The following is a 72,089-nucleotide window of genomic DNA, read 5'->3' as shown; positions in this document are numbered from 1 at the left end:
GTTGATGCGGGCGTATTACATTGCGTGGCTACTGCCTGGAACAATCCAATCTGGCCTATTAAAAAACCTGATGGTTGCTACAGAATGACAATTGATTACCGCAAATTAAATATACTCCTCCATTGGTGCCTGCAGTACCTGATGCGGTAATGTTAATTGAAAACATATAAACATTTGAGGCCACCTGGTATGCGGTTTTGGATTTGGCTAACGCCTCTTTCACTATACCGATTGCAACTGAGTGCCAAGAACAATTTGCATTTTCTTGGAATGGGAGACAATACACTTTTAATCGTTTACCTATGGGCTATATGCATAGTCCGACTATTTGTCACCGGCTGGTGGCTGAACATTTGGATAAAATCCCATGTACATCTGATGTGCAAATTGTGCACTACATTGATGACATACTGATTCAAGGCAAAGATGAGCAGAGTGTGAGCATGCATTTAAACCTTATTCTTGAATTTCCCATGCCAAAAACTAAGAAACAGGCACAATTTATTGGTTTATTCTGATTTTGGAGACAACATATTCCTCATTTGGGACACATTTTGGCACCTCTTTATAAAATCACACATAAAAAATATGAATTTTTATGGGGCGATGAACAGGATATGGCATTCCAATTGGCAAAGAATACCATTCAAAAAGTGCTTGATTTATGGCCATTAAGGGAAGGTGAAGTTGAGTCGAATGTTTCTACTGAAGAGTCTTATGCTGATTGGAGTCTATGGCAAATGCAGGACAGAAAACAAGTCCCTTTAAGGGTTCTGGAGCAGGGAATTACCTGATGCAGGTGATAGATATACCCCATTTGAGAAAAAGTTATTAGCCTGTTATTGGGCTTTAATTGATACTGAACAGATGACTGTGGGTCATGATGTACTTATACGACCAGAAATTCCTATTATGAAGTGGGTGCTTGGTTCTCCTAAGACACACAGAATCGGGCATGCTCAAGAAGCTAGTGTAATGAAATGGAAATGGTATATACAAGACCGTGCCAAACCTGGTAAGACGGGTGTGGGAAAGTTACATGAACAAGTGGCAGGAGTGCCACTCATTGATCTTGGCCCTGATGATAAATTTGTAGAGAAATCTCCAGTTGCCCGTGGGATCCCATATGGAGAATTACCTGCTGAACAAACTGAACATGCCTGGTTTACTGATGGCACAGCTAAATATGTAGGGATCGAGCGATATTGGAAAGCAGTTGCATACGATCCCAAGACCAAAAAGGTGCTTACTACATCCGGAAAGGGAAGAGTAGCCAATTCGCAGAACTATATGCTGTATATCAGGCATTAAAACAAGAATTGCCTGGTACCGGTCATATTTATACTGATTTGTGGTCGGTTGCTAATGGTCTGGTAGTTTGGCTGCAGATTTGGAAAAGGAATGGATGGAAAATTCACAATAAGGAATTATGGGGCAAAGCAATATGGCAATACATTGCAGGCATGCTAGTGCATACTACTGTTACTGTAATTCATGTACATGCACATTGTGCAACAGATTAATTAGAACGATGGTTAAATTCTGTTGCAGATGGACATGCAAGAGTTCAAATTATGGACTCAAAAGCTGAAGATGAAGACTTGGAGGGAATTGCTGAGTGGGCCCACCAGATGAGTGGACATCTCAGAGAGAAGGCTACTGTCAGGTGAGCACAAGACCGAGGAATCAATATCCCTTTAGACATTGTGAAAACTGTGATTTTACAATGCCCTATATGCCAACATCAGAAGCATCGATCTATTCCACACATAATTCATGGCCCATTAAAATGTAGGAAGTTGCCAGGTCAAATTTGGCAAATTGATTATATTGGCCCTATGCCCATTAGCAAAGGTTGTCAACATGTATGTACAATTGTGGACACGTACTCAGTCTATTTAATGGTCTTACCATGCAAGAGAGCTACTCAATTGAATACGATTAAATTACTTGATCAGGTTGCTGTGTATTATGGTATCCCATTACAAATTCAAAGTGATAATGGCTCCCATTTTAAAGGTAAATTGGTAATGGATTATTGTATTAAGAAAGGGATTGAATGGCTTTTTAACGTCCCTTATCACCCGTAAGCATCTGGTCGGATTGAACGCATGAACGAGTTATTGAAACAACAACTGCGCAAACTTGGTGATGGTACTTTGCAGAGCTGGCGCAACCACTTATCTGAAGCTGTACAAATCTTGAACAACCGTCCTATTGCGAACGGTGAAGCCCCATTAATGCACATGTTAACACCAGCTTTGCAAATGAATCCAAACAATGCACATGAAACTTAGCTTTATTGGGAAATATCTCCAGGCGCTTTGGCTGCTTATCGCACCACTCCTGAATCTGCAGGGGTGGATTTGCATGCTAGAGAAGAGATTCGCCTACAGCTTAAGGGTATTACTGTAATCGATATTGGTATTGGTGTACATATTCCCTCTTCACACATGGTTTTAATTGCTCCTAGGTCGGGATTGGCCCTAAAAGGTATTCAAGTATTGAGCGGTATTGTTGACGCAGATTATCAAGGTGTCATTAAAATAATTATTTTGGGGAGCCACCAGGAGGCGCTGAGATGAGCTGAAGTCTCTCAGCCGATCTCCTCACCTGGGCAGGTAATTTTTTTAATTTGAGACTCCCAGCCCGGTGCCTGGTGAAACCTGCCCCCCCCTGGTGCTGTCCGATGCTACAGGGACTCTGGAGAGCGAGACCCCGATCCTCGGGAGTGCCGGGAAGTGGCCGCTTGCAGCCCTTTTTGTTTGCGGCGATCGGAGCCTGGTTTGCCTCTGGTCCGGCGGGCAGTGGGGGAGGGGTGGAAGCCTGTGGAGTACCCGCGCTTCTTGTGTAAAGCTGATAGCCCTGTGGGCCCCCTGCACCGGCGACCCCCCAGCTCTGGAGGTGTACGGGTGGATCGTTGGGCCAGAGCGGGCCGTGAGTGCCCCGAATTGGGAGTTCTTGTGTGGCCTGGCGACCCCCCGCCCCGAAGCTGTGCAGTCTGGTGAGCATAAAGAGGAGCGGCCGCCCTTTGAGGAAGGCGTGGGGTGGGAGTGTTCCGACCCGCGGCCCGGCATTCGTTGTGGGAGACGGAGGAGCCAGGAGCCTGCGCTGTAAGCGGCGGCCGGGAGACTGGAGGTGTTCTCTATTTCCCTGTCATCCCGGGAAACTGGTGCTCGGCCGGGACGGCGTTGTGGGCCCCTGAGGCAAGGTGAGCCCTCTGCTTTCTGTCGTGTGCGGCGTGGAGCGCATTCAGCCTCTCCTCCCCTGCTGACTTAGACCCCTGTCCTGGAGAGGCCTCCCGCTGCGTCCCGTCGTTCTGCAGCGGAACCCAGATTCTTGCGACCCCTCTCCTCTTCTGTTAGCTGGTTATAGTTGCTTCTGGGTTTTTTTTTATTTTAATCCCTGGCCTCCCGGTGAGGGTCTGGGGTCTCCATCACCTGAGACTCAGTTTTCGAGGTCGGGCCTTTTTTTTTCCTGTACAAAGATCAATTCGCAAACAATCATCCTAGGCGACCTTAACTTAGGTCTTGGTGACTCAAAAGATCCTGTGGCCTCTGACCTGGAGATCGCACTATCTGACCTCGGCCTTACCTTATACATCCAAGAGCCTACCCATATTAAAGGTAGAACACTTGACTGGGTAGCTGGCTCCAATTGCAATATCAAGGTCCTTAACAATACCCCCTGTCTATGGTCTGACCATCACATTATAACTTTCAACATTGAAGCCACACCACGAATCCCCTCACCATTAGCCCCAGCTCTCCCAACTCGAAGCAAAAAAGATATAACCAAGGAGAAACTCCTCCCATTGTTACTCCCGTCCCTTAACACAGCCACCAACTCTTACTCTGATCCAACCTCACTAGCACACACCTACAACCAAACAATGCGAACTGCCATTGACTGTATAGCACCTCTCAAACTTAGAAAGGCTAAACCTCAAGCTTATCTTAACTCATGGTTCACACCACAGTTAAGATTGCTCCGCAAAGCCAAACGCTGTGCCGAAAATCGATGGAAAAGCCACCCCTCAGACGAGCATAAAGACAGTTTCCTTCTAGCCTCACTCTCCTACAAAGATGCCATCATCACGGCTAAAAAGGAATCTTTCAACAACCGCATTATTCAAGCCGACTCGAACACCAAGGAACTCTTTAAAATCCTAAGAGAGCTTGAAACTCCAGTCGCCCCCCCTGTCACATGCGTGAAAGATAGTAAATGGTGTGCCAACATCCAAGCAGCCTTACTAAATAAAATCTCCACACTACAAGACAAAATCAAAGATAAACAGGACAGCCTGAAGCGCGACAACCACGTTCATTCCCTCACTAAGGCCCCCTTGCCAGACTCTACCAATATCACACCATTCGCATTCTCTCCACTTACCGTGGCAGAGGTAGAAAATATAATTCTTAGAATTAAGCCAACTAACTGCCAAGGTGACCCGTGCCCAGCCCCTACTATCAAGGACTCAGCGCATGAGTTGGCCCCATTCATCACGGCCTTCATCAACTCCTCCTTTCAAACAGGTATTGTCCCAGACAATCTGAAGGACGCTTGGGTTATCCCACTGCTTAAAAAACCTTCCCTAGACCCTAACATTCCCACTAACTTTCGACCTATCACCACTGTACCATTTCTGCTCAAGATCCTAGACCGTGCCGCATACTTTCAGATCCAAAATTACTTGGAAACTAATAACTTGCTAGGTCTACGACAATCAGGTTTCCGCCCCAGACACGGGACAGAGACCGCATTATTAGACCTTAAAACTCAAATCGAGGTTCTAAAGGATCAAGGCAAACTAGCATTGCTACTACTTCTCGACCTTTCAGCCGCATTCGATCTGGTCAACCATCAGATCCTGTGCGAGCACCTCCATTCAGCTGCCAACTTCTCTTCCTCAGCTGCGGCTTGGATCAAATCTTTCCTGAGCAACAGATCCATGAGAGTCTTTGCCCCATCCGCAGCCGCGGACCCTTCCCCGATTCACTGCGGCGTTCCTCAGGGATCTTGTGTGTCACCTACACTTTACAACATTTTCACGAAACCACTCTTTGATGTGCTTGACTATCTGGGTGTCTCCTATACCAACTATGCGGACGACACCCAGATACTCATCCCCATCACTGGTGATTATCTAGGTGACACCAAGGCCCTTAACGACGTCTACTTGGTCATCCAAGCCTGGATGGCCCAACATCAGTTGTGCTTGAATGATGACAAGACGGAGCTCCTGATCTTGGGCACTGCACAACGCCTGAGCAGACTAGAGCCGTCCTATCAGTCATTCAACATAGATGGTAATATCATTTGTGTCTCAAAAGATACCAAAACGCTAGGCTTCTACCTTGATGCCACACTCTCATTAACCCGACAAACTAATGCTGTCAGATCTGCGTCTGCATACACATGCAAACTTATCGCAGCTTGCAGACCATTCCTCACTACGTCTAACAGCGTTACGCTAGCGAGAACCCTCATTATGGCTAAAATTGATTATTGCAGTGCTCTTTATCTTGGCACCAGCCAAGAGAACCTGAACAGACTTCAAACGACACAAAACAACGCCATTCGTGCTGCTTTAAACATTCCCCGACACCACCACAACACAGAAACCAGAAGTAAGTTAAATTGGCTACCTGTCAAACAGAGAATCTCACTCAAAACACTCGCCCTTACGCACAAATGCCTAGCCAATAAAGCCCCGATCTACCTTGGTAGTCGACTATCGCGCCACTCTACCTCACGACCTCTAAGAACAGCCCAATCCCACTGTCTAGCGATCCCCAGATTTAAATTGCAAAAAGCAGGGGGCTCAAGTTTCCCCGTCTTAGCTTCCAAGTTATGGAACTCCCTCCCTGTTTCAATTAGAGCGGAAGACTCTTTCAATACCTTCAAAGCCAATACTAGATCTTGGCTTTTCAACCAGCTTTAAGGCCGGCTTCGCGCCTCTTCCCGACCTACCCTGACTTGCCGACCGCTACTATCACCTATCGGCACTGAAACTACTGTACATATGTATATAATATCCTCTTGCAAATGTATATAATGATTCTTTGCTAGACTTGCATATCGGAACCCATGTGTAATGATTCTCTGTTATACCTGCATATCTGTAACCTTGTACAAATTGCGCCCTGATGCCTCCGGGCCTGTTGGTTCGCGCGTTATAAATAAATAAAATACAAATACAAATACAAATACTTTCCTGCCTCCCCCCACAGTTGTCTTGCCTCTGCCTTGGGGGTCTCTTCGAAGATGTTGCTGGTTTGTCTCCCCTGCATGCATGGCGTCCTGACAGCAGCACAAGGGGCCATTGTAACTTTCTCATTCCACTGGAGCAGTCCCCTGATTGGTACCTAGGGGAGAAGGGAACTGAGCTGCTCCACAACTGCCCCCGCCTGAGTGTCTTTACTACATAGGAGTGCCTCCGGAGACAGGGGGCGTACAGCAGCCCTTTCACTTGGGATCCACGGCGGGACTGACCGGGGAGAGTGCGGGGCTCTTGGGGAGCTGGAGAGGAGAGGGGGGGTGTGCACTGCTCCCGCCCTGGAGGTCCCGCAATTTGGGTGGACGCAGAGTGCAGTTGTTGATGCGCGGAGTGCAGGCTTGCAACGGTTTAGAAGGTCGCCCCAGTGGCTAGAGGGAGATTTCGCCATGCAGGAGGCCGATCAGCATGAGACAGTGGACACTTTGTCTATGAGTCGGAACATGGCGGCGCTACTTGAGGAGATTCGAGGATTTAGAGCAGACATATGGAGGAGGCTTGACTCCCTTGATAAAAAGGTGGTTGATGTGGAGGACCGTGTTCACGCCCTGGAAGCAAATCAATCTTCAACCGACCTTTTTGAAACCCAGTTTGATATGCGACTGGTGGATTTAGAAAGGAGTGAGGAGAAGATCATGCTCAAGCTGGACGATTTCGAGAATCGGGAGCGCTGCTCCAACCTGAGATTTTTTGGTATCCCGGAGCAGGAGGGGGAGACGCAGGCGGATATAACTAGAAAGGTCAAGGAAATAGTCAACGCCTTGTTTGGTGGGGATAATACCAGCGTCCCCACCTTTGACAGGGCTCACAGAGCGGGGGGGGGAGCTGGAGGCCCCCGCTCAGTCCTGGTTAAGTTTCACTACTTTGGAGAAAAGACCAAGATCTTGGAGTTGGCTCGTCGGAGTGGTCCCATTGAGTGGAACGGAGCTAAGACTTTTATATATCAGGACTTTTACGCCCTTACGCTTGCCTGCCGGAGACTTTGCAGGCTGTTGATGACATGGCTGCAAGCTAAGGGGGCGCGCTACAGGTGGGGCCATCTGTTTTCGCTCTCTTGAGTTCAATGGTGACAAGTACTCCCTTCCTCTGAAGCAGACATACAGAGAGTGATGGGGGAGCTGCTCGGCGACCCACCTGTGGGGCATGATCTGCCGAGGAAGGGCTTGGAGAGTAGTCCTCAGAGTGGTCCTTCAGAGGCCTCGGGGCGGCGACAAGTCCGAGGGCATATAGAAGTATAGAAAGATGAATCCGCCCTCTCCGGGACAGTCAACCCCTTGAGGCAGGGATGGGGAGCTTTCTGAGAGAGGCGATGGCAAGTCCTTGGAACTTGGCTGAGAAGGGGCGGTTATCTTGGAATCAATGATTGCATGTTCGGAAAACTCGGTCTATCTTCTTATTTGCAGGTACCTATGTTGCAGGGGGGGGCTCAGAACGCTGTTTTGTTACAAGGGGGTTTCTGCCCAGGTGGGGGCGATCCATGGTGGTCTGGGGACTCGGCGTTTGGATGTCGAAGTCCTTTCAGGCACTCACTAGTTGGGGTGTGGGGGGGATTCGATTTGTTGGGGAGGGGGGGAAAACTACTAGTTTCACGGGGTTCATCTTCTCCTTTAGTTGTTTTATGCGCACTATGGGTATGGAGCTGGGGATGCGGGAAGCTCCCCCTTGGGGGATGAGTGAGCTAATCGACTTTTCTAATTGGTGATTCTTTTCAATGCCTGTCGGTGGGATCCCTGAACGTACGGGGCTTAAATTCTCCGACCAAGAGGTCTTTGGTGTTGAGGGAGTTCATAAGACTTAAACTAAGGTAAGAGGGAAAGAGCCTACCCTAAAGTCCAAGGCTGTTCAACAGGTGTTCCGATCCTCATACGGGATGAAAAAGAGAGGGATTGTCCTTTTGGGGTCTCCTAATGTGCATTTTTCCCCGAGGGCCCATAGAGTTGACCCAGAAGAACGCTACATCATGGTTAAGGGAGATTTGAAGGGACAGGACTTCACGTTAGTGGGGGTGTATGCCCCCAATGAAGGGCAGGATACTTTTTGGCAGGTGATGGGGGGAAAATTAGAGAATTTGCAGAGGGTGCTTTGGTGGTTGGGGGAGACTTTAATATGGTCCTGGATCCTAGCATTGACAGAAAGTCCTCCAGACCCTGTCCAGATCTCAGATCCCAGTCAAAATGTGCAGAGGTATTTCACCGGGTTAATGAGGAGCTGGGTCTGGTTGATGCACACTCCGCTGGGTGTAATCATGAGTCCCTTTACACTTATTATTCTGCGGTACACCAATCCTACTCCAGGATTGACTATGTGCTTGTCGACTCGTCCATCCAAGATTACATCTCTGAATTTAAAGTGGAGGTTGTCCCCTGGTCTGACCACGATCTTGTCAGAGTAATATTGGGTGTTCCAGTGTTGGCCCGAGGTAAATCAAGATGGGTGTGTAACGATTCCCTGCTAATGGAGGGGGAGATGAGGAAGTCCCTATTGGCCTCTATCGCTGAATTTTTTTCATTGAACGACAATGGGGAAGTGGAACTTAAAACTGTGTGGGATGCATTCAAGGCCACGATGAGAGGTATCCTGATAGAGATGGGAACTAGGAGGAAGAAAGAAAGGACTAGAGAAGAGTTCAAGTTGAGGGAACAGATATCTGCCATTCAGCCGGGGGTAAATTGAAGTCTCAGATGGGTCCAGGCAAGCGTGAGAAACTCAAAAATCTTAGGGCGAGGTTGTCCGTCCTCCTTGTGGGCCAGACTGAGAGAAAACTTGCTTTCCTAAAACAGCGCTATATGGAAAAGGGTGAGAAAACGGACAAGCTTTTGGCCTGGAGGCTGAGGGAGCTATGTAAAAGTAGGCGAATCAACTATCTTTCCAATCGGGAGGGTGAGAGGCTTCTGGGAGATGAGCAAATAGCAGAAGAGTTTAGACAATATTATGGAAATCTCTACACCTCCGAATACACCGGGGATGGGGCCGAGGTGGACCGATTCTTTGACACTCTCCCAATTCCTCGTCTTACTCAAGAGAGTTCGGCCGCCCTTGAGCTGCCCATCTCTTCTCAAGAGGTGATTGATGCGATCTCGTCTCTAAAGAGTGGCACAGCGCCGGGAGATGATGGGTTCACTGTTCGATTTTTCAAGATATTTCGATCCGCGCTGGCTCCCTTCTTAGCTAAGGTATTCAATGCGGCCCTTGATTCGGGTTGCCCCCCCCCCTCCATGATGTCAGCTCTAATTGTGGTCATTCCGAAAGAGGGGAAAGACTCCTCTCTATGTCAGTCATACAGACCCAAATCCCTCCTTAACACTGATGTTAAGCTAATAGCTAAGCTATTGGCGACTAGGCTCTCCAGGATCCTCCCTTCGTTGGTCCATGGGGACCAGGTCGGCTTCATCCCAGGGCGTCAGGGCTCTGATAACATCCGGAAAACGTTAGGCCTTATGCACGAGGTGTCCTTGCGAGAGTCTGAGGCTTACCTCCTCTTGCTGGACTCCGAAAAAGCCTTCGATCGCGTGGAGTGGCCATATATGGGAAAAGTGCTCCGTAAAATGGGGTTTGGTGACTGTTTTTGTGGGTGGGTCTCGGCCCTGTACAATGGGCCCAAGGCAAGGGTTTTAGTTAATGGTAGTACATTGCAGAGCTTTACGCTATCCAGAGGAACTCGCCAGGGATGCCCTCCTTCCCCCCTTTTGTATGCCCTGGCAATGGAGCCATTTGCCATTGCGATTAGAGGCAACGTGGGGATCACAGGGGTACCGTGTAGGGATTGTGAATTCAAGCTGTCGCTTTTTGCGGATGATATCTTGGTGTACCTTACTGGGCTTCGCGATTCCCTCCCGCGGTTGCTAGACTTGACTCGCTGTTTCAGGGTGCCGATGGGTAGGGGGGACGGGGAGATTAGCAGAATGGCAGAAGGTCTGGGAATGAGGGTTGAGAGTGTTAGTACCAAATATCTGGGAACCAGCATCCCTAGGGATATGGGGAAGATCTATGAGCTGAACTATCTCCCCCTGCAGGCCCAGATCTTCAGGGATTTGGATAGATGGGCCCCACTCACCCTTTCTTGGTTTGGACGTATGACCTCCGTGAAAATCAATGTCCTCCCTCGGCTTCTCTATCTTTTTTCTTCTCTCCCTTGCACCGTACCGAACTCTTTCTTTGACTCTCTCCGTCTGCGCCTTCTACGTTTTGTTTGGGGAGGCAAGAGAGCCAGAGTGCGATACGATACCTTGACTCTTCCAAAGGCGTATGGAGGTTTTGGCTTTCCCGACTGTAAACTGTACTACAAGTCAGCTCAGCTATGGGTCATGTTGGAACATCTCAGAGATTACCTTAGAACGTATTGGATACATGTAGAGGATGTGCAGGTTCATCCCTATAAGGTTAGGGACTTGCTCTGGACCCCTTCAAGCGCTTTACCGATGATGGCCAAGTCACATCCAATCCTTTCAGCTCTCTGGGCACTGTGGAAGCCTAATAGAGATAACAGGTCCCTCTCTTCGTGGCCCTCCCCATTGTCGTCCTTGTGGGGCCCCCCGTTAAACCTGGGGACTAAAGGATTTCGAGGGACTCAGGGGTGGTCGGACCGGGGGCTGGAGAGGGCCGCGCAATTGTTTAATCAGGGCTGCTTTATTGATTACGCCCAGGTTTTGGAGGTTATCCCGGAGGAGTCAATCTCAATTTTTGATTACCTACGAATCAAGGGCATTTTAACTCAAAAGGATTGGGTGGTCCCCCTTTCCCGTCCTCTAACGTCCTTTGAGAAAATCTTTGTAGAGGCCAGATCCAGGAAGGGATCTCTCTCTAAAATTTACAAAGCTCTCATTACTACAGAATTAGAGGGCAGACAAGCCTTTAAACAGGTGTGGGAGAAGAGGTTGGGGGGAGCCCTCCACGAGCAGACTTGGGAGCGTGTTTTTCGGGCTATCCACAAGGGGGGTTGTATACTGTAGCCATGGAGCATAACTTTAAAATTCTCCATTCCTGGCATCGGCCCCCTGCCGCACTGTCCAAGATGTTTCCCAATGTCTCTCCCATGTGTCCCAGGGCTTGCTCTAGCCGGGGTACATGGTTCCACATGTGGTGGGAGTGTCCAATTATTCAGACTTTTTGGGCGGAACTGCTCAGCTGGATTAAGGATATTCAGGGAACGAATCCCTCCCTAGATGCCATGGAGATTCTCCTAGGTGTCCCCAAGCCTGAGAGTGAGGTGTTGCCATTCTCTACAGTGACATGTGCTATGTTGAGGGCGGGTAGAATGGCCCTTGCACAGAAATGGAAAAGTTTTCATGCTCCAACGAAAACGGAGTGGCTAAATAAACTTTGGTCAATCTTCACGTATGAGAAACTGGCGGCAATGGCCAATGACACCATGTCCTCTTTTTTACAGGAATGGATGACGGTGCTGTTAAGTGAGAAATGTGAAGCCCTACGGCTCTGATTTATTTGAACCATGCTTTGGACTCAAGGGCATGAAGGGGTGGTCTGTGGTTCTATGTGCCCCATTCAGAAGGCTGTCTCCCAGGGTCCTTACCGAGAGATATGGGTTGTGGAAAAGTCTTTATAGTGCAATTCCTTTGCCCTACCCTTTTTGGCATATTTTTGCGTATTGCTCATTGATCCCCATGTAGCTCTTGGGTTGTGGGGGGAGAGGGTTTGGGAGGGATGGGTGGTAGGGGGGCGGGGAGTTCGGAATGCATTGCATTATTTGTTTGTACCATCTATGAGTGTTGTAATTTGAAATGCTTAATAAACACAAAGTGGAAAATTCTTTTGAATAGTGGTGAAAACATGCTACCCATTCATACTGGAGACCGAATTGCACAATTGATTGTGATGCCTGTTCAAATATTCATGGTTACTAAAGGTGAACCTCCCGCAACATTAACTATTCATGAGGATAAAGGGTTCGGTTCATCTGATACAATGGTTCCTGGTGCAAAGATATGGGCTGAGAAGCATACTGGTCCGCCCGTGCCTGCTGATATAATAGCACCCGGTAATGATCAACTTGTTTTGGTTATGGAACCTGGAAAAAAGAAATGGATGAACATCCCTGCTGACAAATATTATTTACGTGAGTGATGTACTTCACTGATAGCTTCCTTTTTTTAAACTGCCTTTCCGATCCTGAGTGTATTGAGTGCCTGTGTGTTGCACGTTGGAGTCCTTTCGGGAGGGTCCGGGTTCATATCCAAGGATGTGGCAGACTTCTCCATTCTGCAAGTGGAGCGTGGTATCTGGATCAATGACGATTCACCGCCTATCACCTACGCTATTGCTGCCTATCAGATTGCATTCAGAAAGCGACATGAGCACAAAAACAAGGTTTTACCTTTGTCTCTTCCAGGAGTTACTACTTCCTTTTCCCCATCAGGGTTATTCTGCTTTAGTCAAACAGCCTGGAAATGTTTGGATCTATTTGGTCCAATAAGTACTTAACATTTCACACTTTTGCTTGTTGATGAAGTTTTCCTATGCTGTATGGATCACGGTGATTACATTTATATTCTAATCTATCTGTGAATATATGTTTATATGTATTAGTGTTTTGTTTATTATTAGTTATTAATAAACGGCCTATGAGCCATTTTTTATAACCTTATATGGTGTGAGTGTCTCTTCTGCTAGTCTCAGTCCAATCATTTGTTATTGCGAGAAGGGGCTGGGGAGACGTCAATGTTTGTGTTCTTCCTTTATAGTCAAATAGATACAATACAGTACAGTTCTTTGTATGGATTTCTTGAGCCATTCTGCCCTAACCAAGGTGTCCCTCTAATTTCTCCTTCTTTTATGCCATCATAAGGGGTTCCGGAAATAACCAGTGTAAGGTAGGGTCTAATTTAATCAGATCCCACATGTTCTTTATCACTCTGCTGACTTGATGACTCTGCGGAAAACCTTAAGGTGTTTATTATCCTGGTACTTTCTTTTTTGAGACCTCCTTTAAGGAGATATTCCCTCCTATGTAGTTCCGATCTAGATACTGCTTTTTAAAGAATATCATTAGGATAACCTCAATCTTTAAATCTGTCTGACATCAGGTCATATTCCCTCTGCAGGGTGTCTGTGTTAGAGTCTATCTTTCTTAATCTTAAGAATTGACTATATGGTAGACTTTCTTTCAAGTGTGTAGAATGAACACTACTGAAATACAGTGTGTTAACGTCTGTAGGTTTCCTGTATATGCTAGTGTACAGTTCCCCTCCTGTTAGAGTGACCAACACATCTTTAAAAATAGATATCAGGTTCCCCTGCTTCTAGGGTGAATTTGATGATGTGTACACGTCATCTATATACCTTTGCCAAAATACAATGTTCGACGACCAAGGCTGAATCTCTAAGATGTGTGTTCTCTTAAAATGAAACATAAAGATGTTAGCATATGTTGGTACTACCGAGGAGCCCATATATGTCCCTGATGTCTGGAGGTAGAATTTCCCATCATACCGGAAATAGTTGCTGTATAGAATCAAATGTGTTAACTCCATGGAAAAGATCTAATGTATCTGCACATTTTCATGCTCCAGCAGGAACTGTCAGGAATCAGGGCTGGCAAAGGCATGGTGTGTTCAAATATGCCTCTTATGTTATACGGACTTGGAAACTACAGTTTCCAGCATTCCTGGTGCTTTCTGGTAGTTCTGCATGCGCGCGTCCTGCCAGCTGTCTTAAATTAAGAACAGCCTTTAAGCAGGCAACGGCAGTGTGCAGGTGTTGCTTATTTTGGATGGCAGTTGGAGGCAGGCGGGTCGCGTGTGAAGCGGAGCAATGTGAGCACGAACTCTGAAACTCGGCACGGCCGTGGTCCGGAGCAGGAAAGCTCGAGGTTGCCGATAGACTCATCGCATTCCGCGCATCGTCTGGGAAGTCTCGCGGGGCTCCCCAGACCAAAGCTAAGTATTTGGGAAACGCATTGTGATTACATGCCTACGGAATGGTGTGGGGAGTGAGTTACTGCTGGTCATTTACTGTCTGGGAAGTCCCGAGGGGCTCCCAGACCTAAGTTAAGTGTAGCACATTCATTTCATGTACTGCTGGGCGAAGCTTTTGTGTGTGTTTTAAGTTACCCTTACATCCTGAATACTGTTACCTTGTAATTTGGGGCGTTCTAGCATACTGCTGTGCAACGGAATATCCACGGACAAAATTAAACATGATATGCCACGTTGAAATGTTTGTTAATCTTCACTAGTGCAGTGAACTAGTGGGAAAGTATCATTTATGTTTGTATGAGGCTTCTGCTGCCCGAAGGGTCATGTGTACTGTCTACTCATTATGTGTGTCTTCATCATATTGCTTGCTTATATGTTTTCTGGTGAACCTGCAGTTCATGCAACATATTAAGGTGTGCTATTAGGGTTTGTGGCAAAACCAGTAGTGCCAATTGTATTGCTAGTGGTTACATGTTAGATAGGGTAGGGCTCTTTCCTGGTGTTTCCCCATTCCCATCCAACTTAGGAGTTCCTTACCTGCTCTCCGGTGTTCCTAAATTCCCCTTCCTATTCACAACCTATCCCTAACCCCTCTTCCCCCCATTGGCTGCCATGTGGCGACCTGTTTTCTATATCTGGCGCCTGTGCCAACCACGGTGGGAGGGTCGAGTTCATTTGGCTTCCGTGGTTCGGGGGAGAGTGTCGATCTCTCTTCCTTCATGCCAACGGTGTTTGTGACAGGAACCATTCCTTAGCGTCGATTCCTTCCCTATGAGGGATGGAAGTATAGACGCTACTGAGGTCTGTTTCTGTGAGATGTAGGTCACTCAATAGATGTAAGAAATGGGAAGTGTCCTTGAGGTATGTCCAAGTCTGTTGTACTAGGGGTTGTAAGGCTGTATCCAAAGAAATTGGCAAGGGGTCAAATACATTCTCAGTTCCTTCCAGTATGGGTCGAAACAGCAGGGGGGGAAGGGGGTTAGTAGGATTTGTATGCACTTTAGGAAGTGCATAGAATACTGGGGTCACTGGTAATTTTATGATCAGGAATTCTGCTATGCATGTAGTTATCCAATCGGATTCTCTGGCTTTAAGAATAGTCTCTTCTATCAAGGTCTTTATCATATTAGTCGGGTCATTATGCAATGTCAAATAGGTCCTGGGAGTCCCAGGCAGCCTGATCGCATGAGAAGGGGAGGCATACCCTGGACCGTCCGCCATCTAGAGGTTGCAGCTCCCCTGGGGAGTGCATGGCACCTCTAGGGACAATTGTTGGAGCACCTTGTTTGTTCTTTTTCCAAAAGGAGGCAAATACATTTTCTTCTTCATCTGTCACCCAACTTGTGGGAGATTTCATCAGGCCCCAGTGAAGCCTGCGTGTGGGTGGTGGCGTGATTTCTGGCTGTGGGTCCACTGCTGTGTGCCTGAAAAGGGGGTACACATGCTGCTGAGTTGCGACCCTCTGTTTGGGAGGGTGCTAGTGCGCTCAACAGGCAGCTGATCTGCTGGCGATGGCAGAAACATGGATGGAGGCCAAGGAAATGTGCCAGACAGCATGGTTCTCTGGTGCTGATGCCAGAGTTTGATGTGTCCGGAGCGCCATCTATACTAGGCACAAGGTGGAATCTATGGATAGCACGCCTAAAGATGTACTTTAAAGTCATGGGTAAGGTGAAGAACGAGGCGAAAATGTTGAAGCTGGTTCATGCTGCAGGTCCTGCTGTGCACAAAATATTTAAAACATTACGGCCAGTAGATGAGTCTTACGTGGCACCGAAGAACACTTTGAGAGAATATTTCATGCCGCTAGTCAATTGGGACTACAAAAGTTTTGTGATGTGCACAGCTAAACAGAAGGATGATGAAACACTTGATACTTTCCATGACAGACGTAGGCAGCTGGCATCCACATGTGCATGGGACGATGAAGATCGTATGGTCCGCCAGCAGCTGATTCAAGGTTGTGTCAGGCAAAATGCAAACCAGGTGCTGAGAGAATCTGGTTTGACCTAACTATGCAGTCTGGAGATGGGATGCTGCCATGAGTTGGCAGACCCAAGGGCATCTAAGATGGATGCAGCCATATGTCTAAAGATTGACGATGTGTGTGCAGAAGGGTGCCAACAAGGAGCCAGGATGGGTCCTTGCAAGGAAAAAGAACTGGACACATCTGAGCCATGCATACAGTGTGGGTACGACCTCCCACATGCAACCAAGTGTTCAGCGAAGGGACGGACGTGCGGAAGGTGTGGCGTTCCCAACCATTTTGCATGTATGCGCTGTGCTCCAGTCCCTGCGCTGATTCCCAGGGGCCCTGCCAACTATAGGTCCATTTGTCCAGAGGCGTCTCCAGAATGAAGCACTGATGGATCAGGAGGAAGATCAAAGTGGTCAAGGGGTTGAAGAGGATGAGGAGGAAGAAGACGTCTTCTTCATCTCCAGTGTATGCGGACCGAAGGCAAGTAAGAGGAGGCAGCCTAGATGTGTGATCAGTGTCAATTGGCTTGAGGTGCCCGTGCTGGTCGACACTGACACCTCAGTCAATGTGATGGCATTGAAACACTATGAGGAGTTGCCTGGTCCTCCTGAACTGAGCAAAGTGAAGGTCTGAATATTCACGTTTGAAGGGGACAGACCCATCCGTATAAGGGGGTGTTCATCTCGAAAGTGGACCATGGAGTTAACACCATTAAAGCATGAGTCTTTGTCACAGACATCAGCAAAACACATTGCTGAGCTGTGCTGCGACAGAGGCGCTGAAAATTGTGTGTTTTGCCTATGTATTTTAAGTCGAGGACATTTAGGCTGTTCTGGAGAAGTTTGCAGATGTGTTCGTTGGAATTGGGGAGCTGGTGGGTGAATCTATGAAGCTTCACATAGACGAAGCCATCCGTCCAGTCGCCCTAAAACATAGGAGGATCCCGTTTTATCTGAGAGAACAGGTCTACAATGAGTTGGACCATCTGGTTCAGCTGGACATTATTGAGAAAGTAGAACCCTGTGGGTTTCTCCTATTGTGGTAGCAAGGAAGCCCAGGCAGCCAGGCTCAGTTCGCATTTTTGTGGACATGTGCTTACCAAATAAGGCCATTAAAAGAGAACAACACCGACGCCCACCATTGATGACATTGTAGCAGATTTAAAGGGGGTGAAATTCTTCTCTAAACTGGACTTGAGGGCAGGTTATCATCAGGTGGTCCTGCACCCTGAGTCGAGGTACATTACAGCATTCACCACACACAGGGGCCTGTTCCGCTACAAGCGGCTCAGTTTTGGGGTCTCGTCAGCGGCTGAGGTTTTCCAGAAAATCATTAGAGGGGTGTTGGCTGACCTGGGCAGAGTTTTAAACATCAGTGATGACATTCTGGTTTTTTGCGAAATCGGAAATGGAACTAAGGACAAATTCTTCCAGAAAAGAATGCACTTCTTTGGGTTCGTGTTCCAGGAAGGGTGTGTGTCGCCAGTCCCGGGTAAAGTGAAAGACATCAAGAACGAAGAACCTCCTGAGACGGTGCCAGATGTCCGTAGCTTTCTTGGAATGGTGACGTACTGCAGGCGATTCATTAAGAACCTGACCACGCTGTCGGAGCCGTTATGGAATTTAACTAAGAAGGACGCAGTGTGGAAATGGAGTCCGCTGGAACAAACAGCATTTGACGATATTAAAGAAGCTCTCACAGTAAATGGCCCCATGGCGCTCTTTGATCTGACCCTGGCATCTGAGATTGTGGTGGATGCGTGTTAGGGAGAATTCTCACACAAGTGTTAAATTCCCTCTACCGTAGAGCCCTCCAGCTCTTTTGCTATATTATGGGACTTTGAACTTTTCATTTTCAGTGTGTTTTACATTTGTGTTCTTTGGTTATGGGGTTTTTAAACAAACTCCATAGGCATCATCCTTTTCTTATGTGTCACACAGCACCTTTAGTGCAGTGGCACAGGGGTGTCTTTTAAAACTCCCCAAGGTTTAAATACCTTCTCTGGGACTGACTACCGTCTCCCAGAGACTGTAAAGTTAAATTGACTTTACTAGTCTTTTTAAATGTACAGATCCAGCACACCCTATCTTCCTATAGAGTGCTGGAGGGGTTGCCTAGCATCCCCTGAGTCTGAACACTCATGTAACAGTCAGATGTTGCCCTTTCCTACTTGAAATGGCAGGTGGCAGTGGTTTTAAACCAACTACCATGATTTGTCCCAACCGCAAACACAGGTAGCTAAAAATCGGGTTAGCCATGTTTTCCAATATAACGCCCAAGACCTATCTGTAAAAACAGACTCTGGTCATCTTTTTTCACTGTTTCTTTTAGCAAAGGTCTTTCTAGTGTCCAACTCTGCGTGGCAAACCAGGTTTGGTCACTTTGTTTGTTGGCCTTTGGCGGGCTTCAGTGCTGAAGCCCTCCTCTGGCGCCTGAGTGTCTGGGGTGGACAGGATGTGAGGGAGGTGCCTGAAACTCCCTATGCTTAGTCTCCTAGGAGACCTGAATGCACTCTGGCGTGATTGGCCGGCTGGTGTGAGTGACAGCCAGGCTGGAATGAATGGGGGAAAACTGTTTAAAAGCAGGCTCCTGGAACTTAGAAAAAAGAGTCGACCACGGGAACGAAAGAACCGAAGACAAGCTGAAGGAAGACGACTGCTGCAACTCCTGGACCACCGGTGAAACCCTGCTGCAGGTCTGAATTGCCTGAAACTCCATCGACAGAGAAGCTCTTCAACGTTAACGTCTTCCCGTGAGTTTGGTGGGAACAACCAACTCGTAAGCCGCCTGGACACCTTCCCCGTACGGTTTATAGTCAAAATGTCGAAAAAAAAATGTCGAAAAAAAAATGTCGAAAATAATAATGTCGACATCCTATACTTATAATGTAAAAAGTCATTTTTTCGAAAAAAAATGTCGACAAAAAAAATTTCACTTAAAACTATCAACACCTCACCCAACACCCCCCTGCCACCACCCCCACACCCCCCACCACCACCCTCCCACCCCTCATACTCAACACATTCTAATTATATATTTATTTATTTTTTCAATAAATAAATAACCAAAAAGAGTATCATTTACTATTGTGGGGGGGTCCCCCCCAACCCCCCCTCACCCAACACCCCCCTGCCACCCCCCCACACCCTCCCCAACCACCCTCCCACCCCTCATACTCAACACATTCTAATTATATATTTATTTTTTCAATAAATAAATAACCAAAAAGAGTATCATTTACTATTGTGGGGGGGTCCCCCCCAACGCCCCGTCACCCAACACCCCCCTGCCACACCCCCACACCCTCCCCAACCACCCTCCCACCCCTCATACTCAACACATTCTAATTATATATTTATTTATTTATTTAATCTTACAATAAATACAAAATTTCGAAAAAATATCGAAAAATTTCGACATTTTTGTTTGTCGACATTATTGTTTTTCGACATTTATTTGTCAACATTTTGACTGTCGACATTTTGACTGTCGACATTATGACTGCACACCTCCCCGTACTGGTCAAATTTTCTGCAGAGTGCTGTGGAAAACCGGATAGCCAGTGGGAAGGATGCCAGTTTGTGGCCTTTAAGGCACTCACACCTTAAACCGACATTTTGTCAAGCTTGTGGCCTCTTCCCTGGGTGGTGCAGGAACCTCCCGACACCCTCTTTGTCCCCACGACTGAAGCTCAGGAACAGCGAGATCTGCAGGAACTGCCAGGAACAACTGTCTCAGCTACAGCTCTTCTTCACTTTCCCGATGTTGAAGGCTTGTCCTTCCCTAAACCAACATCTAACTTTTCATCTGACCAAATTCTTCTAAGATCCGCGGCAAAGACTTAACCGTTTACTACCAGAACTGTGCTATCCTATACAAGAATCTGAACCATTGACTTTGGCCCAGGCCTATTGAATTGAATTGCTGGTTTTAGTGAACTGAAACCCTTTGCCTTGCCCATGAAAGTATTTGTGCCTTGATTTCTTTTAACCTTGTCTTTTTACTCCTTTTAAAAGTAATTGAAGTGCCATTTTGGTCCCACTTCAGCGGCGCTGAACTTGTTCAGTAACTTATTGGTTGTGCATTTGTAGTATATTAGTATATGATATTGAGCTGCCCTTTCTAATGTAATGTTTTCCAAACGACTGTGTAAATAAATGTATATTCTTTTACCAAGAAACCTTGAGTAAATGGTTATTTGAATCACTGTGATTGTTGGTCCTTTGTGTAACCCCTTGTAGTGCTCACTTTACTCTTGAGATAAGTCTGGCTGCTAAGCCACTGCTACCACAATATTGTGTAGTACAGGCTTGTACCAAAGGTGAGATTGTACTGACATTTGTAGTCTTAATTGCATGCAGTTGGTCCCAAAGAGTACTGCATGTGATTCTGCCTAACAATGCGAGCCCATTTGGGTTGGGTGCAGTACTGACTCAGCATGATTCGAGTGGAAACATAAGACCGGTGTCATTTGCAATCAGAGCCCTATCCGAGACAGAACAGCGATACTCCCAGATAGAGTGAGAGGGTCTAGCAGTGCTCTGGGGGTGCTGACATTTCCGTTTGTACATTCTGGGGAGAGCGGTAACTGGTCACCGACCACAAACCCCTCATAGTCGAAACCACCGGCTCGTATCGAGCGATGGATGCTTGCCCTGTTGGAGTATGGGACATGTTTGCTGTATCGCCCTGGGTTAGAAAATGCTGCTGACAATCTATCGAGACATCCACTGGGGAAAAGCAGCCAACCAGTGACAACCGACGCCGAGGCAGAGGAATTTGTCCAGTTGGTAATGGAGTTGGCTACTCCGAATTCCATGTCAGTGCAGGAGTTGGCTGACGCATCCAGTGAGGATGAGTGTTTTGCTCTCCTATGTGAAGCACTGCGCATGGGAGAATGGAAAGGGATACTTATGGGGCTGATCAAAAGGACCCAGGAGGACTGTGTGATGCTCGAGCAGTTGTGGAAGGTCAGTGACGAACTGTCCTTTACCAACTCAGGACTACTGCTGAGAGGGCAGAGAATGGTGGTGCCTCGGCCAAGATTCTGCAGGTAAATGCATTGGTGCATCAAGGACACCAGGGTGCGGCCAAACCAAAAGCACGCTTGAAACTTAAGGTGTGGTTCTGGTTCCTGAACCTGGAAAGTTGTGTCAACGAATTTGTAAAGAGCTGTGTTTGGTGCCAAGCGGCCACCCCGGTGCAACGGTAACTGCGGTTCGAGTCCATGCCAGGAAGTTGTCTACCCTGGGAGACAGTACTCATGGATCCTGGATCCACAGGATGGGACACGCATTTTCTGATGTTCATTGATCAGTGGACACAGTATCTAGAAGTGGAATTCGTGGAGTCCACATCGTTTGCTCACATGGTGCAGGTAATGGAGAAGGTATTTGCCTCACATGGTTTCCAGAAGGAAATCTGTTCAGATAATGGACCACCGTTCCAAGGGGACAGTTACGCACAGTTCGTGGTGGAGTGTGGGATGAAACACAGGAAGATCTCTCCAGTGTGGCCAAGAGCAAATGGTGAAGCAGAACGCTTTATGCAAACACTAAACAAGGTGTTTCGCATAGCCCAGGGCCAGGGGCAATGTTTGAGAAGAACAAGTTACATACCATATCTGGTAGCGTTCTTTCGATGGGATGTTCCTCTGACGTATTCCACATCTATGACGGGTAATGTCCACAGCTGTGCTGCTTCGGAAAATTTTCAGCAGAGGGTGTCCTGCGTCGATGGTGTCGATCCGTTCTCCCTCTAGGGCCTCTGTCGCTGGTCGACGTCACTGGATGTTATATATAGGCCGCACGGCGCCCGTAGCCTCAGTTGTAGTTTTTTCCCAGAACATGTGGTACGAATCTCCTGCCAGTATGACTGAAGACAGCCTTGAGGAAACGTAAGCTGCAATCGTATAGGAAATTCAGCAGAGGGGCAGGCTGGGAGGGCGATGTGGAATACGTCAGAGGAACATCCCATCGAAAGAACGTTACCAGATATGGTAAGTAACTTGTTCTCCAACGTATTCCACATCTATGACAGACTCCCAAAGCAGTACCAATTTATGGAGGTGGGAAAAGAATTTACAATTTTAGAATGTTAGAATGCCCAATCAAATGGCTGAATAAAGGACTGCCTTACCAAAGGCCAAATCCTGCCCATGGATGGAGTCCAAGGAATAGTGTCTCACAAAAGTATGGACAGAGGCCCATGTGGCTGCTTCGCAAATATTGTGATTAGGAATGCACCTCTGTAGAGCAGTGGAGGCAGACACACCCCTAGTAGAGTGAGCCCGTAAGCTTACTGGAGGGTCCTTTCTCGCCAAACGGTAAGACTCAGAGATCGTCAAAATGATCCATCTGGACAAGGTCTGTTTGGAAACAGCCTGACCCAGGCGCCTTCCAGCATAACCAACTAAGAGCTGATCATCCACTCTGACCCAGGACATCCGTGAGAGATAGAAACTCAAAGCTCTCCTAGGATCCAACCTATGGAGCCTCTCCTCTTCCTTACCAGGATGTGGAGGAGGATAAAATGCTCGAAGAACCATCTTCTGGCTCAAATGGAATTCCGACACAACCTTCGGAAGAAAAGAAGGCCGCACCCGCAGGACAACCCTGTCCTTATGGAAAACAGTAAAGGGTGTCTTGGCAGAAAGTGCCTGCAACTAACTCACTCTGCGTGCGGAAGTAACCGCAACTAAAAACACAGTTTTAAAGGACAACAGTCGCAATTACATGAACGTAAGGGCTCAAACTGAGCTCCCATTAGAAACTTTAAAACCAAATTCAAATCCCATCCCGGCACCTAGAAAGGCGACGGTGGAAACACATTAGTTAGCCCTTTTAGAAACTGGGAAATCAAAGGAATCTTTAAATAAGAACATTCCTCAGACGAGTGCTTAAATATCGACAGCGCCGCCAGTTAACCCTTAATGGTACCCACTTGCAGGCCCTTGTGGGTTAAAGAAAGCAAAAAAAAGACAAAACCAAAGGAATGGAACATTGGAACGGATCCACATTCTGTACCCTGCACCAGTCACAGAACTTTCTCCAACGGCAACGGTACAGGGATTTTGTTGCGGGCCTTCTGGCCGAAAGCAACACCTCCATCACATCTTCAGGGAGGTCCCAATCCTTATACCTCAACCTTTCAGATACCAAGCATGAAGGCTGAGAGACCTGACCTCTAGATGGAGAACCCGACCCCCCTCCCGTGATAGCAGATCGTCTTGGTAGGGAAGACGGCGTGGAGGAAAGATGGACATGTCTAGAAGGTCCCACGCTCTCCTGGCCCATGCCGGAGCAATGAGGATAATTCGGGAACTGAACCTCCTTAACCTCTGCAACACTTGTGGAATGACGGGGACTTGAGGAAACGCATACAGCAGTGGGAAGGACCAATTCACTACGAACGTGTCCCCTAAGGCTCCTCTTGGGGGAAATTCCCGCGAGCAGACTCTCTCGCACTTCCGGTTGACACTGGTGGCGAAGAGATCCACTTGCAGAGTTCCCCAAAGGGCGAAGATCGCCAAAAGAACTTCCTGAGCCAGCTCCCACTTGTGAGAGACCGTGCTCTGCCTGCTCAGAGCGTCCGCCGCTGCGTTTTCGTCTCTGGCCAGATGAACTGCCGAGATCGACATTTCCTGCTGAATGGCCCAGAACCAAAGCTGCATCGCCTCCCTGCACAACGGGAGTGACCCTGCCCCCTTTTTTGTTGAGGTAGTGCATGGCCACTGTACTGTCCGTCATAATCAGGACATTCTTCCCCTGCACAGACGGCAGAAAAGCCTTCAGGGCTAGCCTGACGGCCCTCAGCTCTAACAGATTGAAGTGGAGTCTGGACTCCAACGGAGACCAACGTCCACTGGCTGTCAATTCGGCATAAGCACCCCAACCTGTGAGGGATGCGTTCGTCACGATCGTCACCTCCGGCCATGGTTGCCAAAATGGAGCTCCCTTCATCAGATTGCCTTTGTCGGCCCACCATAAAAGATCCTGGGCGACCGAGGTCGGAATCTGAACGGGATCCGACATCCTGCCGGAGAACCGCGAACACTGTATCTTGAGAGCCCACTGCAGGGATCTCATCCGCAGTCTGGCCTCTGGCACCAGGAAAATGCAGGATGACATGAGGCCGAGCAATCTCAAGAATTTGAATGCCGGGAGAATCTGGGCACGTTGAAACTTGTCCACCATCTGCAGAATGTGATGAGCCCTCGCCTGGGGAGGCGAACACTGCCCCAAGGATGTGTCGAGCACTGCTCCGATGTATTGGAGCCGCTGGGTAGGTGTCAAATGTGACTTCTTTAAATTGAGGGAGAAGCCCGGCTTGTTAAGGGAATGGCAGGTGACGGACAGATGACCCAGGGCTTGCTCGGGAGAGCGCGCCCTGATCAACCAATCGTCCAGTTAGGGGTAGACGTGAATCCCCCCTTTCCTGAGATACACTGCCACCACCACCCTCAGCTTGATGAAGACTCTCGGGGCGGAGGTCAATCCGAATGGCAGGACCCAAACTGAAAATGCGAGTCGTCAACCGCGAACCTCAGGTTCTTCCTGTGCTTGGGATGAATCGTCACATGAAAGTAAGCATCCTTGAGGTCTAGAGACACCAACCAATCCTGAAGTTGAAGGTCCTGGAGGACTTGAGAAAGAGTTACCATCTTGAACTTGTCCTTCCTGAGGAGCTTGTTGAACCAACTCAAGTCCATGATGGGTCTCAATCCCCGTCTTTTTTCGGGATCAAAAAATTAGGGGAATACCATCCCTTGTTCCTCTCCGCTACAGGCACAAGTTCTATGGCGCCTTTCTCCAGCAGGGATAGGATTTCCTGCGCAAGGAGCAGATCCAGACGCTTCAAAGAGAGCTTCCCCGGTGGATTGTCGTGACGCCGCTGCCGGAACGGAAGACAATAGCCGTGGGCTATGATCTCCAGAACCCACACATCTGAAGTAACGGCCCGCCATTCTCCAAGATGCTGCGCAAGTCTGCCTCCAACCGACGAACCATGGACATAGCCTCATGACTGAGCGGACGTGGCTGCGGCAGTGCCTGAGGGCAAAGAGGCAACTGCCCGAGCGGCTTTGGCACCCCGAGTACCTTGCTTTCCACCCCGGGTACTCCTATGGTGGCCTCTTTGACTGGCAGCTCCTCTCGATCTCCCAAAGGAAGAGTAGTACCGAAAGGAACTTCCCCTCCATTGATGTCCCCTAGGACGAAAAGGCAGAGGTTGACGTACTGCAGTGCTCAAAGACTTTGCTGCAGCTTTGGAGGTATGCAACCTCTCAAGGCTCTCGTCCGCCTTGATGCCAAACAGATGAACACCACCAAAGGGCATGTTCAGAAGACAGGATTGACATCAGGAGCAAACCCCGACTTCCGCAACCACTCAAACCTGCATATCACGGTGCCCGCAGCCATGGACCGGCTGACACAGTCTGCCGTGTCCAAACCAGACTGAAGGGATTCACACATGGCATCCTTGCCGTCTTGCACGAGGGATAGAAAACCATCCCTTTCTTCCGCTTCTGGAATATGCTCAGCCGCCAAAGAGCGCACAGTTCCACAGAGTGTGTGTAAATCTCGCTAAGGCACAAGTGGAGTTGGCTGCCTTCAACGCCATACCCCCAACCGAAAATACCTTCTTCGCCCAACCATCAAAGCGCTTATCGTTCCTATCAGGAGGGATGGTAGGGTACGCAGCCTGCTTTGAGGAGGCCGTAGCCCCCTGCACCACCAAATTCTCCGGAGTAGGGTGCGTCGATAAGTAGCAGGGGTCACTAATGGATGGGTGGTATTTCTTTGGCAGCGACTTATTAACTGCCGGTAGACCCTCCGGCGCACCAAGCCGCCACCACCCTCCTTTGCAAAGCCATGTGAAACGGCAACACCGGGTCAGTGGGCGAACCTTGATCCAGGATGTCCGTCAAATCATCCTGAGCAAAATCAACAGGTGGAGCAGACCACCCCAAGTATTCTGTCACCCTTGACATGAGACGCCGATAGGAGGAATCCGCATGCGCCCCAGGCTCAGGTCAGCCAAACTCCATCTCCGGAGCGGTGTCAAGGCCACTAGCGTCATGCAATGACTGACGGAGTTCCTCCATCTGACTATGCCCAGACAAAAGGTCATCAGGGACATCAGGAGGCACAGGCAAGGCCATCTCCTCATTGGACAGTTCCTCAACCTCTAAAATATCCTGTAAAGGTTGGAAAAACTCGAACCTAGGAGGAGGAACAGAAAAGGGTTCAATAACTGGCCAGATAGACATACTGGCAGCCTTCATCGGAGGTTCCACAGCCCTCAGGGGCACCTCTGTCAAATCATCCACAAACCGCTTGGAGGACGCTGAAGGAATCGGCATCGACGTCGACCGAGGCACAGACGGCGTCGAAGACTTCTTTGAGGATGGAGCCCTGAGAGTGTCCCTCAACGGACATGGTGCCGATGGCGTTGACGCCTTCTTGGAAGGCTTCACTGGTTCCGACGGTCTCGATGGCGTCGAAGACCGGGACCTGGATCTGGCACGGCTATGGCGATCTCCCTTGTCTGAGCGGGACCTCGACTGCTCCCGATGATCACGCCGACTGCCCGAGCCCAAAGGCTTGCGAGTGGTGGACCTAGCCTGTTTCCCGCCGGCTCCTTTCGAAGGCGCAGCTGGAACTGTGCCTTGCGACTCGAAAATCGCAATCATCTGCTGGCGGAATGCATCCCATTCGGCCTGCGATGAAGACTTGATGGGACAAGTCAACCGTCTGGCGGAGTCCTCCTCCGACGAGGACGGGGAAGGCAACTGGTGACGGCACTTCCTCGAATGCCTCGACGAGGCAGAGGAATGGCGGGAACCACTCCTAAACTGAGACCCCCTGGATTTTCACCGACGCGGAGAGTCGCCCCTCGAGTCATCGGTTGAAAGCCCAGTAGACTTCAATTTATGGGGCTTAGAAACCCTACCTACCATCAATGTCCCCTTATGTTCCCGCAAGGCCTTAGACATCAGGGACTGGCAATCCTCACAGTCGTCGGTGGCGTGGCTTTCACCGAGGCACCAGAAGCAGATGTCGTGCGGGTCCGTGATGGACATTTCGAACTGCAGTCCTAGCATTTTTTAAAGCTCGACTTCGGGGTAGTTTAAGATGATGAAGACATCGTACAGGAAGAATCGAGCATGCTGAGATTCCGAAGCAAACACATTTGCAGAAAAAAACGGAACTGAGGCTACAGGCGCTGTGCGTCCTATATATAACATCCGGTGACGTTGACCCTCAGCGGAGGCCCTCGAGGGACAACAGATCGACGCCATTGATGCAGAACACCCTCTGCCAAAATTGTTCCAAAGCAGCACAGCTGTTGACATTACCTGTCATAGATGTGAAATATGTCGGAGGACACAATCCCCTCAAAGGGTCCTATACCAGTTTTGAGGGAATGCAGAGCGACTCCCCACTGCTCAAAAGGAGTCGCCCCTGCGCAGGCACTGTTCAGGAGATGTCCTTGCGATTTAATACCAGACCTATGAAGAAGGGCACCCGCTGAGATTGATGGGGTACGAGTATCAGAAGAGAGGAGGGCCAGGAATGAAAATGAGAACATCTGTGGAGGTCTACAGCCACATCATCTGTCACCTGGAGATGAAATGTTGGTGAGGAACAGTCACCCTGAAGGGAAACTGTCATTTACTTATGAATCCCAGTCCATAGACGTGGTAAAGGTGAAGAGGTGCATGGTGACTGTGTTCTATGGCTGGGCAACAGTTACCAGGGACTCCAGTTTCTTAAAAAAGTAGGAGAAAGTGGTCAAGCAGGACCGATCCAGCTGACTGGGAAGCTGGGAAAGCTGAAGATTAATGGATCCCTCATGAACCTGTTGATCCAGGGCTGGCAGAGGATGGAAGATCGCCATGGGGGGACCCGGAGATACCCTTGGCAAGAATTTTCCTGTTTGAAGCATTAAGTGCTGGACGCATAAAGGAAGGCCTGAAACAGACAGTTCTCTAGTTATGTTATGTGTGTTTAAATGTTTTCAATGGGGGGGAACTGATTAGTTTAGTCCGCATTACTCATTTGTTGTTTTTATGAAAGAGGGGGAGTATGGTGGTGCCGCTTCAAGAGAGATGCGACGGAGTGACGTAACTATGCCGCATCAATGCATCTGCATGTCGGAGCACGTGCAGAACCGTACTAGCTACCTGTGTCTCCATGTCTTACGTTGGGGGGCCCCGGGGATATGGTCCGCAGGCAATGAGCCCTACTACAACACCGTCTCAGGATCACAGTGGGTGAGGAGGAGCCAAAATGGCCACATTGTAGGACAAACTTTGTGTAGCTCCACCACGCACCACAGACATCGTCAAATAAATCCTGCTCTATGCAGCGAGCAGAGGTAGATCAATACAGAAAAAAGGTGCCACACAACCAGTGCCCCGTGGGAGAGAGGGAGGCCGCTAAAGACATGGCTGACCAATAAGGACAGACCAGGGAGCAATGGCGATGCACAGGAAGACAGGAGGAGTGGCCTGCCCCTGGCCAACGAGACGCAGACGAGGCGAAGGTAAATTAGGAGGTTACGCCAGAAGGAGTGCAAATATGCGTGACTAGTAGAGATGGTGTCATGAGGAGCAAAGCCGAATAGTCCCTTGCTGGATAGTCAGTGAGTGTGACATCAGGCAAAAATGCAGACACAGGAAGGCGAGAACTGCATGTGGTCTGGAAACTCGTCAGAACAGTGAGTAGAACTGTTGAAATGAAACAGAGATGGGGGCATCTTGCTCACTCCTCGGTGCTAGGCTACACAGATGGGCAATGTGTGTTAGGGAGAATTCTCCAGAATGGCTAATTTCCCTTACCTACTGAGTCCCTTAGCAGCTTTGCTGGATTTCTAGGATTTATTTTTTCACCTGGTAAGAGTGTGAGTCTTTTTTCCCACTCTTATATGTGGTTTGCTGTGTGTGTTAACATTTTTGTGTTCATAGACTGTGGAACCTCACCTACTCCATAGGCATTATCTTTTTATTTTTTTTAAAACTTTATTTAACGAACAGTGACGACATCCAAATCAATACTATTACAGCACATATGTGTGCCCTGTAGCACTTCCACCAGAATTACACAAGTATATCAAGTTCAGTAATATATACATTCAGAAGTCAGACAGGTAAGAGCTAATCCGTGTTAGACGTTTGGCCACGTAAGTATTCCTGAAACGGTCCCAGATGTTCGTGGGCCTACAGGTCGGCGTAAGCAAAGATATATACATTTCCTCATAATCGCTGACCAGGGTCATTTCTTTCAACCATTTATCAATCTTTGGTGCAGTCCCGGATTTCAACTGGAGTAGAATACATTTCTTCGCAATTAGACAGCCAAGGTTAAATAGTCGTCTCTTTTTAACCGAGACCTTGCCTATTTCTCCAAACAAATATTTGGAAAATGTAAGCATTGGAGGTACATCAGTGCATATATTCAGAATCGTAGCCACTTCTTCCCATAGTCTGACAATATGTGGGCAGGTCCAAAACATATGTTGAGTGTCCGCAACATCAGAGCCACATTTGAGGCATTCAGGGCCTACCAAGGGGGCAAATCTAGAGACCTTCAAAGGGGTGTAGTACAGACAATTAAGGAGTTTAAATTGAATAAGTCTATGGGCCTCATTACACGGTAGGCGGTAAACCATGGCGCTATTGGCGCCATGGTTCATGCCGGTAATTTACTGGTACCGCCTTGGAGGAAAGGGGAATTACCGCCCTATTCCAAGGTTGGCGGGGCAGTAATTCCCCCTTCCCCCATTGCCCTTACCCATTCCCATTTTTGCCCCATAGGGCATAATGGGAATGGGGAAGGCGCTAATTACGGTACCGCAAATTGCGGTACCGTAATTAGCACCCTGGTCCCTTTGCGGGTTGAATTTTTAACACCTGCAAAAAGCAGGCGTTAAAATCCCTAACCCGCAAAGGGACCTCGTAGTAAGGCGGTAAGGATTTATCGGTACCGGTAAAATACCGGTACCGGTAAACCCTTACCGCCTACCGTGTAATGAGGCCCATAATGTCTACAATTTAACAAAACTTCTCTCGTGAGCCGGCACCACCGTGCCCACCTAGCGTCGTCCAGTGGGGAGCACAAATATTTCTCCCAATACAGTCTGGCGGAGCCAGGCAGCATCTGTGTCTTTTGACATTTCCTATAGAGTGTGGAGATTAGCCCTCGAGTATAGCCTGTGGACACTACAAGTTCCTGTGGACACTAAAAGTTACAAGCGGAATGGCAGAAATGCAAGATGAGACTAGTGAAAGCATGAAGATTGCGATGAAAATAAGTAGTTGCCTCAGAACCGGCCAGATTAAAAAAAAAAAAAAAAAACGGGACAGAAGATGATGATAAGAGGAATAGGGAGGCAAAGCGGATACGCGAGAGCTCAATAATGAGGAAACGATGATAAGATCCAGACTAGAGCCAGACACATGGGAATGGGAGTGGGAAGAGCAAAAATGTGGTAGGAATCAAGCATAGCAGGAAACAGAAGTGACAAGTGAGTAGAAGAAAGATGGAGATTAAAATCACCTAAGAGTAAAAACTGAGTGGAAGACGGTAGAACAGCAGAGATTAAGGCATCAATATCCTCACAGAAAGTAACAGCAGGATCTGGAGGGCGAAAAAACAAGTAAAAAAGTGAGAGAATACTGTTTTGAAATGTGTTGGAGAAAATTCAAAGGAGGAAAAGGCAGGAAGAAGGGGAGAAGGTGAAGTAACAAAGGATGAACAATAAAGAATGGCAGTACCACCCCCATGCACCACGGGATGAGGATTGTGCAGGAAGGCAGTGGCAGGATTGGAAAGGGAGGCAGGAATTGAGGTACTGGAAGATGAGAGCCATGTTTCAGTAATCCACATAAAAGAACAAGTTACTTCTTACCTTGTAACGTTCTTTCGACGGGATGTTCCTCCGACGTATTCCTTATCTTAGATATCTCCTTCCAGCTCTGCTGGCCTTGGAAAAGTTTTCTCTAGAGGGCGCTGCGCGCGTCTAAAGCTTCTCCTTCCTCGACGAAGTCGAGACATTCGTCTCCTCGTCACCATTCGCGCTCCAGGTCTCGGAGTGGGTCCCATCACTCCTCGAGATCGAAGCACTCGAAGAGGAGACGTCGAAGATCCCCTTCTCCGTCTTCCTCTTCCTCTGTTTCTCCAAAGAGAATCCCTTGCCCCACGAAACATAGTTCCCGGGCTGAATGGGAGGAATTCCACAAAAATATGATGAGCGTCTTCGAGAAAGCGGCCTCGACCCCCTCGAAGACTGCCGAGAGCGATGCTCTGGTCGAAAGACCCGAAGGTCAAAAACGCCGCGAGTCGCAGTACCCGGCGAAGGAAACCTCTCGAGCGCGTCTCGAACCCTCGGGTAGGACTATGACCTCAAAACCTTCCTCGAAGGTTCCGTCGACGCCGTCGACGAAGGTTCCGTCGATGCCGAGGTCGGTGTCTTCGACGCCGTTGTCGAAGGGACCTTCGACACACGAGTCTGTCGACTCGATGCCAGCTTCGACACCGGCGTCGACGCCAAGAAAAGTCACGGTTACGACACACCCAGTGACTATCCCCAGGTCCTCGATGACGATGGCGTCGAGATTGTCGAGCAGAATCCCAATTCTGTCGAGGTCATCGAGGCCTCCGCCTTTGTTTTCGACGCCACGCTCGAAGCCTTCGACGTCGGCGTCGACGACATCGACGTTTTCAAGGCCGATTATGACAAGTTCGGCACCCTCTGCCTTGGAAATGGGGTTTACACCCTTTATGAGTTCAGAACAATTGAGAACTATGTCCTCAATTATGGAAGAGGGTGAATTGTCTGAACAGGAAGACACATTTGAGTTTCAGGGACCTGTAACCCCAATTAGAGAGGAATTTTCCTCTGAAGAACGCAGGTTAAAGGATCTTCATGATTCCTTACATGAGGCAAGTGGGTTAGACACTTCCCCTGAGGTGGAGTTTGCTAGGCCAGACCCGGGGGAGCATGTTGAAACCCCCTATAGAGCCTTAATGGCCAGAATCACAGAGTTTATGGGGTGGTCTGCACCTTCACAATCTTTCCAACAAGATGACCTCACGGATATTCTTGACAAAGGCCCACAGGAGGATCCTATGGTGCCTTTTCATAAAGCTCTTCAGAGGAAGATTTTGACGAACTGGGAAACCCCAGATGTCGTCCCGGCAGTAAATAAAAAACTGTCTACAAAATACAGGGTATCTTCTACAGACCCGGAGTTTTTGTCAAAACACCCATCCCCAGAAAGTCTCGTGGTACAGGCAGCATCTTCTACTGATGTCAAGACGGCTTATCCTACCGTCCCGCAGGACAGGGACGATAAAAAATATGATGCTATGGCAAAGAAAGTTTTTTCGGCATGTAGCATGGCGTTAAGATCTGTTAATGCTACTTGCACCCTTGCTAGATTCAGCCATACACTTTGGGAGTGTGCTTCTACAGCGGCTGACTGCATCCCGGAGGGAGAAGAAAGGGAGGCGTTCCTGAATATCATACAGGACGGTAAAGACGCTATGTGCGAATCCCTCCAGACGGGCATTGATTCAGCTGACAGTATCAGCAGAGCAATGGTGGCAAGTACAACAACCAGGAGATTCGCTTGGTTGAGAAAGTCTGGTTTTGCCGCAGATGTGCAAGCCAGGCTCTTGAACATGCCATTCGATGGCTTTTCTTTGTTCGGGAAAAAGGCGGATGACAGTTTAGAGAAACTGCAAACTTCAAAAGCAGCAGCAAAATCCCTAGGCGCTGCAATCCGTCAGACACCTTTTCGTCCCACAGGAACCTCTGCGAGGGGCAAGTCCTTTCGCTTCTACTCTGCATTCGGAAGAGGTAGAGGACGACCGGCTCAAAGGGGACAAAGAAGAACTACCCGAGGTGGACGGGGTAGATATTCAAAAGCCGCAGCAACAGCAGGTGCCTCTTTACCATCGGCATCTGCATCAGCCGCCCCAAAACCACTCTGAGGACTTCCCTCACAGGACACCTGGAGGAGGCAGGTTGACTCAACATCTGGCGGAATGGCAGGCTATCACGTCAGATGCTTGGGCATTGGAAACAGTTGCCCAAGGTTACTGCCTGCCTTTCCTACGCATACCTCAGAGTCATCCACCGGGGATCAGCTCTCAAAAAGCTCCAGATCCACTCCTCTTGCAGGAAATTTTGGACCTGCTAGAGAAAGGTGCCATAGAACCGGTACCTGTAGCGGAGAGGAACAAGGGCTGGTACTCCCCTTACTTTCTCATTCCAAAGAAAGACGGAGGACTGAGACCCATCTTGGACTTGCGAGAATTGAACAAATTCCTCAGGAAAGACAAATTCAAGATGGTCACTCTTTCTCAGATCCTCCAGGCCCTTCAGTTCCAGGACTGGTTGGTATCTCTGGACCTTCAGGATGCTTATTTCCATGCGCCTATCCATCTCAAACACAGGAAATACCTGAGGTTCGCAATTGGCAACTCTCATTATCAATTTCGAGTGCTGCCATTTGGGCTGACCTCCGCCCCGAGGGTCTTCACCAAGCTGATGTCGGTAGTGGCTGCAAGTCTAAGGAGGGAAGGGATTCACGTCTACCCCTACCTGGACGATTGGTTGATCAGGGCTGTATCTTCGGAACAAGCTCAGATCCAGCTAGATCACGTGTGCCACTCCCTTCACAAACTGGGCTTCTCCCTCAATTTAAAGAAGTCACAAATGATACCATCGCAGAGACTCCAGTTCATCGGAGCGATCCTGGACACTTCCCTAGGAAAAGCCTCGCCACCAGAGGTGAGGGCTCAAGATATTCTACAGATGGTTACCAAGTTCCAAAATGCCCAACGTCTCCCAGCCTTCGACATTTTGAGGTTGCTAGGCCTCATGGCATCCTGCATTTTCCTAGTGCCAGAGGCTCGCCTGAGAATGAGATCCCTCCAGTGGGCACTGAGGACTCAGTGGTCACAATTCTCAGGAAGAATGACAGATCTTCTTCAGGTTCCCGACAGGGTGGCTCGAGACCTTCAGTGGTGGGCCTGTCAGGTGAACATTCTGAAAGGAGAACAGTTTTGGCAACCCTGGCCTGAGATAACAGTAGTCATGGATGCCTCACTCACGGGGTGGGGAGCCCACGCCAACGTCTTGACCATCAGCGGTCGTTGGTCTCCATCGGAGTCCAGACTACATATCAACCTGTTAGAGCTGAGAGCCATAAGACTTGCGCTGAAGGCGTTCCTGCCAGCTGTACAAGGGAAAAATGTCCTGACAACATGGTGGCCATGCATTACCTCAACAAAAGAGGAGGCGTAGGATCACTACCCCTGTGCAGAGAGGCGATGCAGCTCTGGTTTTGGGCAATCCAAGAAGGAATCTCTCTATCGGCAGTTCACCTAGCCGGAGAGAAGAACTTGACAGCGGACGCTCTGAGCAGGCAGAGTACAGTCTCCCACGAGTGGGAACTAGCTCAGGAAGTCCTTCAAGAGATCTTCGCCCTTTGGGGAACCCCTCAGGTGGATCTGTTCGCCACCAGCGTCAACAGGAAGTGCGATCTGTTCTGCTCAAGGGAATTTCCCCCGAGAGGAGCTCTGGGAGACGCGTTCATAGTGGACTGGGAGTTTCCGCTTCTGTACGTGTTCCCACCGGTCCCTGTCATTCCTCAAATGATCAGGAGGTTGAGAAGATTCCGGAGAACCATGATCCTAATTGCCCCGGATTGGGCCAGGAGAACGTGGTACCCGGACCTTCTAGACTTGTCCATCTGCCCTCCAATTCGACTTCCACTCAGAGAGAACCTACTCTCACAGAAGGGAGGTCAGGTTCTCCATTCAGACATCAAAACCCTCAACCTTCACGCTTGGCTTCTGAAAGGCTAGGTACAAGGATTGGGACCTCCCTGATGATGTTATGGAGGTGTTGCTTTCGGCAAGGAGGCCAGCAACAAAGTCTTTATACCGCTGCCGTTGGAACAGATTTTGCAGCTGGTGTAGAGAACAGAATATCAACCCCTTTTCATGTGGAACACCAATGGTTTTGTCCTACCTACTATATTTGGCGAATTCAGGCCTACAAGTTGGCACCATTAAGGGCTATCTCGCACCTATCCATCTTTAAGCGCACTGCGGAAGAACCATCCTATTTCAAGTTACCCTTTGTAATACAGTTTCTAAAGGGGTTAACCAATGTTTATCCCCCAAGACCATTCCAAGTTCCCCTGTGGGATTTAAACTTAGTCCTAACTTTCCTGATGGGCTCACCTTTCGAACCACTCCATTCTTGTTCGTTAAGATTCCTTACCCTTAAAACCGTTTTATTAATAGCACTTACATCTGCTAGAAGGGTGAGCGAATTACAAGCTCTTTCTTGTAAACCCCCTCATACAATCTTTCACAAAGACAAAGTTGTCCTGCAAGTGAAGCCTAATTTCCTCCCAAAGGTGGTTTCTGAATACCATATCACTCAGAAGATTACCCTACCATCTTTCTATCCTCCTCCTCATCCGGGGAAAGAGGAAGAGAGGTTACACAGGCTAGACCCTAGAAGGGCTTTAAGTTTTTACATCACTAGACTAGCCAGGATAAGACAGGCAGACCAGCTGTTTGTAGGTTACACAGGTCACAAGCTGGGGTTACCAATAACTAAGCAGACCATTTCCAGATGGATCATTCTAGCCATTCTGGAATGTTATAAACTGGCAGGGAAAGAGCCCCCTCAAAACCTTAGGGCTCATTCGACCAGAGGTATTGCAGCTTCATCGGCCCTCAAAAGAGGTGTGCCGGTTAAAGACATCTGTGCGGCCGCTACATGTTCGTCTATCCATACCTTTACACGATTTTACAACTTGGATTCCTCCTCCAGTCAAGAGACTAGGTTTGGAAGGGCTGTACTGCATTCTATTCATCAATAGAAGACAGCGTGAAGTCAGTACTCCCTCCTCCAATGATTGAATACTGCTATGGGAGCCTATCTAAGATAAGGAATACGTCGGAGGACACAATCCCTTCGAAGAACAAGTTACTTCTTACCTTGTAACGTTCTTTCGACGGGATATTCCTCCGACGTATTCCTTATCAACCTTCCCATCCATCCCCGCAGTTCTACTTCCCTTGTTGTTGCAGCTTACGCTCCTTCAGGGTAATTAGTTTAGTCCAGAAAGAATTATTGTGGGCTACAAAACGGAACTGAGCAACGGACGCTGCGCGCTGCCTTTATAGGCAGGATGACGTCGATGTCGATACGGCGGCTGTCGAGGGACATCGACTCAGAGGACGTCGACGCGCAGCGCCCTCTAGGGAAAAATTTTCCAAGGCCAGCAGAGCTGGAAGGAGATATCTAAGATAAGGAATACGTCGGAGGACACAATCCCTTCGAATGTATGTTTAGACAAAGAAAAGTGTCAAGAACTGAATGAGATGTATTGCACATCAAACCCGCATTCCAAAGATAATAGAGGTGGAATAGGAAGGACAAGGAGGATAGGTAGTTTCATGCAGACGAAGAAGAACCAGAAGAACGAAAGGTACAACGAGTAGGAATGGGGACAACAGTGTCAGGCATAGCCAAAAAGCAAGGAAAACCAGATTGAAAGAGTAAAAATATAGCCAATGTTATGATGGAACAAACTCTGAAACCAGCCACTGGGTGGGCTGGGTGCGCGAAATTTGGGGAAGCCAAGAAGTCAAGTTATCCCAGCAGATGGAAGGGATTAAACCGCCACATTGAGTCGGAAACCAGAAACAAGACAGATAAGAAGAAAACAATTGCATTCGAGGAGACCATCTGCGGACAGCTGCAGACCGCAGCATAGAGACTTTGCCCTGATCTCGTCTGGGGCTTCGCACAGGCGAGATGATTTGAACCCCTGCATGTTTGTACCCTTTGTGAAGGCATCATGAGTGAGACACAGACAACAGGTTCAAGTTCTTTCAACAAAGCTTTATTAACTCAAAAAGGCAGGGTGGAATAATGCCCATCCTGCCCTATGCTAAGATGGGATTTCCCTCCCTACAGAAAACTAAGGATAGTCTGCGTCAGGAAAGTCAAAGTAAAACATCTGTCTGTGTCCAAAACCTATACTTTCCCTCACAAGTAACTGCATACAATGTATAGGGATGTCAGCATCAAAATGCATAGTGTTCAAGATACAGTTCAGTGCTTCTTATGGCTGGTAATCAGCTCCCCTTCCACAAGTTCAAAGTAATTCATAAAGCACAGGGGTTCCCTTCGCCAAGAGTTCAAATCTTCTAGCTTTCAAACAAAACAACACAGGGGTTTCTTTCCCCGAGAGTTCAAATCTTCCAGCTATCAAAACAACACTTGACTTCAAAATCATCAAAAGTTCTTTGCACAACACAAGCTTCTTTATAAGTGTTTTCAGTGGCTGTTCGATTTAGGGGGCACGCGATCTAGGTGCAGTTGTCTGACCACATGGTCCACCATTACAGGTCACGCAACCAGTACCCCTCCTTGACTTCTTTTCCATGAATACCAGTCCACTGCTTCTCCTTAGAAATGAGGCTTGCTTCATTCAAATGTCACACTCTTCTGACACTGTATTGTGGGTTGTCTGGTCACCATGCACTGGTTACACTTTCTTATGTTCCCTTGGCTCCTGCCAATGCTTGTTTCCTTATAACATACAATTCTTGGCACTTTCGCAACTTTGGCCAATGCTGGATTCCTCATATCATGCATACAACTCTCTGTGCTCTCTTGGCTTTGCTAGCAATTGTTTTCAGTTAATGCAGTTCATTGCTCCACATCACTACTCTCAACTCATGCTCAGCTGTAAAACACTCCTCTGTCATCTGCCGTCTCCTGGAAGGACTTGATTTAGATGTCCTCAGTCTCACAGAGACTTGGTTCATGGCCATCTCTGACACATGCTTTGACGCTCTCCTTCCTGATGGCTACAAGATCCTCTCCGTACCCAGAACCAACAGTCCCGGTGGGGGTGTAGCCTTGATCTTCCCGGAGTGGGTCCCTGTTTCCATCATTCCTATGCAGGACTACTCCTCCTTTGAATGCCTGGTCTGCAGGCTCTCTCCTGGCCTTTCTCCTACTGTGGCCACTATCTACAGGCCGCCTGGCCAGGTCGCCTCCTTCCTCTGAGTGGGCTGACCTTTCTTCTTCCCTCCTTGCCTCTGCCTCTCAACTTCTCCTCCTTGGAGACCTGAACATCCACCTGGATCTGCCTGCCCTTCTTCGGGACTCATTCGCAAACCTCTGTGACTCTCTATTCTTCCCTCTGGCCAGACTCACTGTGCTGGGCACAACCTGGATGTTCTGATCTCCTCAGACCTGCACTTCTCTAACCCTCTCACCACTCCTCTCTCCTGGAGTGATCACTTTATCCTTTCCTCCCACCTCTCTCTCTCTACCCCTCGGGCCGAGCTGTCTCCAGCACTGCTACCTACCTTCTCAGTCATCCGACCCATGAAGAGTGTGTCAGTTGAGGCTTTCGCTGCTACTTTCCCTCCTCCTTCTGCACCTTTAGCTGACTCACATCCTGACACAGCCCTATCTAACCTCCATCTCTCTATCTCCAACACTCTTGACGTCCTTGCCCCTGTCATGAGGCTCCACTTGATGCCTAAATCCAAGTGCAACTGTTGGAACAATTTCGACCTTGTCACCATTAACGTAAGTGTAGGGTGGCTGAGAAAAAGCGGAAGGCATAAGGCGCACCCACCCACAAACTGGCCTGCCGCCAGCTCCAAAGGCAATGCAGACTCTCTGTGCTCGCTAAGAAGAGAGCCTACATACAAGCCTGCGTCTCTGCGGCATATAACAACTCAGCCGAAATCTGCAAGGAACTGGCCAATCCTGCTGCAGTCTCCTGTTCCCTGCCAGGCCTTCAGCACATCCTTGGCTTATCATTTCATCACTAAAACTCAAGACATTCTGTCCAGCCTCTCTCCCTCTACCTCCGCTTCCTCTTCCTCCACTCCTGGCCCTTCTCCTTTCCCTTGTTCACCCTGATGACATTTCTAGACAAGTCTGATCTAGGAAAAGTCTCATTAACGCAGGTTATCCCCTGCTCATCCAGAACCATCAAGGACCACATTGACACCCTTGCTCCAGCCTTAGTGGTCGATTTCTGCAATCACTCCTTTGTCACTGGAACCTTCTATCCTTTCTTTTAGAAGATTACTGCTGTACCCTGGCACAAATGTGATGCCCTTATTTAATGTTTTTAGCTCGAGGGAGCTAACAACATAAGATGAAATGTTAATCACTAAGTTTTCTTGTGAGGAAAATTCACCTGGCGTGCCAGATTTCTTCTTTTGGCCTCGTCTGGTTTTCATCCATCAAAAAAAGGCGTCAAACTAGTACTCGCAGCCCTTCCTCTTTGATCTCCTGTGGTTTGTCTTGTTGTTGATATCACATTCTTAGATCCCTCGAGCTAAAAAGATTACAGAATGCCATCTTATTTGGGCCAGGGTACAGCAGTAATCTTCTGAAAGAAAAAATTGATTTTTTCCGCTTGACACGGAAAATGAAATTGAAATTGTTCTTTGCAACTACAGACTGGTCACAATCCACAGTCACAACTGTATACCTTGAAATGTCCCCCTAGAGTTCTTTTGTACCTCTGACACAGAACCATGTATTGGAATTATTCCAGAAGAAAGTTCTGGGTGAACTGGAGAAACTTTAATTTATGAAGAAACCAACAGGAAATTTCACAAAACACGAAAAGAGAGACATTATCACGTCTGTGGGAAAATTAGAATATAATTCTGAAATCAGCTGATAAGGGAGGCGCATTAGTTATAATGGATCGCTTGAAATATAAACAAGAAGTCGAACGACAATTGTCAGACCAGGAGACTTACCTAGAAGTTTTGCAAGACCCAACTGAACAAGTCCGAACAGTCATCAACTCATTACTGAGGCGGAGCAAAAGGAACAAGTTACTTACCTGTAACTGTTGTTCTCCAGCATGGGTCTGGCATGGATTCACATGCTCATGAATATTCTCCGTCGTCAGGCTGGGAATCCTCGGTAAAGAAAAAACCAGTATCAGTTTCGTTTCTGATCTGTCTTTCGTAGTAGTAACCAATCACTGGTCTCTGCGTCATACTGACCACAGCCAATGACTGCCCTCTACCTAAGCCCCACCTCTGGCAGCCATCTTCAGATTTGGTAGCATGTGAAGTGGCAGTATGACCAAGTGAAGAGCCGCAGAGGGGTAGGCGGGAGGGTTCGCATGTGAATCCATGCCAGACCCATGCTGGAGAACAACAGTTACAGGTAAGTAACTTGTTCCTTCTCCAGCATGGGGTCTGGCATGGATTCACATGCTCATGAATAAAGAATACATAGCAGTACACACAGGCACAACCACGGGAGGTGGCAAAGGCTCAACATTAAGCATCACATCAAACTCAACATTAAGCAAATCTTACCTCCTCACCAGGCTCACCTTAGGTGAACAGGTTGCGCAGCACTGCTTGGCCGACCCTGGACTCCTCCCTGGAATCCCGATCGACGCAGTAGAATTTCGTGAAGGTGTGCGTCGACCTCCACGTAGCAGCCCTGCAGATGTCCAGCAAGGGCACACCAGATAGGAACGGCGTGGTAGCTGCGATCGCTCTGGTGGAATGGGCTCTCGGACGGCCAGGCAGGGGTCGGTTTGCCAACCGATGACAGTACCTGATACAGCCGGAGAGCCATCTGGAAATGGAAGCCTTCGAGAGAGCCTTCCCCTGATTGACAGGTCCAAAGTTCACAAAGAGTTGTGACGTCTTCCGAAAACCCTTCGTGCGGTCCATGTAGAACTTCAGCGCTCTAGCCACATCCAGCGAGTGCAAAGTCCTTTCAGCCGGCGACGAAGGCGACGGGAAGAAAACAGGCAACACCAAGGGTTTTTTGAGGTGGAAGTCCGACGGCACCTTGGGCATGAAGGAGGGGTGCATCCTGAGCACTACCCTCGTGTCGTGAAAAGTCAAGTATGGGGCCTTGCAGGAAAGGGCCTGGATCTCTCCCACCCGTCGTGCGGAGGTGATGGCCACAAGAAACGCTGTTTTCCACGACAAGAACTTCAACGGAGCCGAGTGCAGAGGCTCGAACGGAGGTCCCATGAGCTTGGTCAGCACCACGTTGAGCTCCCACGCCGGGGCCGGAGCCTTCACCGGCGGGAATGATCTGAACAGTCCCTTCATGAACTCTTTCACCAGATGATGAGACCACAAAGACGTCCGCCCCGTGGTTCTGGTGTATCGGGAGATCGCAGCAAGATGAATCTTGATGGACGCGTGCGCCAGTTCAGCTTTGGCCAGCGTCAGTAGGTACGGCAGTACTTGGGGAGCCGTAATCCGCAGAGGGTTAATCTTCTGTGCGTGGCACCAGACAGAGAACCTCTTCCATTTGTGTCCGTAGCATTTAAGAGTTGAGGACGCCCTGGCCTTTGCAAGAACCTCTCTGCAGTCAGCCGGTATGTCGTATCCTCCAAACTCTAACGCTGCAGGAGCCAGGCCTGCAAGTTCAGCGACTTCGGGTCGTGATGGAGGATGGCGCCTCCTTCCCTGGAGAGCAGATCCGCGTCCACTGGCAGCTTGATTGACGGGAACGCTGACAAGTCCAGAAGGTCCGGGAACCATATCTGCCTCGGCCACACAGGTGCGACGAGGATCATCCTACACCGTGACCTCTTCAGCTGGTTGATGAGCCGGATCAGCAATGGCAATGGAGGGAACGCGTATAGAAACAGGCCCTCCCAGGGGAACGAGAAAGCATTGCCCATGCTCCTCGGCTGGGGAAACCTGCTGGCGAACCTCCGGCACTTGGAGTTCGTCGCCGTCGCGAACAGATCGATCTGGGGTGTGCCCCACCGTCGGAAGAGGCGGTCCACTAGATCCTGTCGTAGTTCCCACTCGTGGCACGAGCGCAGCTCCCTGCTGAGTGAGTCGGCAATGGTGTTTTTTATCCCTGCCAGATGAAACGGCACCAGAAACATCCTTTGGGCAACGGCCAAATGCCACAGATCCTGCGCCTCCCTGGACAGGGCTGGGGACCTGGTTCCGCCCTGTTTCCTGATGTAGAACATGGTGGTGGTGTTGTCGGTGAAGATCCTCACCACCTTGCCCTTGAGGGACGGAAGGAAGGACCTGAGGGCCCAAAACACTGCACGGAGCTCCAGGACGTTGATATGGAGGGACTTCTCCGTCGGGAGCCAAAGGCCTCTCGCGTGCAGATTTTCGGTGTGCGCTCCCCACCCTTCCAGGGAGGCATCCGTGGTCACTGTCTCCTGGTGGCCAGGGGTCTAGAAGTCCATGCCCGCCGTCAGATGTGCGCGGGTGCCCCACCACCGGATCGCTCGTCGGAAACTCTCATCGAGTGTGATCCTCTCCTCGAAGCTGCCCGTCGTCTGGATCCAGTGCGCGACCAGGAACTCCTGCAACGGGCGCATCCGGAGCCTGCACAGGGGGATGAGGTAAATGCAAGAAGACATCATTCCGAGGAGGGACTTGATGGACCTCACACTGGCCGCGTCCGCAACCAGCATCCGCTGCACCTTGCCCAGAATGGCCCTCGTCCTTTCCTCCGACGGAGAGGCCAGAAGCGACACTGTGTCGAGCTTCGCTCCCAGAACAGTGCGTTTTGCGTGGGCACCAGGTGGGACTTGGCGTAGTTTATGGAGAATCCCAGGTCCGTGAGAAGTTGGACGGTCCTTGCCGTGTGCTCCACAGCGAGCTCCCTCGTCATGGCTCGGATGAGCCAGTCGTCCAGGTAGGGGTAGACGTGGATCCCCTCTCGGCGCAGCTGCGCCGCCACCGGTGCGAGGCACTTGGTGAACACCCTGGGTGCCGACCTTAGTCCGAAGGGAAGGGCTCTGAACTGATAGTGACGCCCTTGGACCACGAACCTGAGAAACTTTCGGTGTCCTTTTAGGATGGGAATATGGAAGTAGGAATCCTCCAAATCCAATGACGACAGGAAATCGCCCTCCTCCAGCTGACCCAGGACATGTTGGAGGGTGACCATCCGGAACTTCTGTGCCTTGATGAATTTGTTCAGTCGTCGTAGGTCCAGGATGGGACGCCATCCTCCCATCTTCTTCTTCACGAGGAAGTATCTTGAGTAAACTCCGGAGCCCCGAAGCCTCTTTGGGACGAGCTCGATGGCGCCCTTCCTGAGCATCGCCTTTACCTCCAAGAGAAGTTGAGGGACGTGATGTTCTTTCCTGGCCACAGGGGGGACGCGCGGGCACCTTTTTTGAAACTCGAGCGCGTGACCCTGGGCTAGGGCGTCCAGCACCCAACGGTTGGTGGAGATGGACTCCCACACGCTGACGAAGCTCGCCACCCGGCCTCCCACCGGGGTGCTTCGGTGGGGGCCCGACCCCACAGCCGGTTCAGTCCTGCTTCGACGAGGCTTTGCCGCCTTGACCTCCTTGGCGACGACAGCGGGGTCCGCCTGACTTGCCTCGTCCCCTGTAAGCTTCCTGCAACGACGAACGGGCCGCTTGACGGTAGGTGGAAAATCCGCCGCCGGAACCTTTGGAGGCACCCTGTTTGCCTCCGCCGCTCCAAAAGGACGGCCGCCGTTGCTGGAGAACCCCAAGAGCCCGGGCTGTCTCCGTGCCTGCTTTGATGGCTTGAAGGGAATCGTCCACTGTTTTCCCAAACAGGTTGTTTCCATCGAACGGCATGTCCAAGACTCTGGTCTGCACGTCTTGACGGAAGTCAGTAGCCTTGAGCCATCCACGCCGCCTAAGGCACACGCCGTTGCCCAACTGGCGAAATCCAGTGACAGCGATGTCCGTCGCAATCGTAATGGCGTGGTCCGGCGCCACCTCTCCTTCCTGCAAGATCTCTAGGGCATCCGCCCTCTTGTCGTCCGGTAGGAAGTCCAGCAGGGGGGCCAGTTTGTACCACAGCTCCCTGTCGTAGCGGGTTACGATAGCCAAGGCGTTGGCCGCCTTAATCGTCGTCGCTGCAGACGAGATGACCCTGCGTCCCATCGTATCCAATTTCTTTCCCTCGCCGTCCGGCGGGGAAGTCGACGTAGAGGCCGCACTCCCCCCGCTTTCTTCCTGGCCGCTGCGGAGACGACCGAGTCCGGGGTCGGCTGTGCCCGGAGGCACAAGGGGGCCGCGTCCGGGACCCGGTACTTCTTCTCGTACCGATCCCTTCTAGCCGGCGTCGTGGATGGGTTCTTGAGGAGGGCGAGGCCCTCATCCCAAATATCGTCCAGTAGAGGCACTGAGAGGACCGTCTTCCTCTTGGCCTCGCGCCGTTGATAAAGGAAACCTTCCTTCTTCTTCTCTTCCGGGCAGAGCTGGAAGAGCTCGGATGCCCTGGCGATCATGGAGTGAAACGATCCAATCTCGTCGGGCGGGGAAGCCCGGGTGGGAGGTGACGACATCAGATCCTCGTCGTAAACCTCGTCGTCCGTACCCGTCGCGGCCGTGTCAGTCCCCGTATCATCCCCACGAGTCGTGGACGGGGAGGAGGGCTGAACAGGGCACGATGGCTGAAAAGGGGGTGGAGGATGAATCCTTCTTCTCTTAGGGGGAGGGCTCCCAGAAGGGCCTGGCTCCGGGTCCCCAGTCGGGAGCGGTTCCTCCGCTGGTGGTAACGGCAGTCTCGTCCTTATCTCCGAGCATAAGGACTGTATAGCCAACAAAATGGCCGCCGAGGTGTCTTGCGGCGCTGGTTGAGGGGAGTCCGACGGGCGGTCAGGGGCTCCGTCGGCACCCTCGACGTTATCGTTTCACCACCTAAGGTGCGCTCACCGCCTTCTCCTTGGGGGGAGGGACACTGCCTCGCTCTCCCTCCGATGGGGCCTTCGAGCTCGACCGGGGTCTCTCCAGGAGCTTCGCCAGGTGCTCGGCCTTCCTCTTACCCGAACCAGAGCGTTGGCTTGTGGTTGATGGTGCCGGGGAGGATGCGCCCTCCCTGGCGCCCGTAGAGCCCGACCGTTCGGCGCTCCCGGTGCCAGCGGACTCGCGGTGCTTGGCCTTGTGTTGGACCCCCGTCGCCGGGGCGTCCTCAAAGGTCTTAGAAGACCGCTCGGATTTCTTCTTCTTCTTCTCGCCTGACGGGCTCTTCCCTTCCAGCCAGTTGGCGAGACGTTGATGGTGGTCCTTCATGGTCCGCTCCGACATATTGCCGCAAAACGCACAGTCCTTCTCCACGTGCGTCTTGTCCTCATGTAGGCAGTAAAGACAAAAGGAGTGTTCGTCCTCCTTAAAGACATTCTGAAGCTGGCATCCAGGGCAGACCCTGAACAGCTTTCTGGGCGTCGAGCTTCCCTTCTCCTGGGCCATGTCCGAGATGGGCCTGAGAAACTTCTGGAGTCCTCCAAAAGCATGGCTCGACGAAATCTTCACCCTTGAGGGGCGTAGACGAATCCGACACGGGTACCCATTTATCGGATGAAGAAACGTTGGAGCTTGAGGCTCTTTTTGACTGAAAAATCGAAGTTTTTGAGAAAAAACGTGAAAAAATAGCACTAACGCTCGAGAGCAATAGCACGAGGATCCCAACACTTGAACGTGCGGTAAAAATCTGAAGATGGCTGCCAGAGGCGGGGCTTAGGTAGAGGGCAGTCATTGGCTGTGGTCAGTATGACGCAGAGATCAGTGATTGGTTACTACTACGAAAGACAGATCAGAAACAAAACTGATACTGGTTTTTTCTTTACCGAGGATTCCCAGCCTGACGACGGGGAATATTCATGAGCATGTGAATCCATGCCAGACCCCATGCTGGAGAACTAATAGATCTCAGAGAAAACCAGATCATTCCTTCGCTAAATCATACCCAGTGATGCCGGTGCTGTACATTTTACCTAAAGTGCATAGAATGTAATTAACCCTCCAGGAAGACCAATAATAGCAGCATCTGACAGCTTACTGGAACCACTAGCACAATATATAGACCAAGTCATTCAACCATTAGTACAATCTACCCCAACTTATTTAAAATTTTAAAACCACCACAGATTTTTTGCTAAAAATGTAAGATCTTGAATTTGATGGAATGGTTGATATTCTTTTCACCATGCATGTGTGTAGTTTATACACAAACATTACACATGAAGCAGGGCTAGAAGCCGTGTAATGGCTTCTTTTGTCTACGGGGGAATGCATAGCAAACAAGTTATGTGTTCTGAGACTACTGAAGATAGTCTCATTAAAATAATTTCTTTAGATTCGAAGATCGTCACTTTGTTCAAATATCAGGAACATCCATGGGGGCGGCCATGGCACCAGGACCTACATGTCTTATCTTGAACACACATTAGTCTTGAATAATCCAAGATGGATAAAACATTTACAATGCTTTTATCGCTTCATTGATGATGTATTTGGAGTGTGGAGAGGCACATCAGGAGAATTGATGTATTTCTTTCAATATATGAATCAACTAGCTCAGAGGATTCAATTCACCACGCAGAGCAGTACCAAGAGAATCCAATTTATAGACGTAGAAATGTACATGAAAAACAATAAACTTGAGACTACAATCTATAACAAGCCAACAGCCAAGAACAGTACTAGCATCAAGCTTTCACCCTAAGACAACCATTGAGAGTGTCCTGTATAATCAATTCCTCAGGTATAAAAGAATTATATCAGAAGAAGAAGAGTTTGTGGAGAGATCAGACACACTACATGACAAATTGTTTCGAAGAGGTTACCCAGTGGAAGTAGTCGCAACAGCACAGGTTAAAGCTTCAGGAGTGTCAAGACAGCAATCATTGGAAACAACAAAGAAAACTCAGGAAGACAAACTGGTTCATGTGATGATATTTTCAGAACAGAGCTACAAAATTAAGAAAATCCTAAGAAGGTATTGGGAAGTCTTGAAAATGGATCCAGTACTGGCACAACTTTTTGAAGAAAAAGCAACCTTTGCTTACAGGAAGAGCAAGGCTGTCAAAGATCACCTTATTCCAGCGGATTACTCCAAAGGAAAGACAGGGAACATCATGTACAAAGGGTCTCTCCGATGCAATAATTGTCAACATTGTAACAACTGAATCAAAGGCAATACTATCAATCATCCATATACGGGAAAAGGTATTCAACTATGACACACAACTAGGGGGGCGTGGCAACGCAGCCATGCTGTAGGTCACATCCTTGGTTGCTCCTGCTGATCCATCATTGATCCTGAATATTACAGAGGCTACACTGACTGCAGACGCCTGCCAGGATAATAAGATCATTATGAGAACGCAGCGGACATCTAGTTGCTACTTGCAACACTGAAGGGGCGACTATTGCAAGGACAAGCTGACTGAAGTTTTCGATCCAGACGGCCGATGCGGATGCAAGATGGTGGCATCCCGTGAACAAAGGACTATGTGAGAAGTGAAGCTCAGAAGAGATGCAATGGCAGTGAGGGACGTCGAAGGCCTGGGATTGGCTAGCGGATTATAAAATGAAGCTGGGTGCGCACGCTGTGGGACCTTAAGAGGCCTGAAGCAGGAAGAGCATAATGCCTGGGGAACCGTAACAAGTGACACGATGATCCAGCCGAGCACGGATTGACACGGCCTCTTGTACTGCAGAGGAGGCAACGAGTGCTTATTAATACACCTCATCGCGGGTACAACGAGAACCCCACTGTGAGGTTACAACAAGGGCAGACGCACATCAGTGCGTACAACAAGAGCTATTGAGGTCGCATCAAGCCACGGACAGGGAGCCGACTACTGTGGCCTGTGAAAGAGGCTTCAAGGTCGGATGCCCTTGCCGAACGGCGGTGGCTGCCCCCCAGAAGTAGACCCAGGTTGATGCAGACGAGTGAGTGACTGGGACACGACTGCTGCCCCCAGCCGACTGTTGTGTTGTCGTGGGCCAGGCCAGTGTAGGTCCACAGTAAGGAGAGTGGGGAGCGGGTAGGGGGCTGACAAAGGAAAAGAGGAACCCGCCATCCCAATTGACATTTTATTGTGCCGTAGGAGCGCGCGCAATCAGATTATTAATCATAACCTGGGGCGGTATACCCTACACTAGGTTGGTTCGGATGGTAAAAGATACATGGGAAGATACAGTACTGTTAGGGAGAATTCTCTCTTTAGGCTGAATTTCCTAACCTAGTGAGTCCCCCAGCAGCTTTGCTGGATTTCTGGAGTTTGTTTCTTTCTCCTGCCAAGAGTGAGACTCTTTTTCTCCCACTCTTGGACATGATTTATTGTGTTCCTTTGACTGTTAATGTGTTTTATGGGCTATGGGGTCCTTTACTCCATAGGGTCTCATGTGTTTTTACTATGTGTGTTACACAGCACCCTCCGTGCAGTAACACAGGGGTGTCATAGTGACATCCCACCATAGACTCCATACCCTGGGACTGACTACTGTCTCCCAGGGCATGTAAAGTCACCATGGGCTTTACTAGTCCCAAATTATGAACAGAAACCAGTACAAACCATCATACTGTGGACGTACTGGTCGGGGCAATTCAATTGCCCCGGGGTCTGTTAGTCGAGGGGGCACGTCTCCGTCCCCCCTGATCGAGTTTTGGCTGGTGGCAGTGGATACTACTTTTTATATTCGACCGTGAATATATCCCTAAGGGATTTTCCCATTGTTCGAGGCTACCAACTTTAATTATTTAATTCTCATAGCCTCGAACATACCACCGGTTTATTTATTTAATATTAATTCGCCGGTTGGTATTTTTTGCCAGGACTCGATTCTAAAATGGTGTTTGTGTTCTCTTCTGTGACTCCAACCCAAGTCGAGCCCTTTGTTCCACTTTTTGGCGGGCTTCTCCACAGAAGCCTCCAAAAGTGGTGCCACTCTGTCTGGGTACCACAGGGGGTGTGGGAGGGGGTTTAGGCACCCTGGACTGAGTTACCTTGGTAACTCAAGTCGCACTCTTGTGTGATTGGCCCAAGTGGTGAGCCGGCCGGCTCACCACTTAACATGTTTGATTGACAGCTAGGCAAAGTGAATGGGGGTGTGCTGCATAAAAGCAGGGCTTTGGGGACTGGAACTTCAGAAGTCGCCACAGGACCTGAGAATCCGACGAGGGAGAAGCTGAGTCGACCTACCACGACGACACCACCGGTGGAGCCCTGTGGAACCGACTCACCACTTCCCGACGACAGAGAAGATCTCTCGGCTGGAGAGGCTTCTTCCCCTAACTGGTGGGCACAACCAGTTACCCTTCTTTTTCTCGCATCCCAGGACGTCTTGTGGTCGAATTGCAGCAAGAAATTGGTCCAGGTGCCCTTACTCAAGGCGCACAGGTCACTGATGAGGAAACCACCACCAGGAGCCCCGCTGAGGTCAATAATAACTTGGATATTTAATTACTGAGACAGAGAAAAGATCCTTGAATACTTCCGCAAAGGAGGGACGACTCAACAAGCATCTGCCACAATAACAGCATACCCGGACTATACCCTAAAGGTGCATAAGCTGCATAAGCAGCGGATGAACTACATATCAGTGGCAAATCTAAAGTATATTTTGTTATATCCAGCTAGACTGAAAGTGATCCACAAAGGTCGGCCAATTTTCTTTTGACAATCCGGAAGATGTGAGTGAATGGCTGGACACACAGAATTTGCCAACGGAAGCAGGAGCTGGTCCGAGTGGGGCTGAGTAAACGCACTTTGGAAACTGAGTTCACTGTATGGTAGCAAGACCTATACGTACATGACACAATGCCAGTAAGACCTACTAGATGGAAGCCTCAGGGATAAGAGAGTTGCTGAAATGCAGGAGGCAACAACGTGGCGCTTCCTTAAGATCGCACCACGCAGGAGCGTCCTACACCTAAGAGTAGATTTGTTTGTTCGGTTACGGACAGTCCAGTATCCATCTACTGCTCCCCCATGCACCAGGACAAGATCCTGGACCGTGGGGCAAGAAGTGGGAAGGCCTGAGCACAAGGTATTGTGCTGGGCAATTGTTGGGTGGAGGGTAGGGGAGTTGGGGCAGTTAGTTGGGAGTTAGCCTGTGAGTCCACACTGTATATGCTGTATTTGAACATGGTACCATTGATGCATAGTAGAAGGGTTAGGTGCGATGGGGGAACTTGGAATAATATCCTGGAATGTCAGGGGTCTCAACAGTTATATTAAGTGCAATAGAATTATGACTTATCTAAGAAGTCCGAAAATTGACATTGCGCTCCTGCAAGAAACTCACCTTACAAAGGAGAAACAAAGTGCACTTGCCAAAATATTGCGAGGTACGACGCTGGGCTCGTCATACTCGGCTTCTGCTAGAGGCGTGGTTATATAGGTGGCACCGACTGTACCTCTGCGGGTGCTTGAAACCTTCCGAGATAAAGAGGGCAGGATGGTTGTATTACAAGGTCGGGTTGAACACAGAGAAGTTTGTATTATCAATATGTATGCATCAAACCAAGACATGGCGGCTTATTTCCGCAAGTTATACCCACTAATAAGTCCACATATAGATGATACATTGATATGGGGCGGACACTTTCATTGTATGCTCAATCCTATACCTGATAGATCAGATGACAAATGTATGCACCCGGCTTGCTCTGCTAAAGCCCTGTCCACATTGTTGCAAGCATTTAAACTCACAGACGTATGGCGGTCTCTTCATCCGCAAGCTCGGGGTTACTCACATTACACAGCGCCCCAAAACCTGCAAACTAGGTTAGATTACATTTTCACGGGAGAAGACACTCAGAGTGAATTCAAGGAGGCGGAATATAAAGCACGTGTGCTGTCAGATCATGCCCCGTTGACGGTTTCGTGGCAAGTTTCCCCTCTGAGAGCACGCATCCCGACATGGAGACTTAGAAGCAAAGCCCTGAGGGACGCAGCATTCCGTGAACAGTTGAGGGAAGGCGTGCAGGAGTATTTTAGCATAACATCGGAAGTGTAGAATCAGCAGGCATGTTATGGGAGGCTTTGAAGGTAGTGATCAGGGGGACTGCGATTGCTAAAGTGAAAAGGGTCCAAGAGAATGATTTACGTAAGGCTGAGATAAAATTAGAAGCTATAGATGGTCAACGAGATTTACTCAGTGGGAGGGCCCAAGAAACGGCTGCCCTCCAGCACGAGTGCTTAGCACATTGGGACAGATTGAGCAAACTGAGTTATAGGAAATATGTGGCAAGACAACACGCCAAAGAGGACAAACCGGGACGCTTGTTAACCTGGTTATATAAAAATGAAACGGGGAGGAGCGCAATTCGGGCCACCACAGCTAAGAGTGGGGAGATCTGTGAGAAGCAACAGGACATAAACAAATGTTTTTATGATTTCTATAAGACACTATACAAAGAGACATTAGAAACCCAGGAATGGGATTCTAAGATGGCTGCCGGCGCAGCTTGACGTGTGTCGACGGCGCTCCGGTGCTCTCCACCTGGCTTAAGCGGATCCACCACCCCGCTACTGGCAGACGGGCGAGCGTGAAGGAAGAGCTGTTGCCCCTTTGCTCGGCGGGCAATCAAGGACACCTGCAGCTGCTCCCCGGTGCGCGGGGATCGGGAGAGAGCGGAAGTTGGTGCCTTGGCTTTGGGCGGCCTAGGTGGGGGAGGGGGCGCGGGCCGGGCTGTCCTCCGCCCGTCTACCTGGGCATTGGAGGAATAGCCCCCCCCCTCGTGCCGTAGGGAGAGGTCTGGCTCTTCACGATCCGCTGCGGGACGGGCGGAGCGCCGGGTGCTCCCGCTGCACAGTGCACCGGGTGGACCCAGCGAGGTGTGCCCGGACGGTGCCGGGTCCTTGGCCTCTCCGGACGAGCGTACGGCGGGTGCCTAAACACTTCAGCAGGTGCTGTCCGGGACCCGGCCCGGGGAAATCATCGGTGCCTGCTTCCCTGCCGTGGAGTCCGGACCCGGAGGCATCGATCGGCCCGTGGACTAACGGACCCTCGAGTGGAGGGGAATGCCTGGAGGTGCCCGCGGAGGGCCGAAGGTGAGGAGCGGAGACGGCGGGAGTGACTGCGAGGGAGGCAGCTCCCCGGCGGTCTGGGTCCCCGGGTCTTTTTCGCGCGGGGCGCCCCCCGACCCCCTCCCCATTTCAAAGGACCGATGCGGAGCAGTGGCTCTCTTCCATGCTTGGCGGGGGAATTGGCGGCTGAGCCGGATGCCGCTCTCTCCCAAGATCTCCATACGATCCGTTTAGGATCAAGGAATATTCGTTTTGCGAGGCGTCCGGGCACCCTAGTCTTGGGGCCTGGCACTCCCACCCCCCCTCAATGGTAACTTAAGCTAAGCAAAGCAGCACATCAAAGGGACAAACCACGAAGAAACTGAAGGGAGAGGTAGCACTATTTCGTTTTCCAAGCTGTGCTGGGAATTTTTGGGCCCCAACTACCCCAGTCGGCTCTGCAGTTACACTCTGGGGATTGGAGCTATAGTGGGTTGTGGGACCTCCTGAAAGACCCTATAGGACTTTCATAATAGTCTACACGTCACTAGTATGGTGTCCAAGTCCAAAGGCAAAGTGAATAAAGGAAGTGTGCCACACGTGGACTCTACGGGCCCCCTTGCATACATGTGGGCAAATAAAGACTTGAATGATGAGTGAAGGCCTGCCCAGAGAGGATCCCCGAGGCAAGAAACCTCCCAGGAGAGTATAGACGGGGCTGCACCAATAACACACCAAGACCTGCGTGGAGAATTGAGCTTGTTTCAGTCTTCACTGGGAAGAACTTTTCAGGAACAATTTCAACTAATAAGATCAGACATAAACCAAGCTATGGCAGAAATCAAGCAGGAAGTAAGCCAATTGGGTGAGAGAACAGATATAATTGAAAAAGGCTTACAATAGGTGGGCAAAGAATTGATGGAAAACAGTGAGGCTATTGAGAGACTTGACATTGCGACGCGCAACCTCGAGATTAGAATGGAGGACATGGAAAACAGATCTCGGAGAGTCAATATTAGGTTGAAGCTTCTGCAAGAAACGGTCCAGGATCGGGACCTGAAAGAGACGGTTCAGGGAATTTTCGCGGGGCTACTGGGGGAATCTGCCCCTGACAAGATTGAGCTGGATAGGGTCCACAGAGTGGGATATCTCAACAGGAGCCCGAAGGCCAGACCGCATGACGTGCTGGCCGCCTTCACAAGATACGGCCAGAAGGAGGCGGTCCTCAGGTCAGTCAGACAAAAAGAGCTGTTGATATTCTCCGGTCATAGAAATTGAAATTTACCAAGACCTGGCTGCCAGCACACTGCTGAAACAGCGGCAATGGAGCCCGTTAACTTCAAAGCTCAAGGAACACGGAATCAAATATAGGTGGACTTTCCCATTTGTGCTTCTCTTCGAGTGGGATGGCGTGCAGAAGCGCATAACTACGATGCAGGAAGGAGCAGATTTACTGCAGGTTGAGCTCGACCGGGATCCGGAACCGGAACGGGGGGAGGCAGGCTCGGGCAAGTCTTTCCAGGGAGGAGGAGGGATGAGACTTCAACCATGGAAATGGTTGGTCGTGGGCGAGGGTAAAAGGAGGAAATTCGGAGCACGGGGGCACCCTGGGAGAGGAGGAGAACCGGGCTTTTTGTCGGAAGAGAGATCTGGGACAGAGGAGAACTAACTGGGGGTGTGATAAATCATATGGGGTGGTGGACCAAAACGCAGTTTTATAACTCTCTGGAGGAGAGGAGGAGTCTCGGACAAACATCATGGGATCGAAAAAGGCTATAAAGCCTGTGAGGAGAACGGAGGGTTCGGGAAGACCTGGTTCTAGGGTCTTCAGGGAATGGGTGGGGAGAGGAGAGTCAGGGGGTTGGGGGAGAGGGGGTTCCTCTAGGTGCTGCCACAGGGGCACGGTGGGCGTGACAATTGCTACTGCAACTTTAACCTGCCTAGATCTATTGGAAGTAAAAGGTGAGGGGGGTCTCAATCAGCAGGAGCTGGGGAGGTATTTCGATTCAAATGGGTAACCCATAACATTAGGGGTCTCAATTCCCCGCTCAAAAGGAAAAAAGTGGAGCATTTCACGAAACGGGTAATCCAGACTTTCTGGGATTGCAGGAAACTCATCTGCTTCGTAAGGACCAGAGCCGGCTTAAACTGAAGGGGTTTAACCAGATTTTCCAGGCATTGGGCCCCACAAAGACGGGAGGGGTGGCTCTAGCTGTGAAGGGGTCAGTTAACTTCCGGGTGGAGGACATACTTAGGGACAAGGAGGGCAGATTTAAAATGGTGATGGGGAAAATCGCGGAGGAGATATTCACCATAGGGGTAATCTACGCTCCTAATTCAGGGCAAGACACCTTTCTTCGGGGCATTTTAAAAAAAATAGGAGAATGGGCAACAGGGCAGGTGATTATAATGGGCGATCTAAATATAGCTTGGGACAGGGCTAAAGACAGATCAAGAGGGTCCAGGAGGTCGAGTGGGGGAGCCGGAATTGAGGGACATAATGGTGGACCTGGGCCTGAGAGATGTATGGAGGGAATTAAAAGGAAATGCAGAGGGTTACACCTTTCTCTCCGAAGTTCAAGGGTCATAGTCCAGAATAGATTATATCTGGGTCTCGGCTGCCCTAGTGGGAAGGGTCAGGGGAATTGAGGTGGGCCCCATGAGAATAGCAGACCACAAAATCCTGTCAATGGAGTTGGATTTAGGGGAGAAGAGAAAGGGGTTACCTGGAGTATTTATTGAGGGATCTTGTCACGAGGGAACAAATAGAGGGTAAAATGAGTGAGTTTTTCTTTAGTAATCGCAGGGGGACACAGGAGAAGAGATGAGATGGGATGCCTTTAAAGCTACAATGAGGGGAGAACTTATAGCGGCCAAAGCACAAAGGGATAAACAGCTGCAAGCCCTAGAGACCCGACTTGAAACAGAGGTAGAGGAGGCACGAACCAGGGTGGCCAAGGTCCCGAGCAGACAAAACCAAAGGGAATACAGGTGGGCGGTGGGACAACTTGGTATCTTGTGCACAAAGAAAGCGGAAGGGGCTCTTCTCAGGGTCAGGCACACATTTTATGTTAGAGGGAACAAAGCAGATGGCTTGCTGGCTCGCCTGCTTCGGGGAGCGCCCTCTAGAAACATAATCTCGGCCTTAAACTCGGACTCAGGGTATAGGCTCACCCGAACGGAACACATCCTTGAATCTATGGCCCAATTCTATGAACATCTCTATACATCTCAGAACCCTAGTGCCCAGGCCCGAGAGGATTTTTTGGAAAAGATAAGTTTACAAACTATCCGGGAGGATGCCCAGTTAGGTCTACAGCGAGAGATCACAGAGGAGGAAGTATACAGGGTGATTAGGAAGTTGCCGGCAGGTACGGCCCCCGGCCCTGACGGGTTTTCGGCCGCTTTTTATAAGACCTTTTCCAGGATACTGGTGCCCCAGTTAACCTACCTTTTTAATTCCTTTAAAGAAAGCGGGCAAATAACTCCATCCATGAAAAAGGCTAAGATCTCCCTAATCCTGAAACCGGGTAAGAATCCCCTAGTAAGGGCTTCATATAGGCCCATAGCGCTCATTAACGTGGACGCTAAGATTTACACAAAAATACTGGCTAACAGGCTCGAGGGGCTCCTGCCCGACCTGATCCATCAGGAGCAGGCTGGGTTTATAAAGGGAAGGCAGACAGCAGATAATATCTGGAGGGTTGCGCATCTTGTGGAAAAGGCGGAGAAAACCCTCACCCCGGTGGTACTGCTCTCTTTAGACGCTGAAAAAGCATTCGACCAGGTGGAATGGTCCTTCCTTTTCAAATCTATGGAAAGTATGGGCCTTGGGGGCTCTTTCCTACAGATGCAAATTATGACAGTCCTCGGGCACGAGTGGCGATCAATGGGACTACTTCGCGATCGTTCCTGCTCCAGAGAGGTACAAAGCAGGGGTGTCCTTTATCGCCTCTGCTGTACGCGATTTATCTAGAGCCCCTGTTACAAGCTATCAGGGAGTCGGAAGGGCTTCATGGTATCCCGTTTGGGGGCAGACAACATAGGGTTGCGGCCTTCGCAGACGATATGCTGCACGCCCTAACTAACCCTCTGGAATCAACCAAAAATTGTAGGCTGCTGTTAGAAGACTTTGGGAAAGCCTCGGGGCTACGCATAAACATGAATAAGTCCGAATTGATGGACCTTTCCTCGGGGAAAGAAGGGAGGGAGACATTAAAAAATACAACACCCTTCGCGTGGCGCCCGGAGGGCATTACATATCTGGGGGTCAGAATTACTCCAAGTCTCTCCGGGTGGTAATTATCCCCCTCTCATGGAAAAAATTATTAAGGACCTCGATAAGTGGAGGAACCTACAGGTGTCTTGGCTCGGGAGGTTGGCGGCAATAAAAATGGTTACCCTGCCGAGACTACTCTATTTATTTCAGGCTGTCCCTCAGGCAGTTCCGAATAACTTTTTTAGGGCACTCCAAGCGATTACAAACAAATTTATATGGGAGGGGAAAAGAGCGAGGGTGAGCAGGCAACTTCTCATGGCCCCGACGAATGAAGTGGGATTGGCCCTGCCCAACTTCAAACAATATTATGAGGCGACACAGCTGAGGGTGATTAGAGAGTGGCTTCGGGAGGGCAAGCAAAAACATTGGGTCAGAATGGATAGGGCTGTAGCAAAACACGACTTGGGGGAGGTCCCGTGGCTACCTAAACAGCATCGGCCTGGGCACTTGTACAAAAGTGATATCACAAATCTTGTAGCGGATAACTGGGACAGGTTAGTTAAGCATAAGGGGATCACTACCTACCCCTCCCCATTCACACCTTTATTTAATAATAGAGATTTCACCCCTGGGCTTGAAGGGGGTGCATTCAAGATCTGGCGGGATAGCGGGTGTCATAGAATGCGAGATATGTTTATAGAGGGTGAAATCAGCTCATTCCTAGATTGTAAAAGGGATTTTGGAATTGGGGAGGGGGAGAGATTGAGATATTCCCAACTACGTCATTGGCTCTTGCACCCCACGAATAGAGAGGCAGCCGTCAAATCTCCTACCACGTTTGAGAGATTTCTCATGACTAATGATGGCTCGAAAGGCTTAATCGCCCAGCTTTATAGGATACTGGACGCAGCAACCTTGAGGCCTCAGTAGGCATACATGGAAAGGTGGGAGCGTGTCCTGGGCAGGAAGATTGAGAGGAGGGAATGGGAGAAGATCTGGAGTAAAATCCCTAAACTGGTGCGAGCTTCTCAACTTTTTGGGTGGCACTACACCCCGGCGCTCCTGCGCAAGATGTACCCTGAATCGTCAGGTCTATGTTGGAGGGGCTGTGGGCAGGTGGGCACAGCAGAACATTTGTGGTGGAGGTGTCCTGAAATAGCCCCTTTTTGGTCCGAACTTGCACAAGCGTTCGAACAATCGTTTGGGCCCGGGTCTGGCGCGCCCCCAGATTGGACCTTGCTGGGATTACGACCAGTAGAGACGATGGGTGAGCACAAGGGTAGGGAAAGAGTGCGGGTGATGCTCACATTAGCAGGAATGTCGCTTATTGCCGAGAGATGGAAAAGTTCAACTATTCCGACGTTCCAGGAGTGGTTGCGTAAGGTATGGGACATGGTCGCAATGGAGTGGGCCACATACGCTATGAACAATGCTCTACAAAACTTTGCGGGCGAATGGGGCGAGGTTCTCACTTTTCTAAAAGACGACTTCAGGATTGGTTGGCGCCCGCAGCGCCTTAGGCTTCTTGAACTGGTATGACCCCTAGGAGTCTCTACGAGGGGGTTGGAAACAATGGCAGACTCAAGGCAGCACCGGGAAAAGGTGGGGGGAGTTCTTTTTGTTTTATTATTTTATTGTTCTATTGTTTTATTTTGGTTTTCTTGGGGGTATGTTATGAGATATTTGTCTGTTGAAAATTTAATAAAAAGAATTAAAAAAAAAAAAAAAGAAACCCAGGAAAAAGAAATAGAAGACGCCTTAGCACTGATGGACCTTGCACAGTTAGATGTAGAAGAGGCAGACAGCCTCAAAGTCCCCATAACCCAAGAAGAGTTGGAACACACCATAAAAGGGTTCCCATCAGGGAAGGCTCCAGGAGTGGATGGCTTGCCAAGTGAGTTCTACAAAGAGTTCATGGCAGAGATCACGCCCTCGTTGTTGGCAATGCTGAATGAAACACTAGATAAAGGCATTCTGCCATGTCATTAAGAGAATCAATCATAGTTCCATTATTGAAGCCCAACAAACCCGATACTGATTGCGGCTCTTACAGACCCCTTTTGCTGCTCAACCAAGATGCAAAGGCTCTGATGGCTAACAAGCTGGAACCAGTAATTCATAAACATATGAATCCAGATCAATCAGGTCATGTCCCAAATAGGAATATCATGTGTAATGTAAGACGTCTGCACCATGTCATGATCAAACCCAGGACAACTCCCAGCTTCTAGCAGTGACCTTACTGGATGCAGTCAAGGCATTTGACTCAGTTCGATGGCCTTGGCTGCTAGCGGTATTAAAAGGTTTGGTGTAGGCCCCACATATATCAAATGGGTAAAGCTATTATACCGCTTGTGGTATATCTATAGAAAGAATAACAGGATGCCGGCATAAGAACACCAGGATGCCGGCATAAGAACACCGGGTAGCAGGCACTTGATCTCCCTGTATGCGGATGATATGCTTCTTTACCTACAACAACCAGAGATCAATTTAGAATACATATTAAAAGTGTTCAATCGCTATGCAGACCTTTATGGTATTACAATAAAATCACAGAAGTCAAGCTTGTTCCCCCTTGCAGGATACAGGGGGAGGACTGAGGGCGGGTTACCAAAGTTACCAACCAAATGGGAAATTGATACAATTAGATACCTCGGAGTAGACATTTACCATGACCCTAGGATAGAACATGTGCAGAACGCGTTAAAGGTGGTGAATAAAATAGAGAACTCCGTGAAATTTTGGGCCAGGCTGCCGTTTTCACTGATGGGGAGGGCCGCATTGTGGAAAATGGTAGTGCTACCAAGGGTTCTACACTATTTTATGAATGTTCCATTTAATATTCCCAAAGCCTTCTTCAAGACACTGAACACTATCCGCCAGATCTTCCTGTGGCATAACTCGAGGTGTAGGATGTCGCTGGAGAAATTACAGAGACTATACGAACAGGGAGGGCGAAAAGTGCCAGGCTTTGGGGCATACTTTGCAGCGTGCCAACTACAGTTTGTCACGTACTGGCTGTCAGATTAACAGACCCAAGATATGGGGTTACTACAACAGGCATGCACCCCATTCTTTTTAAAAGAGATAATGTGGACCACAATACCACGGCATCCCAAACCCACCTGCTGCTGAAGCTAGGCATGACAATGTGGCAAAAATCCTGCCATTTCCTGGGTAAGGTAACACCCTTCTCACCCCAGATCCCATTGGGTACGCTGAAAAGAGAGGATGAGCAGCTTAGGCTGAGTGTCCGGAAATATTTGGAGACCAAAGGGGTGGTGACACTAGGAGACATAATGAAAGAGGGACGCCCGATGACCTTCAGCGAGGTTGTTTCGGAAACAGGATTGCGGAAAGGGCAACACACAACCTATCCTTCACTTCCCCATAGGATAAATCTGATGTGGCCAAGAGCGAAAGGTATATGGGTAGAAGATGAAATGATCAAAGCACTCTATGATATCTCTGAAGGTGGACACGCAGTGTCGAGATTATATGATACTGACGGCGAGGCCAGATAGCAATCTATCACAGACGCAGCAATGTTGGGAAGTAGATTTTCAAGAGCAGCTGTCGGATGCTGCCTGCAATAGGTCTATGGGGTACCACAAGAAAGTGTCCAGAAATGTAAAACTACAATTGATCCAGTTATGTGTCACTCACAGAGCATACTTAACTCTGGAGAAGATTGCTCAATGTGGCAATGCAAGCCTGTCCTAAATGTGGCCAAATCAACGCAGACCTGATACATATGTTCTGGGCATGTGTGGAAATACGCCAATATTGGGAGCATGGGCGTAATTTTAGGGGGGTGACAGGGGTGTTTGTCCCCCCAACTTTCACGGCACACCATTTCGTCCCCATTCATTTGGCTGGGGACACCTTTTCTTCAGATGTCATGTCCCCCACAGCATTTTCAGAAAAGTTACTCCACTGATTGGGAGGGTGTGGCCCGGACCCTAACTAAGGTTGGCTTGTCGGCAGAATCAGTCTCCCCCCAAGCCATGCTTGTTAGGAATTTTTCCGAGACCAAAGCAAGTCAGACATGTGAGTAAACAGAGAGATCTAGCGTACATCCTAGCGAAGCTCGGGATAGCAATGGGGTGGAAAGCTCATCATGGTCCAGTGATAGGCGTGTGGCTGAGAGACCTCCAGAAATGGGCATTAGCAGAAACTGCGGTGTGGCAGGAAGCATCCCGTTGTGGCCAAGAGGAACAAAACATAGATTTAAAGGCCTGGAAACAATTGATACCGGACTGACCCCCTTGCATGGGACGATACCCAAGTTTAGACACATACAACATTACAATTGGTGGGATAGAGATACAGTGCGAAGTTCAAGTAAATTATCATATATCATAGGTATAGGCTGGGGAGGAGGGGATTTTTGAGCAGGCAAATGAGTCGATGTATCATTGGAAATGCTGCACAATGTCTGTATGTTATTTTGTGTTGTTTGGAAAATAATAAAACACATTTTCTTTTAAAACTATGACACACAACTATATGCGACTCAACAAATGCAATTTATGGTATTAGATGCCCAAGTAGCATGTTCTATGTGGGCCTCACAACAAAGAAAGTCAAACTGCGATGGACAGAACATATATACGTGCAGGATCAGTACAATCGCCAGTTGCGCAACATTTCAAATCTTCCAATCACACAATAGTACAGTTGAAGTTGGTAATTCTAGAACAAGTTAAATGTCCAAGAAGAGGCGGTGTCATAAATGTCTTATTACGTCAAAACGAAAAGCAGTGGATTGAAGGATTAGAATCTTTAAGTCCTAAAGGGTTTAACATTGACTTTGATTTGACTTGCTTTATATAAACGTTGTTCTGCAATTGCTAGCATAGCTGTTCAAGCAAGTGAAGATAGTGATGAATGGCCACATTACCTATTATATTAAGATATGGTGGTTAATAGAAGTGTGTGCGTTTGTATAGTAGTATAAGATGCACTATGAAAATGATTGTAATAGGAATGTCTATGAACAATGACAGTGTTTGGGCAATCAGTATGAGACCCCTGAGTGGAGTCAAAACAATTGTCAAAGGCATGTGATGAAGGTGTGACCACATTATCAAAACCAAGGTTTACTTGAGTTGAGATACATGGAATTCATGTTGACATTAACAAATTGTCGAGAAGTACAACATATACATACATATCTCACCCTTTAAATCACGACGTGGGGAAACTGGTGATTTCGGGCATGGGGATAACATCTATTTCAGTATTAGTCGTTTTATTAAAGGATTGAACACTCCAACATGGCATCTAACAGGACACGTGATATCTCGGACCAAGCATCCGTGTCACGTGATCTTGACATTGTGGAAACAGGATTCAGATAAAGAATGGGGTGGGGGGAGTGCTTCCTTTTTCCTCATGGTACACATACCAAGTATTTACCTGAACAGAATCACGGACTGAAGAAGAGAAATTTTCTTAGCGATTTTGGCTTTAGCGAAGCCGCGATCATGTGACACTATCGAAAGGTTGTCGCGGTCACGGGACCTTAACCAGGAAGGAATAAACAGCCGATGCGGAACAGGAGGCTGCTTTGGCATCCACGTCTCGATTCCTGCATCGAGCTCTCAACTGGCACAGAAAAGGTAGGTCAATGGGGAGTTTATGTATTAGGTGTAGACAACTAATGCCCAAGTACATTTCTGGTTAACCCCAATAATCTATCTAGACGTGTGAGACTTGAACCCGTACTTTTATTTAGTTTGCAAACCAATACGCATTGGAGAGGCGCTAACTGGGGCACTAAGAGAAGGAGAGACAGCCTCCACACTTGAAACGTATAGCCATTGAAGTATGTTTTTCATTGGTAAGTGCTACTGATTCTGCTGTGCTGAAAGAGGTTTTATTCAACTTTGGACGTGGTATGGGAAAGTCACCAAAGAAGAGCCAAATAGTCTTGTGTGGAATAACAACCATAAACTAGACTTTAGTAAGACTCTAATACTATGTTTATGTTCATTATTTGCAGAGAAGAACAAGTTACTTTCTTACCTGGTAACGTTCTTTCGATGGGATGGTCCGACGACGTATTCCATATCTATGACATGTAATCACCACAGCTGTGCTGCTTCGGAAACTTTTTTCGGCGTCTGCGTCCTGCGTCAATGACATCGATGCGCCGTCGTCGAGGACCTCCTCCGACGTCCAACGTCATCCGATGTGATAAGTAGGACGCACGACGCCCGTAGCCTCAGTTGTAGTTTTTTCCCCCAGAACGTGTGACATTAGTCAACTGCCAGTCAGACACAAAGCCTTGCGGAACGTAAGCTGCAATCGCAAAAGAAATTCTGCAGCGGGGAAGGCAGGGCGGGAGCGATATGGAATACGTCGTCGGACCATCCCATCGAAAGAACGTTACCAGGTGAGAAAGTAACTTGTTCTTCGAGGGGATTGGGTCCTCCGACGTATTCCATATCTATGACAGACTCCCAAAGCAGTACCAGAGCAAGGAGGAGGGAAAGAATTTAGAATCAAAATTTAGAATAGCCAATCAAATAGCAGAGCAAAGGACCGCCTTGCCAAAGGCCAGATCCTGTCCTCGGATGGAATCGAGGGAATAGTGACGTACAAATGTATGTACTGAAGCCCAGGTGGCTGTATCACAGATGTTGCGAATAGAAACACCCCTCTGCAGGGCAGTAGATGCAGCCATACCCCTGGTAGAATGGGCCCGCAAGCCAGCCGGTGGGTCCTTACCCGCCAAGCAGTAACACTCCGAGATGGCTAAAATAATCCAGCGAGACAAAGTCTGTTTCGTCACAGCTTGCCCCAAACGCTTTCCAGGGAACCAATAAAGAGTTGATCACTCTGACCCGGGACATGCGTGAAACATAAAAGCTTAAAGCTCTCCTAGGATCAAGCCTATGGAGCCTCTCCTCTTCCTTACCAGGATGCGGAGGAGGATAGAATGCCAGAAGAACAACCTTCTGGGCCAAATGAAATTCCGTCACTACCTTCGGAAGAAAAGAAGGGCGAACTCTAAGGACAACCCTGTCCTTGTGAAATACAGTGAAGGATGGCTTAACTGAAAGTGCCTGTAACTCACTCACTCTGCGAGCGGAAGTAACCGCAACTAAAAACACAGTTTTCAGAGTTAACAGCCTCAAAGGGCAAGAATGTAAAGGCTCAAACGGAGCACCCACAAGAAACTTAAGAACAAGGTTTAAATCCCAATCGGGCACCAGGAAAGGTGACGGAGGGAACACATTAGTGAGCCCTTTCAGAAACTGTGAAATGAAAGGGATTTTAAAGTAAGAACACTCTTCAGACGAGCGCTTAAAGATGGACAGCGCCGCAAGGTAACCTTTAATGGTACCCACTTGCAAGCTCCTGTGGGCCAAAGAAAGTAAAAAGGACAGAACCATGGGGATGTCACATGCAAAAGGATCCACATTCTGAACTCTGCACCAGTCGCAGAATTTACGCCAACGGCAACGGTACAGAGACTTTGTTGCTGGCCTTCGGGCCGAAAGCAACACCTCCATCACGTCTTCAGGGAGGTCCCAATCCTTATACCTCAACCTTTCAGAAGCCAAGCGTGAAGGTTGAGGGATCTGACCTCTGGATGGAGATGGAGAACCTGACCCCCCTCCCGTGAGAGCAGATCGTCTCGGTAGGGAAGACGACGTGGAGGGCAGATGGACAAGTCGAGAAGGTCCGGGTACCACGTCCTCCGAGCCCACGCCGGAGCAATGAGGATCATCCGGGAACCGAACTTCCGTAACCTCCGCAGCACTTGCGGGATGACGGGGACTGTAGGAAATGCGTACAGCAGCGGGAATGACCACTCCACCACAAACACGTCTCCTAAAGCTGCTTTTGGAGGAAATTCCCGTGAGCAAAACCTTTCGCACTTCCGGTTGACACTGGAGGCGAAGAGATCCACTTGAGGGGTCCCCCAAAGGGCGAAGATCTCCAGGAGAATCTCCTGAGCCAACTCCCACTAGTGCAGTGGTATTCAAACTGTGGGTCGCGACCCCCTAGGGGTCCGCGGGTGCATCCCAGGGGGGCCCTGAGAGCTCAGCATGAAAAAAGATTTTTTTTTTTTTTTAGATTGGAAGAAATGGGCAGGGGTGGCCCACATGGGCGGGCTGAAGCATGAAACTGTCCCAGGCAACAATGAAAAAGTGGCCCACAGTTGTAAATGGATATTCATTCCTTTAGTCACAGACTGGGCCTCATTACTACTATGGCGGACCAGTAACAACGGTGCTGGTAAGCTACCGGCACCGTTGCTACCGTTCCGCCATAGTAAGAGTTGTGCTCGTGGGTGCTTGACAGCCCCCGCCAGGTCTGACCTCAGCTCGTCGGATGCACCAGCACCGTTATTAACGGTGCCGGTGCATCCGAGCTCCCCATTCCCATTTGAGCCATATGGGGCTCAAATGGGAATGGGGATCTACCGGCACCTTCGAAAGGGCAATTATCATGTCCGCCTAACTCGGCATGACCTAGTAATTGCCCATTCGCGGGTGCCAGACCCGGATGCAACTCCAGTGGCAGCCGTGCCGGTTTTACCGGCACAGCTACCGCCAGAGTAGTTATGAAGCCCACTGTTTCAATAGTACCCAAAGGGGTGCTTTGTGTTAAAATGTAAGTAAATTGTGATATATTCAGCAACAATGGTCAACATTACTAACTGCATAGTTAAGTAACTCATCAAAATGGTCCACATTGGCCAAAATGGTGGCCCATTTTGATTGGCCCAAACTAGCATTTTACATTTTTGGTACAGGCATTGCCCTATAGGCCTGTCCGAGCCTGGCGGCTCATCCATAATGGCAAGAGGCGCCCACCCAGTGGCCCCTCACCCATTATGGTGGAGCTAAGGAGCCAGCCCAGTGAAACAGTGAGCACTCCCTCAGCTGCTTTATCCAGCTAATGGAGTGCTCTTGGGCTGGCTGAACTGTCAAAGGGAAACACTGTTTCCCTTTGACAGTTCAGTTTAGTTCCCCAGCCGCACATGCTCACTGAGCCATGCAAGTGCTGGGGCGTTTTGCTTCGCCAGCATTGCATAGCTCATTGGAAATGCTGGCTGGGGCACTGCATGTCTGTATGTCCGAGGGGGAGCTCCTGCGCCTCCTCGCACATACGGACAGAGCAGCTGGAGCAGGCCGTTTCAGCACCCACACACAGGCCAATGCAGAAGGTACGTTTATGTTCATTGTTTTTATTTAAACATGTGTATGGATGCGTTATGAGTGAGTGTATGGTGATGGATGCTCATGTGAATGATAGAGTGATTGCTGTATGAATGTGCAGCGCCTTGCATATACACATAATCATGTTCATTGTGTTAGGACCAGTGGGGCCCAGGGGACAGGGATGGTATCTTTTTACCGGACATCTATCATTCAAAACCCTCTGCCTTGTCCACAAGGCTTTCTGGGGCCTGGGTCCAAAATACCTTCAGCTATTCCTCCGCAAATACCTCCCCTCTCGAGCTCTTCACTCCTCTACCTCCAACTCCCTCAGGGTCAGTCGTTTATCAAAGAAACGAGCTGGGGTAGATCTCTGTCTTCGGCTGGGGCCTCCCTCTGGAACAGCGCCCTGCCACTCTAAAACTTGAGGAGAACCATCTTTCTTCCTGCACTTATCAGACCTACCCTGTCTGCTGCCTTAAACGTAGCACTTGCAAATTGCTGGCTGCATTACCACTGTTTGTTGCCTTTATTATTTATTTATTGTTATTTATCTGTTTCTCCTCTGCTTCGCACTTTCCACTTCTCCCCCCTTCCATGCACTTTTCCCCTCACACTTGCGCGTTCTCAATGTCACTGGGCCTAGTAAGATCGCTGTTTTATTCTCCTCTGTTCCCCTCCCTTGCCTTGTCATGCTCTGAAACACTTGTGTACGAGCGCGATAGAAATAAAATATCAATGCGTGCCCCCTGGACTCCCAGCAACAATTGCAAACTGTTTGGCTATTTACCCATTTTTTGTTAAAAGTATGCTCTACAATGCAACATTTTAACCTATTATTAACCCCCCCGAACCTCCCCTTAATGCCCCTCCACTTAAAAAAGATTCACCAGCCGCCACTGGCCCTCAGACTGTGTTGGGAACGGGATGGGGGAACCGAGGGACTATGGTGGGAGCACAATGGGTGGGAACCATGGGATAGTGATGGGAGCAGAGTGGGGAGAGCCCTGGCTGTGTGATGGGGTGGGGAGAGACCAGCGACTGGGTAGGAGTGGGATGAGGGAGCCCAGCGACTTTGATGGGAGCAGGTGACGGCGCGCAATATATACTGTCCATTTGGCATTTCTGGGGGGTCCCGACCTGCCCAAATTTTGCTCAGGGGGGCCCTGGCCAAAAAAGTTTGAAGACCACTGCACTAGTGAGAGATCGCGCTCTGCCTGCTCAGAGCGTCCGCTGTCACGTTTTCGTCTCCGGCCAGATGAACTGCCGAGATCGAAACTTCCTGCTGGATGGCCCAGAACTCGAGCTGCATCGCCTCTCTGCACAGAGGAAGTGACCCTGCCCCCCCTTTTTGTTGAGGTAGTGCATGGCCACTGTGTTGTTCGTCAGGATCAGGACACTCTTTCCTCGCACAGTCGGCAGAAAAGCCTTCAGGGCTAGCCTGACGGCCCTCAGCTCCAACAGATTGATATGGAGTCTGGACTCCGACGGAGACCAACGACCGCTGACTGTCAGCCCGTTGGCATGAGCTCCCCATCCCGTGAGGGATGCATCCGTCACCTCCGGCCAGGGAAGCCAAAATGGAGCCCCCTTCATCAAGTTGCCTTCGACGGCCCACCACAGAAGGTCCCGGGCGACCGAGAGCGGCACCTGAACCGGGTCCGACATCCTGCCGGAGGACTGCGACCATTGCGTCTTGAGTGCCCACTGCAAAGATCTCATCCGCAGGCGAGCCTCTGGCACCAGAAGAATGCAGGATGCCATGAGGCCGAGCAACCTCAAGAACTCGAACGCTGGAAGCGTCTGGGCATGCTGAAACTTGTGCACCATCTGCTGACCGTGAAGAGCCCTCACCTGGGGAGGAAAACACTGCCCCAGGGAAGTGTCGAGCACTGCTCCGATGTACTGGAGGCGCTGTGTTGGCGTCAAATGGGACTTCTTTAAATTGAGGGAGAAGCCCAGCCTGTGAAGGGAGTGGCAGGTGACGGACAGATGATCCAGGACTTGCTCGGGAGAGCTCCCCCTGATCAACCAATCGTCCAGGTAGGGGTAGACGTGAATCCCCCCTTGCCTGAGATGCGCTGCCACCACCACCATGAGCTTGGTGAAAACCCTCGGGGCGGAGGTCAATCCGAACGGCAGGACCCGAAACTGAAAGTGCGAGTCGCCAACCACGAACCTCAGGTACTTCTTGTGCTTGGGATGGATCGGCACATGGAAGTAAGCATCCTTGAGGTCGAGTGACACCAACCAGTCCTGAAGCTGAAGGGCCTGAAGGACTTGAGAGAGAGTAACCATCTTGAACTTGTCCTTCCTGAGGAGTTTGTTCAAACCACGCAAGTCCATGATGGGTCTCAATCCCCCGTCTTCTTTCGAAATCAAAAAATAAGGGGAATACCATGCCTTGTTCCTCTCCGCTACAGGCACCAGTTCTATGGCGCCTTTCTCCAGCAGGGCTTGAATTTCCTGCGCAAGGAGCGGATCCGGACTCTGCAAAGAGAGGTTCCCCGGTGGATTGTCGCGAGGCCTGTGCCGAAAGGGAAGACAGTAGCCGTGGGTTATGATCTCCAGAACCCACACATCTGAAGTAATGGCTTGCCACTCTACAAGATGCTGCGCCAGCCTTCCCCCAACCGGCGAACCATGGGACATGGCCTCGTGACAGAGTGGGAGCGGCTGCGGCGTTACCTGAGGACAAAGAGGCAACTGCCCGAGCGGCCTTGGCACCACGGGTACCCTGTCGTCCACCTCTGGTACCCCTGCATTGGCCTCTTTGACTGCCAGCTCCTCTCGCTTTACTGAAGGACGAGTAATAGCGAAAGGAACCACCTCTCCACTGCTGTCCCCTAGGACGAAAAGGCAGAGGTTGGCGAACTGCAGCGCCCAACAACTTCGCTGCAGCTTTTGAGGTCTGCAACCTCTCAAGGCTCTCGTCAGCCTTGCTGCCAAAAAGGTGTTCACCGTCAAAGGGCATGTTGAGGAGCCGGGACTGCACATCAGGAGCAAACCCCGACTTCCGCAACCACGCAAACCTGCGTATCACGGTGCTCGCCGCCATGGACCTACTGACGCATTCAACTAAGTCCAAACCCGACTGAACGGACTCACACATTCTGGACCATAGCAAGGAAACCATCCCGTTCGTCCCCTTTGGGAATATGTTCAGCCGCTAACGCAACACAGTTCCACAGAGTGTGTGTGAAACGAGACAAGGCACAAATGGAGTTGGCCGCCTGAAGCGCCATACCACCAGAAGAAAACACTTTCTTCACCCAGCCATCAAAATGTTTGTCGTCCCTATCAGGAGGGATGGTAGGGTACGACGCCTGCTTTGCCGGGGCCGTGGCCGCCTGCACCACCAAACTCTCCGAAGTGGGGTGCCTGGTCAAGTAGCAGGGGTCGCTACTGGCTGGACGGTATTTTCGCAACAAGGATCTGCCCACCGCCGGGAGACTCTCCGGAGCAGTCCAAGCCGCCGCCACCCTTCTCTGTAAAGCCATATGGAACGGCAGTACCGGGTCAGTTGGGGGACCAACATCAAGGATGTCCGTTAGATCATCCTGCACAAACTCCCCTGGGGGAGCAGACTATCCCAAGTACTCAGAAACCCTAGCCATAAGGCGCCGGTACGAGGAATCGGCATGAGATCCAGGATCAGGCCTACAAAACTCCACCTCCGGAGAGGTGTCCAGTCCACTGGCATCATGCAGTGACTGCCTCAAATCGTCAAACTGACTATGGCCTGAGACAATTTCATCTGGAACCTGACTAGGAACCAGGCCATCAGAATCCTCATCCGCCTCTGAAATATATTCCAGGTGGCGAAAAGAAGGCACCCGAGAGTGCTTGCTCTTAACCAGAGCCTTCCTAGGGGGTTCCCCCGTGCCACGGGGTACCTCCGACACGAAAGGCGTCGATGGCGTCGAGCGAATCGGCGCCGGCGTCTACAGGCTCCCTGTAGTGGCAAGGATCAAGTCAAGTTCAAGACCCTTTGCATCGTCCACAAGGCATCGGCGCCGAGAGGATCAGCGTCGACGTCAGATGCAGCGCTGCCAACAGCCTTTAGAGGTCACAATTTCTGATAGCAGTTACACCTGAAGAAGGGGCAACACGCCCCGAAACGCGTAGTGTGATGTCCACTGCTAGCAACACACTAGGGCTGCTTAGGTTTTGTTGGTGCGGTATACCTTACAGGAGGACACAAAACTGTGATTAATTTTTTATTGTATTTTGTGAACAAATCTGTGAATAATTTTGTTTGTTGAAAAACTCTTCTGTTTAGCAAATAGAGGAGAGTAACTAAAACCCTGTGGGATATCAAGCAAGTCACTTTTATGTCGAACTGTAATTTTTATGTTTTGAAGAAGTGTTTTGAAAATTCAACATTGAATTCTTATGTATGAATAAATTAGAGCAAATGTGCCTTATTTATGTGAATGAACAGTTTCATGACAACAACAAAAAGAGGTTTGATCGGTTGCTCGATAAGAGTGACTGGGTCATTCATCAGTGTTACTGAAGAATACTGTTAAGACTTAGCTTTTTTTTCCTTTGTGGCAAGGGTTGGACCCAGAGCACCTGAAGCACAGTGACACTATGGGCCTCATTACGAGGTGGGCGGAATGGGTTTAACGGCGCTGGTTAAGGGTGCTGGTGCCAGTAAACTCATTCCGCCCTATTACGAGGTTCCCTTGCGGGACCCGCTCAGAACGTCTGGTCAGACCAGACGTCCTTTGCGGTTCCCGCAAGGGGACCAGGGAGCTATTAACGGGCCCATTATTTGCTCCATCCCCATTCCCACTGAGCACTATGGGGGCTTAAATGGGAATGGGGATGGGTTTTTTGAATGGGGAATTACCAGTTTCTCCAAGGTTGGAATGACCCAGTAATTCCTCATTCAAGGAACCCGGACCAGAGTTTGGAGGCAGCCATGGCACTAATAGCACCATGGCTACCTCCAAACTCGTAATGAGGCCCAATGATTATATCTATGATTTTGTAATAAAGAGTGAGTGGTGCACCCTTATTCCCATATACTTTGCTAAGAACCTTGGTGTCATCTTCAACTCCACCCTCTCCTCTCCTTACATCTCTGATGTCTCTAAGAAGTCAAACTATCAGCTGCACCTCCTCAGAGGTATTCTTCCTTTCCTCACTGTCCCCCAGACGCTCACTGTCTCTAGAGCTCTGGTCCTCTCTAGGCTGGACTACTGCAACAGCCTCTTTCTAAATCTGCCTGCCTCTACTCTCCGATCTCTACAACTTATCCAGAACAGGACTGAGAGAATTGTCCTTGGCCTCAAGCCCAGGGATCTTATCTTTCCCGCTCTGAAATCTCTTCACTGGCTCCCTGTAGTGGCAAGGATCAAGTCAAGTTCAAGACCCTTTGCATCGTCCACAAGGCTTTCTTGGGCCTAGGATGGCACTACCTCCAAGTTTCTCTTCCTAAACATCTCCCTTCTCGTGCTCTCCACTCATCCACCTCCAACTCTCTGAGGGTCAGATGCTTTTCCAAGCAGAGAGTTGGGCGCAGATCCCTCCCTTCGGCTGGGGCCTCCCTCTGGAACAGCCTCCCTGCCTCTCTAAAACTTGAGGAGAACCACCTCTGGTTCCAGAAGCAACTCAAGAACTTCCTTTTTGCTTCTGCTTTCTCTCTTCCTCTCCCCTGCTGATGCTCCTGACTGTTCCACGCACTGGTCACCTAGATACCCTCTGAACTCGAGCCCAGGCTGCTGCATGTCCAGTTGCCCTTGCACTGCCTCCGGGCTCCCCAGCACTTATGGCCTGTAGCTGCAACCCTACAGCCCCTTCTCTCTGCACTTATGAGCCACCCGCTGGCTGCACTTATTGAGTTACCTGCACTTCTCCCGCCCACCTTGGGCACTTCTCCCCTTCCGCTTCCCTGCACTTGCGCGATCTGAATGACACAAGGCCTAGGAAGATCGCTGTTTTTTCCTCCCTCTATTGCCCCCTCCTTATCTTGATGCGCCTAGAAACACTTGTGTACTGGCGGTTAAAAATGCCATATCATATCATATTGTTTCAATAAAGTTCCAAAAACTTCCTTTCAGTAAGATTCACAATCTTTCTTTCACTCCTCTCAAGGTACAAGAGTGTTCCAACTTGCTTTTGTTTGGTATTCAAAATGCCTTACATTTGCCGTAACACCACATAGCAATGCGTGTTTTCCATTTATATAAATGTCCATAGCTTTATTTCTATGACCGTCTGCCAGCCCGTGTTTCCCCTTCTGGCTGCACTCACTGGTCAGTCTTAGGGCGTCTTATGAGGTCCTCCACCGTCATGGGTTTCTTTCTCCCTGTGCGGTCCCTCGTATCTTCACCAGCGGTCTTCTGTGGCTGGGACACACCCAGCAGTGCTTCCTCTGTGACACAGGACTCACACAACCATTTCCCTTAATCAAGCCCCAGATATACCTGGGTCTTTAAACAGCGGGCAGGTTAGGAAATGTTATATTTACAAGGGCCCGTTTGTTCTAATACCTCATATGGTCCATGTCACTTAGATATTAATTCATTTTCAGAAGTTGGCAGCAATACCAAGACCTTTTGGCCTATTGACAAGGCTCTTAAGGTAACCTTTTTGTCATATGAGGTCTTCTGCTGTTCCTGGGCCTTGGCCGTGTGCGTCTGAACTAAGGACTTAACTG

This window comes from Ambystoma mexicanum, chromosome 10 (assembly GCF_040938575.1).
Source record: "Ambystoma mexicanum isolate Mex_15411 chromosome 10, UKY_AmexF1_1, whole genome shotgun sequence".
NCBI classification, from domain to species: domain Eukaryota; kingdom Metazoa; phylum Chordata; class Amphibia; order Caudata; family Ambystomatidae; genus Ambystoma; species Ambystoma mexicanum.
This window is presented reverse-complemented; position numbering follows the sequence as displayed.